Raw genomic sequence first — 72,089 nt, 5'->3', positions numbered from 1 at the left:
TGAAGCCAATTTGAGAGTCCTATGAACCCGGACCCCAAGGTCCTTCTGATCTTCCACACTGATCAGTGTCTTACCCTTAATATTATATTCCTTCATCCCATTTGCGCTGCCAAAATGGACCACGACACATTTATCCGTGTTGAAGTCCATCTGCCACTTCTCCGCCCAGTCTTGCATCCTATCTATGTCACGCTGCAACTTCTGACATCCCTCCAGACTATCCACAACACCACCGACCTTCATATCGTCGGCGAACTTACTAACCCATCCCTCCACTTCCTCATCCAGGTCATTTATGAAAATCACGAAACAGCAAGGGTCCTAGAACAGATCCCTGGGGCACTCCACTGGTGACCGACCTCCATGCAGAAAAAGACCCATCCACAACCACTCTCTGCCTTCTGCGGGCAAGCCAGTTCTGGATCCAGATCACCCAGGATCCACCACAGAAGCTGGATGGTGTTAATTGTAAATACTCACAGCTACCATAATTCTTGCTGATTGTCTCAAAAGTTCAGAATGGCTTCCTCCCGCTGCACAGATCCCATCAAATATGTATATAGGAATATGCATGGATTCCCAACCATTACTGTATCAGCCGTTGCCTCCAGGGACTGGCCCTCCCATCCAGTCCCTGACAATGTCCTCTGGGGCACTGATTCAGAGGCAGCCACAGCCTCTGCACCCGTATTCCTGCTATTGGGCTGTGAGAAGCCCCTTAACCTTTTCTGTCCACGAGTAGAATGGGTTTTCCCAGGCCGTACACAACCAATGCTATGGATTGGGATCCTACTATAGCCCTGCTCCCCTGGCTTGTCCACATGCTACATCACTTATCCCACTCTGTCAAAGGGATAGTGCAGCAGCCGTGGGTCAAAGCAGGATTTTGCCCCACAGTGTGAAATGCTGCTGCTCAGTGTCTCCACTCCAAGGTTAGAACAACGGAGAGACACAGCCAGTGTCTGCAGCAGCAGGCCCAGGGCCAGGGGGGCACTTTTGGACAGCTACAAATGGAATTGACACACATTCCCAAATGTAAAGGGCTACAGCTATGTTCTTGTTGTTGTCTGATTATCTTTACGATGGTTAGAAGAATACACAGGTAGAAGGAATGATGCTGTCACTGCCGCTCAGTGACTGTTACGGGAATATGTTCCCAGATTCGGGGCTCCCAAGAGACCATCGAGTGTCAATAGACCCTAATTTTCGTGGAAAGCTCTGCAGGAATTATTGAAAGCATTACAAAGCAGGCAACACCTTCCCTGCCTCTACAACGCCCGCTCTACAAGTGCAGTTGAGAGGTAAAACGGGAAGCTGAAGAATAAGCTGGCCAGATTGTGGAGGAGAAAGGCTTGAAATGGTCCGAAGCTCTACTCCTGGCCCTCAGGGTCATGCACTCCCATCACAATCGGACCACCATTTGGAGACCTTATGATTCTGTAATGGGACATGTCATTGCAATTGTCCATCTCTCCTTCCCTCACCATTAAACAGACTCATATCCATTCCACGGGGGGAGAAATGATGGACAATTGTATCGTTCTAACCAATTCCCCAAAAATGTTCCATTCCCAGATCGTCAAATCTCAAAAGCAAGTCCCCACTGAGACATTCCATCACCACCAACCAGGAGGTCTACGTGAAGACCTTCCGAAGAAAGCATTTCCTGCAACATTACCGCGTCCTGCTGTGAACTCCCACGGCCCTGAAGGTGGAATGGGAACATTTGTTAATACAAGTGACCCACGTCAAACGGCCACCCACGAAGAAGAAATGCAAAAAACAAGACTTGACCCTGTTTGAGATGTGGATATTTTATATTGTCATTAGTTGTACTACCTTTTGTACAGGCGTGGGTTAGCAATTCCTCGATTGGAAGAATGCAGACTGTTGCTTCACGGGGCAGTAAGGAGTCTCACAAATCCAGGTTAAAGTCCAAACAACCAGTTTTTCTTTTATCGAGACACACGGAACAGCCATGGGGGTCAAACTCACACCTTGAGCGTTCCTGACTCCTTGCTTGAGTTTCTTTCCCTTTCCATGTATCCCACACTTGCTCCGTGTGTTCCCAGCCTCAACAAACGCTTCCCTTTTCTGCATGGTTAGGCTCACAATATCTCTTATCATCAACTTCCCGAAACTTGCAATGTTTATCCTTCACCCTCAGAGGAACCAACCAGTTCTGCATTTCTCTGGTCTTACACTTGGAAGCCTCCCAGACGTCAGATATTGTTTTGCCCTCAAACATCTGCCTCCAATCAACATTCTTCAGCTCCTAATATTGTTGAAAACGCCCTCTCCCCAAATTTAACACCTTCACCTGAGGATTACAATTATCTTTCTCCCTCAGGATCATTGCAGGTTAATGAATTGTGGTCACTGTTCCGGAAATCCTTCCCGGATTAAACGGCGACCACATTGCTGGGCTGATTCCGCAATATCAGCTCCGATATGGCCCCTTCCCCAGTTGGACTCCCTGTGTTCTGTTTCAAGAAACATTCCGCGTGGTTCAATGCAAAATCCGCCCATCCAGTCCCCGAGTGCTTCTGAGTCCCAGTCAAGATAGGGGAATTTAAAATCACCCCCCCAATCACAACAAGCCGTTTACTTTGACGTCTTGCAAAAAAAGCCACCTTTTCTGCCCCTCTGTCTCTCGGAGGTTGTTGCGTTGCCTCAAGTATTCTCCTAAAATTGTGACTGCACCTTTCCCATTCCTGCGCTCCACACGGATTTCCTTGTTGGATGGACCCTCCGACACACCCTCCCACAGAACAGCTGTGATATTCTCCTGAATCAGTAGTGGGACACCCCCATCCCTTTTACACCCACTCCCACTATCCTGCCTAAAAGAACAACTGTATCCTGGAGCGTTCAGCTCCCAATCTCGTCTTTCCTGTAACCAAGTCTCTGCAATGGCGAAAACATCATAATCCCAAATATTCATCCACTCTCTGAGTCCATCTGCCTGAGCTGTTATGGTTTTCGTATTGAAACAAATGCACTTCTGTCCAAAGATACTCTTCGATTAGTAACCACACATTACCTGCTCTTCCCCTCAGTATTGTTAACCCGACGGTCTAATTCCCCTTCAGTTCATTCACCTGTGTTTTTCTTTCCACCCCCTGTCAACATAGTTTCAATCCTCCCGTGTGACACAAGAACACTTCCCTGGCAGAATATTTTTTGGGTTCCAGTTTAGTTGCAACCCTTTCTTCTTGTAAAGGTTCCACCTGCCCTGGGAGAGATCGCAAAGGTCCAGATATATGAAACCTTCCCTTCTGCACTCGGTGTTTCCGGTGTGTTGAGCTGAATAATCTTCCTACTCCCAGCCTCGCTGGCAAGTGGGACAGGGAGTAAATGTTAGATTAGAGTCAAAGAGGTCCTGCTTTTCACCTTTCAACCAACTCCCACAACTGCTTTTTCAGGGGTTTGTCACTCTTCCTATACATGTTGTTAGGACCAATATGTCATCCAACATCTGGCTTTTCATCTCTTCCTTCAGGATGCTTTCTGCGCCTTCAGAAGCATCCTGGATGTTCGCACCAGGGGAGGCAACATACCATCCTGGAGTCACTTTCACATCCACAGAAGCGCCAGTCTGTGCCTCGAACTAAAGACCCCAATGACTATTGTTCCTCTGTACTTTGTCCCTCCCTGACTGACAACAGGGCCAGCCGTGACACCCCCGCTACTGCTGCTGTTATCCTCTGTTAGATTCTGACACACTTCCTGTGGTCACTGTTGTAAATAATGACACAATCTCTGTGGACGCTGTTGGAAATACTGACAACCTCCCTGTCACTACTGCTGTAACTAGTATCACATTCCCAAGGGGGGCTGCTGTAAATACTGGCACACTACCTGTGGTCGCTGTTGTAAATGCTGACATACTGTGGTCAGTGCGGGTAGCAGTGACACACTGCTCAGGGACAAAAATAAAAATATTCACACACACTCTGGGGGCAGTTGCACAAATATTGGCACACTCCCACGGGAACAGAGCTGTAAATACTGACACAATTAATGTGATCATTTCTGTTAATAGTGGCACGCTATTTGGGCAATGTTGCAAATATCAACACACTCCCATAGAGACACTGTTGTAAACTCAGCACGCTTTGTGGGGAACTTGCTGTCAATATTGGTATATTCTCTTTGGCCACAGGGAGTTTGTAAATGCTTACAAACTTCCTGTTTACATGACTATAAATCCTGTCACACTTCCTGTTGTCACAGTTATAAATACTGATACACACTCTTGGGTGCACTGTTGTAAATAAGGACACATTCCTCGTGTTGTAAATACTGGCACGTTCCCCGAGGTCGCCATTTGCCTGATGAGTGCATTCACCTTCATTTCCTCTTTCCCTTATTTCCTGGCTTCCTGCTAATCCCAGGGTCTGACTCATACATGCCACATTGAAACCCAACCCAATCGTGTGTTCAGTCCAACTGCCGCCTCTTTCGCCCGAATTTAGAATTGGCCGGCTTATTCTGTGTACTTCCTGTGTGCAAGTTCCTCACAACTGTGTCACATTCTCTTTCTGGTCCACAATATTGCGATCCGGTCCAGACCTGCCGTGGACCCAAACAAATAACCGATTGGGAGGAAACAGAGAATGTTCTCCAGATTGGTTACAGTGTGGAGAAATTCTGGTGGAAAATGACGGGACTGTGATGCTTGGGAAAACGTGATTGGTGCAGGGCTGGGGGATTGTTGGGTCTTTTCCTGTGTTTCCTGTTCTTTCTTCTGCCCTCTTTTGTAAACAAAAACAAAATGAGATTTCACCAACGCTTCCAAAATATCAAATATTCGGCACGGATAGACATGATGAAATATTCCCACCTATAAAGAGATCTAGACTGAAAGTGAACAGATTTACGGTCGAGGCAAACTGAATACAATGAGGGTAAAAACAAAACTGAGATGATAAATGTTACCTTTAGGGGCTGGAGTGCATTCGCTGTGAGTGTGGAAGGATGACTGTCGTTGGAAACAAACAAATATTAAGTTGAAATTTAACTTCACAGATAGAAATTGAGGTGTTTTCTTCAATTTGAAAGAGTGCAAATAAACTGATTCAGAGAGTCGGTGCAGAAGAATATAATGGGACAATGGTCTCCCCCAAGGCGCTAGCAATTCTGATTTTTATTTGCAGTATCAATCTACACCAGGAGATATCAACAACTTCAATATTTCAATCACAGTTATAATTTTAGCTGTATTACAAATATGAGAATAACAGTGCAGCAGGAAAAATGTGACCTCTAATATATCTTTCTTTCTTTCCTTATTTATTTATTTATTCATTCAATTCTCCGTTTTCCACCGTCACATCCGCTGTGAAGGGATCCACCTCACCCCTGATGGTGCACTGACCTTACATCTCTGTTGTGAAATTAACGATCAAAGTGGCATCAATCTGTGTAGTGAATGGTATCTCTGGACTTCCCCCAAACATATTATTTTTTCACGATTTTACTAATCGATATAAATGGATATTTCAATGCTATCTTGATCTGCTCTCTGAATTTTGACTGAATCACCCCATAAATGAATGTGTTTGTGCAGCAACTCAATGTCTGCAACCAGACGCCGACATGATAAAGGATGTATTTAGAATCGTCGAAATACATGGGGTTTATTCCTGTAATGAAATTGAGAACAAACAGGAACCATAAGAGGATGAAGGTACCCGATATGATAAAAAGCAAAATCATAGACTTCCTTCTGCTCTCCATCTCTGGATCACTACATTTCTTTGCTTTGCTCTTTCCTTTCAGCCCTTGACGAACTCGACTGGCCACAAGTATGTGTCGAACTGTCAGAGAGTTCAGCAGTAGAATTAAACAAAATGGAAGCAACAGAGTCATTACCACATCAAACCAGTCAAATGCCACCCACCCGGGTTCAGTAAAGTAGCTGAGTTTTTCGTTACAGAAATATGGGATGTTGTTGATGATCTCGCGAGCCTCAAATGTAAAATAATAGGGAATGTTTTTTAAACAGAGCAGGATGCCAGCTGTTGTTAGAATAACAGTTGCATTTTTCTCAGTGCAATACTTTGTTCTAAACTTTGAGCAGCAAATTGCCACAAATCGATCGACCGTGAACAAGACAGTAAACCAGACAGAATAGTTTGTGGCTGTGTAATGCAGGACATAACGGAGACTACACACGGGGATGAGGTCAAGGAAACATCGCGGAATGTAATAATGTATGACTTTCCTCAGTATGACATCAGTGAGAAGGACAAGTAGATCTGCCACTCCCATGGCTATCAGGTAACAAGTGGTGCATCTGGACAGGCCACACTTCCCACATGAAAGTATCACAATCCCCACTAAATTCGCTGTAAAAAAGAGAAGACAACATGGACACACTATTGCATATAAAGCATGGTGCCAGGCTGACACTGACTAAAAATGACATTTCAGTATGAGGATCTGCTCAGCTCTGTGGGTCAGGGTGTGGTTATTTAAGAACATAAGAACATAAGAAATAGGAGCAGGAGTAGGCCATCTAGCCCTTCGAGCCTGCCCCGCCATTCAATAAGATCATGGCTGATCTGTCGCTGCTCAGTTCCACTTTCCCGCCCTCTCCCCATAACCCTTAATCCCCTCTCTTATCAAAAACCCATCAACCCGCGTCTTAAATATATTCAGCGAGGCAGCCTCCACCACTTCAATGGGCAGAGAATTCCAGAGATTCACCACCCTTTGAGTGAAGAAGTTCCTCCTCAACTCCGTTCTAAACCTCCCCCCTTTTATCTTGAGGCTGTGCCCCCTAGTCCTACTGTCTTTTTTGAGCGGGAAGAGTCTTTCCACCTCTATCCTATCCATCCCATTCATCATCTTATACGTCTCAATGAGGTCTCCCCTCATTCTTCTAAACCCTAACGATTACAAGCCTAGTTTATTCAACCTCTCCTCATAGCTCAACCCCCTCAACTCCGGTATCAGCCTAGTAAACCTCCTCTGCATTCCCTCCAAGGCCAAAATATCTTTGCGCAGGTGCGGCGCCCAAAACTGCACACAGTACTCCAGCTGCGGCCTCAGCAATGCCCTATACAGCTGCAGCAAGACCTCCCTACTTTTATATTCAAACCCCCTCGCTATGAAGGCCAGCATCCCATTCGCCTTCCTGACCACCTGCTGCACCTGCAAGCTGGGTTTTTGCGACTCATGCACAAGGACCCCGAGGTCCCTCTGCACCATCGCCTGCTGCAGTTTTTCGCCACGTAAGTAATAGTCCTACCAAAGTGGACCACCTTTCACTTGCCAACATTAAATTCCATTTGCCATTTCCTGGCCCATTCGCCCAGCCTATCTAGATCCTTATGTAGACTATCCACACCCTCCGCACAATTTGCCGTTCCCCCAATCTTGGTGTCATCAGCAAAGTTCGACACCCTACACTCGGTTCCCTCCTCCAGATCATCTATATAAATGGTAAAAAGCTGAGGCCCCAGCACCGACCCCTGGGGCACTCCACTAGTCACCATCCGCCAATCCGAATAGCACCCGTTGACCCCCACTCTCTGCCTCCTTTTTGACAACCAATCCTCTATCCACGCTAACACCCTACCCCCAACTCCATGTCCCTCGACCTTCTGCAATAACCTCTTGTGAGGTACTTTGTCAAACGCCTTCTGAAAATCTAGAAAGACCACATCCACCAGCTCTCCTCTATCCACCGCCCTAGACACATCCTCATTGAACTCCAGTAAATTTGTCAGACACGACTTCCCTTTCATGAAACCGTGCTGCGTCTGCTCTATCAAGCAATTCCCTTCGAGATGCCTCACAATTTCCTCCTTAATGACAGATTCTAACATTTTACCTACCACAGACGTTAAACTAACTGGCCTATAAATCCCCGCCTTTTGCCTGGCACCCTTCTTAAACAACAGCGTAACATTAGCCATTTTCCAATCATCCGGCACTTCCCTGGAGTCTAGCGACGTCTGGAAAATAACCACCAAGGCATCCACTATCACCTCCGCCATTTCTTTCAGACCCTCGGATGCATTCCATCCAGTCCTGGGGACTTGTCCACAATCAGCCCCTCCAGTTTATGTTAACAATGTTCGCGTATTCGAATCCTTACTCAGGATCAGACCCAAAAACAACTATTTACGATTGTGCTGGTAAGTGAGGGACAATAAATCCAGATCATTAAGTTCAGGGAGTGGGGAAAAGAAGGAAAGAGAGGTAAATATAGCGCCGAGTTAGAACAGGCAGAGGGGCATGGTGTGGCTCAGCAGGACAAGAGGTCTGGAGTGTATTTGCTTCAATTCAGGAGGTATAATAGGTGAGGCAACTGAACAAAGAGAGTGCATTACTGCATCCAATTATGACGTTATTGCAATGAAGGGGATAAAGTGAAAGGAGAGACACATCGGACAGTTTGACATTCCAGGATTTTGTTCCTTTAGATGCTCCAGAAAGTGACAAAAGTTCAGAAAGTTGCATTGTTGATCAGGGAGAACATTCCAGATCTTCGAGGGAAGTCTGATTGGAGGGATCTTGAAGTGAGACATTCTGGGTGGAACTCTGGAATAAGAAATGTGGAATCACAATGTACCATAGAGCATCGAGTCAAATTGTCGTCAGATACCAGAAAGGGGTGAAGACAGCGGGGTAGTTATGGTGGGAGAATTTAAATTTCTCCATCACGAATCGGACCCCCCTCGAGCCAATAGATCGGATGGAGAGCGATTTGTTCGATATGTCCAGGTGAGATATTTGAAAATCCAAACAGGAGGGGGACAAATAGGCTGAGAGTTGATGAAGGAGCGAGGCTGAAAGTTGATGTTTCAGTGTGCAGGGTTGGGGGGGTGGGGGGGATGCATTTGGGACTGAGTGAACATAATTCAGTGAGATTTTGGGTGAGGAGAAGTGTGGCCCCCCGGGTGACTGTGTTTAATTGGGTGTGTGCCAAATACACCCGAATTAGACAGGAATATGGGAATATGTTTTAGCGACTGCTATCTGAGGGTAAAACCGTGTCAAGCCTGTGGGAGGCGATTGAGTGGATTTGATTGATGTTCAGGACACGTCTTTCCTCCAATAGTGAAGAGTTGGAATGGCGGGACAGTGGATCTAGAGACGAGAAAGGGAATTGCATGGTTAGTCAAAAGAAATAAGGACGCATCTGATCGGTCTGGGACATTAAAAACTGATGAAGTCCTCGCAGAGTGTAGTGAAAATAGGAAGGAAGCTTAACGCAGAGTAAGGAGGGTGAAGAGGGGGGCACAATATTGAATTTGTTGAGCATCTTCGATCAAAATCTCTGATGGAGAAGGTTCGAAAGATCAGGTAAACTACTCCTGATTCTCATATCTTTTGTTCTCTATGTAACAGCACCGTGCTTTGTTTTGTATTTTAATACCCATCCTCGATTGGAAATGCCCTGACATTACACTTGCCAGTCTTGTTCAACTGTCAACCATGTAACAGCAAACACAATCACTTCATATTGGGTCTACAAACTAGTTCTGTTAGTTTGTCTACTTTATTTCCAGTTTCCCATGTATACTCATTTGCACTGTCACTTTCCCCATGTCCTTTATCATTTGGATCTAATTGCTCAGATCCTTTTCTACTTCTGTCATCACCAATTCCTTTCGAATATCTTGTTTTTACTTATTCATTCTCGTTCTCTTTCCCTTGCTCGCTTCTCCTCGCACAAGTTTATCACCTTGATGACTCATTTACCGCAGAGCAAAAGACTGTTGAGGAAATGCATTCCAAATTCCGCTGCTCGAATTTGCATCTCTGACATTGAGTGTAATTTGCTCTTGTTACAATAATATCTCATTTACAAAAGTATGCTTCAGGACTCTTCTTTCTCAGTCAACACAACTCCTTCTCTGTACAATCTAATCAGCCTTTAAATCCATGAGAATATAAAGGGCACTTTCCTTGAGAACGATTGTGTTGTTTGCATTAGATGAGCATGGTGTATGGGTGTTCCGGTCACAGTCTACGACATTCTGTATTATCAACACAGGCCATCCCAGAAGATGGCAGTGCCGCCTGGATAATCTGAACCTTTTGATGCCACTGTTCTGCTTGGCAGGAAATGATCTGCTTACGGACAGACAGAGTGCAGTTCCTGATTTAGCTTCACGGGCAACTTTTATTAGGATGTGGATAATAGTTTGTAATTTGAGACAGACGGATAATTAAAATGTGAAGTGGTCGAAAACTCATTTCTCGGCTTGCAGACTGAACAGTGGATGCAAGAAAGCTGGGTTCCCAATCTGCCCTCAGTATAATACTCTTTATATGAATCTCCCCTGGGCGGTGGATAATATTACAAGATTGGATGTGGTCAAACAAAATTGCTATTCTGCCTGGAAGGAACATTTGGCATCACGGAAGTAATGGACAGCTGTGTAGAGGGAGAGATTTAACAGTTTCTGTGCTTGAAAATATCGATGAGGACACACACACACAACGTGTGATTCCAGAGGTGAGAAGACCAGCAAGGTGAATGGTGAAACAGAGAGAAGAATATCGGGGTTGGCGTGTCAGTGGACATTTTTGGATGATGCTGGGGTGCAAGGTGAGGGCAGTAATTCTGTCAGTGAGGGGAACGGACGATAGTATCAACACACGGCATCAACGCACCACAATTAATATGCTGGATAATCTGGTTTGGATGCTGGATAATTTCACCTTCAGTTTCAGACTCCAGCATCCACAGGAATTTGCTTTTACACGGTGTAAAGGAGGATGGGTTTACTAGAGTGGAGGGGAACTGACTTCAGAATGGGGGACATAATACAACGTGAGGAAACACTTGTGTGTCTTCAGAGATGACTGAACAAACAACAAATGGTTTTCCAACAAGTACAACAATTTGATAGAACAAAGCATGCCAGTTACATGAAAAGGGTTCCTTTCAGTTGTGGGAAAATACTAACACCATGGAGCTCAGACAAGACAAGTTTTATAAATAATATCTTCTGCTGCATTCTGTGTAACGGTGATCGTTTGTTAACCACACAAGATTAGCAGTCAGCAACTGAAACAAGAGTAGGAACAGGAATTACACAAAATGATGTGTAATTCCTGTTGTTCTAGGCACTTACCAGGGACACCCACAATGGCAAGGACAAGGTAATATATTCTCTCAATTTGGCCGACTATTGGAAACATTTCCAATGGTGTGTGATGAATCCGGTCGGGCAGTAAGTAAGTTCTCTGTATTAAAATCTGAGATGATGAATTTCCACACTGTAATTTATATTCCATGGGATCACTGCAGGGACACTGAGGTTACAACATCGATCAACTTGCAACAGAGCTAAAAAAAAACAACACTGATTGTGGCAACAAGTTAACTCCCCTTCTAAGAACTTAAGAACATAAGAAATAGGAGCAGGAGTAGGCCATCTAGCCCTTCGAGCCTGCCCCGCCATTCAATAAGATCATGGCTGATCTGTCGTGGCTTAGTTCCACATTCCCGCCCTCTGCCCATAACCCTTAATCCCCTTGCCTATCTGTTTGCAGAACATTTAACCATTTAATACCGTTATCGATTTCCTTACACAATAACTTTTTTTAAATGCTGTATTGTCTCAGCAAACATGCTGCCACTCAGACACAGACAGTAATGTCTGAAGATTTTACAATGTTTCAGTGATGTCCTTCTTCCAACTCTGATCCATCAGCACCGATGTTACAAATGTTAGAGTTACGTTACAGGCCGTCTATACTGCCCTGTCCTGGATCAAATGATTGAGTGAAGGATTTCAATCAGTTATGTTGTTAAAGCGAATGATTTGATGTCTTGCGTTGAATATGCATCTCATCTGTGCCTGAAACAAGTAGAACAGTAGAGAGAGAGAGAGAGCATAATTCCATAGAAACAGCAGCTCCAATCACAGATTGGAAAAAATGCAAGGACACAATGGAATTAGATTAGGTAAGCATACCTTTCAGAAAGGATATTCGCTGGAATCTCAGATGGACTGTGATTTATATTTTTTTTTGTCAGTGTTTCAGAGTTACTTTAATTGAATGGTTTTGAATCTGGGATTTGGCCCAGGACTCCAGGGTTTCTGCTCTAGGAGTTATGTTGATGGGTTGGCGAGTTGACTCCGATTTCGCCCTGGATTTGCCATGTATTGAAGACCAGAAAACAAGAATTCCCTCAATCTTTGGTTCAAATCATCAATGGCAAGTGGATTGTTCGTGGCTCAGTGATGTCCATAGGAATTACAGTAAGACATACTTTCGATTCACAGAATCAGTTTAACACATCTCAACATGGTCCTGGTGTTTGGAGAGGACAGAATCCTCAACAAGGAAAGGTGCCCTTTCTAACGAGCACAAAAAGATCAAGGCGTGAGTTCCCACAGAGCAAACCCTGCGATCTGGAATCAGTTTCCGACTTTCCAAATGCATGCAGATCCTATCATTCACAGCTCCATCCAACAGCTCACCCACCAGTGATATTAGGTTCACCGTTCTGTAGTTCCCAAGCTTTTCCTGCCACCTGTCTGAAATAACAGCACAACATTTATCTACCTCCTAATTCCCAGCACCTTGCTCCTGGCTGCTGTTGATACAAATGTCTCCGCGATTGTCCCTGCAATTTCCTCCTTTCCCTCTTTTCCCACAATGCCTGGGGATACACTTGATCACATCCCTGGGATTTATCCATATTTGTACATTTAAAGACCCCCACTAATTCCTCTTCATCAATGTGGACACTTTTTAATACATCACTATTTGCTTCCCCCAATTTCCTCACTCCTAATGTCTTTCTCCAAGGGAAATACAGACGAGAAATATTTGTGGGGAACTCACCCAGTTCCTATGGCTGCGCACATAGCCCACCTCATTGATATTTAAGCGGTTCTCTTCTGTCACAGTTGTCATCATTGTCCCGAATATTCTTGTAGAATCCCTTTGGATTCTCCTGCACATTACCCGCCAAAGCGATCTCATATCCCTTTATTGTCCACTTGTTTCGCCATTTAAATATGCTTCAGAGTGCAATTAGTAACACACCATTTTATTATCATAGTACAAACGGATATATGAATATACAGAAAACAGGTATATCAGCCTTGGACTATTCCAATAAAGCCTTCAGACTAACATTGCTTTCACGGTTTTGGAAAGGCTGAGAACTCTCTTGATGTTTCTCTCAGTTGTTTTTATTAATCAAGGCAAGAATTGACATAACTGGATATTTCATCGCAATCTTGAACTGTTCTCTGAACCTGGACTGAGTCGCCCCGTAAATAAATGTGTTTGTGCAACAATTTAAATTGAGCAGCATATATCCGACTTGCTGAAAGATGTATTCAGAGTCATTGTAACTTTCAGAATATCGTCCTGTAATACTATAATATAAAAATTCCATCACAAAAACTAGCCACAAAAGAATGAAGCTGCCAGATATGCTGAAGAGTAAGATCACAGACTTTCTTCTGCTCTCCAGCTCCGGGTCAGACTGATGACCTCCCTTGTTCTGACCCCTCAGTCCCTTGCGGACTCGGCTGGCCACTAAAATGAACCTGACGGTCAGGGCGTTGATCAACAGAATTAAAGTGAATGGGAGCAATGGAGTTACAAGCTTATCAAACCAGCCAAGAGCCACCCAAAAGGGATCAGTGAAAATGTATGGCTTCGGAACACAAAACCACGGTATGTTGTTGACTACCAACTGAGGTTTATATATGAAGTATAAAGGGACATTTTTGAAGCAGAGTAAAACGGCAGTTGTTGCTAGAACAATAGCCGCGGTTTTCTGGCTGCAATATTTCCTTTTCAGGTTCCGGCAGCAAATGGCCACAAATCGATCAAAGGAGAAAGTGACGGTGAACCAGACGGAACAGTTTGCCGTCGCGCGAACCAGAACGCTGATAATACTACACAGGTATGTGATGTTCAGGTAAGATCCCGGGAAGTAGTAATAGTTGATTCGACTGAGGATCACCTCGATAATGATGACAAGTAGATCGCTTATTGCCATCGCCACCAGGTAGCAGGTGGTGCAATGAGAGAGGCCGGACTTTCCCCGGGATAGGATCGCAATCGCCACAAAGTTAACTGTCGGAGAAAACGAAAAGTGAGAATGAAGGTGACTGTCGGAATAAGATTTTATGACAAATATTCGGACAATTTGAAGCCACAGTGTTAAAATGGTCACTGGTTCAGTCACCCCACTAATCCCTGCAAGACAAACAGCCTGTTCCGAGTCTTTGTTCGCGCCCTGTTTATCCTTTCCCATTCACCCTTCATGCTGCCCGTGTCTGACCCATTTCGCAAGGCCCAGCCTTCAGCCACTTATTGAGGCTGTTCAGGAAATAAAAATCAACCCACATCCTTAACCCGTCTGCAATCCCCACCCATCCCCTCAGCCCCTCTCCCCCATACTCACCACTCCATGTAGAACATAGAACACTACAGCACAAACAGGCCCCTCGGCCCACAAGTTGCGTCGATCATATCCATACCTACCAATCCATAGACCTATCTGTAACTCCCAATCCCATTAGATCCCATATACTCATCCAGAAGTCTTTTAAAAGACCCCAGTGAGTTCGCCTCCACCACCACAGACGGCAGCCGATTCCATTCACTCACCACCCTCTGAGTGAAACACTTACCCCTAACATCTCCTCTCTACCTACTCCCCAGCACCTTAAACCTGTGTCCTCTCGTAGCGACCATTTCAGCCTCTGAGAATCCACCCTATCTATACCTCTCAACATTTTATAAACCTCTATCAGGTCGCCTCTCAACCTTCGTCTCTCCAGGGAGAAGAGACCGAGCTCCCTCAACCTATCTTCATAAGGCATGCCTCCCAATACAGGCAACATCCTTGTAAATCTCCTCTGCACCCTCTCAATAGCTTCCACACCCTTCCTGTAATGAGGCAACCAGAACTGAGCACAGTACTCCAAGTGGGGCCTGACAAGGGTCTTATAAAGTTGCAGCATTATCTCCCGACTCCTAAACTCAATCCCTCGATTAATGAAGGCCAGTACACCATATGCTTTCTTGACCACATCCTCCACCTGCGAGGCCGATTTAAGAGTCCTCTGGACCCGGACCCCAAGAACCTTCTGCTCTTCAACCCAGCTAAGACTCCTACCCTTGATATTGTATTCCTGCATCCCATTGGTCCTGCCAAAATGGGCCACTACACATTTATCCACGTTGACGTCCATCTGCCACTTCTCCGCCCAGTCTCTGCAGGCCTAGCAGCGCGATTTGAGAATGTGTCTGGTGGGAGAAGTGCCTTTGTCAGGGTGGAGTGTCAGTGTCGAGCGCTAGGGGAGCATGGCGGGTGGACAGGGGGTCACTTTTGAGTGGGTCGGCCGGGCTCCAGGTGTCTCCCATGGACTTGAGGTTATGGATTTGGGTGGATGACAGTGTTAGGGTGCGGTCTGGATTGGCAGCTGTGTTCCAGGTGTCCTCCCCGGGCCTGAGGTTTCCGATTAGTCTGGGTGACGGTGTTAGGGTGTGGGCGGCTTCTGCAGCCGGGTGCCAAGTGCCCTCCCAGGGCTGGGACACTCACATTAATGCGGTTGATTGTGATAGGCTGGGGGTTAGATTTGCACAGTCTCCCCCTACTCCCACCCACAGCCATTAACGTTCCAGCAACGATACTAAGCATAGAACATGAGTAAGATTGGAAGATAGAATTATCCACACACACACACACACACACACACTGCAAAGACAACATTAGGAGTTATACAGAACAAAAATATTGACAGATAGTGAGATATATTGAATACATTTCTGTTCATCATAAATGCAGGGATCGCCACTATTTATCTAAAGCTATGATAATCTGTTTTTTTTGCCTGAACTGATTCAGAATAATGTAGCAATTATTCAATGTTCAGATCATGTCTCCAGAGTTATCTCCTGATTATCCCTTATTTTCCATCCAGACATGGAATTTCTTTGCCCTTCTTGTAGAATATATTAATGCGTTTCTATTCTTTGATCATTGGAGTTCATAGTTGCGCTCGGCAATCTTTTTTTTTCTTGGCATCTCTGCTCTTTCTTTTGTATTTTTGTTTAGTGTGTACCCCCAGGTAGAATATTACTTTCCCCTCAACTCTCTCCTTCCATTTTCATTCATTTCTGGATGTTTGGTAATTGTTTCATTTCAATGGAATATGTTGATGGAGGTGGTTTGAAATACTCACCATTGTTGGTTTATGTCACGGTGCGCCCATCATGCCACCCATCTCGTTTTCCCAAGCCCTTTTATGACTTTTTTCTTTCTCCTCCCTCTGCATCTCCAGTTTTTGTTTTGTAAGCGGGTGGAAACCCTTTCACTCATCACCTTGAAACCTGCTATGTTACAGTCAGCGAGGACTCAAGGATCCCTCAGTTGATAGAATGATAGAAGCCTACAGTGCAGAAAGAGGCCCTACAGCCCATTGAGTTCATACCCATTGTGGTCCATTCCTCATTGGCAGATCCAATCATGAATATTGAATCGTTGTCTGTTCCTTTTCCCTTCATCCTCATTAATCAGGATATTCTGAATTAATTTAAGTAAAGATTGTAGTTTATATATTTAAAGAAACTATCTGCATCTATTTTCTTCTCTTTGACTGACCTTCTGAACATTCCAAATCATTAGTCAAAGCTTTGATGTTGCCCTGTCTTTGTAGAAATACTTCAGCACATTATTGTATATTCCGCACGTTACAGAGAAATGATGACGATGTAATGGAGAATGAGCGATTCTGCAAAAACTTTGGGAGATCAAAACTGAGCTTTTGGCTTTTATTGGGAGAGGGATTGAATTTCTGAGCCGTGAGGTCATGTTACAACTGTACAAAACTCTGGTGCGGCCGCACTAGGAGTATTGCGTACAGTTCTGGGTCGCCGCATTATAAGAAAGATGTGGAGGCATTGGAAAGGGTGCAGAGGAGGTTTACCAGGATGTTGCCTGGTATGGTGGGAAGGTCTTATGAGGAAAGGCTGAGGGACTTCAGGTTATTTTCATTGGAGAGAAGAAGGTTATGAGGTGACCTGATTGAGGCATACAAGATGATCAGAGGGCTCGATCGGGTGAGAGCCTTTTTCCTCGGATGGTGATGGCTAACACGAGGGGACATAGCTTTAAATTGAGGGGTGGTAATAATAGGATGGATGTCAGAGGTAGGTTCTTTACTCAGAGGGTAGTAAGGGTGTGGAATGCCCTGCCTGCAGCAGTTGTGGACTCGCCAACTTTAAGGGTGATCAGATGGTCAGTGGATAGGCATGTGGATAATATTGGAATAGTTTAGGTTAGAGGGTCATTAGATTGGTTCCACTGGTCGGCGCAACATCGAGGGCCGAAGGGCCTGTACTGCGCTGTAATGTTCTATGAGAGATGAACCACATTTAGTCAGTCACTGAGACATTAATCACGTTATTATTTCCCCATCGTTCACTCTGTGATATAAAAACCTCTTCCTCAGTTTTACGTGACAAATTTAACACAGGAAAGTATACCTCTGATCTGGTGTTTCTGTAAGAGATACCTCTGGAACTTCTTCACTCAAAGGGTGGTGAATCTCTGGAACTCTCTGCCCATTGAAGTGGTGGAGGCTGCCTCGCTGAATATATTGAAGTCACGGGTAGATAGGTTTCTGATAGACAGGGGAATTAAGGGGAGAAAGCGGGAAAGTGGAACTGATCCTCTTCAGATCAGCCATGATCTTATTGAATGGCGGGGCAGGCTCGAGGGGCTAGATGGCCGACTCCTGCTCCTATTTCTTACGGAACAATATGTAACATTCACTGAACAAAACTGAAGATCAGTTCACACACACACGGAGGATTCCACACCTTGAATAGTTGCAGTCACTCACCCGGTATCCCAATGATGGCCAGGATTGGGCAATAGATTTTCTTGAGGATATAAAATGTTTCCATCATTTCTGGGCTGTGTGGTGTTGCAGACAATCTCTCGGTCTTCACGTGTCAGGGAATTAATTCGCAAAGCCTTCAATTTATTGCAAGTCCCATCTCCCCAAGCGGGACTCGGAGATTGCGACATTCTCACTTGTTTTTAATATGAAGAAAAAAATACTGCCACGTCGAGTTAGTGACACAGGAAAGTTTCTTTAGAGATTGAAATGGGTGACTGGGCAATTTAATGCAGTGTTGGGAATGGAATCTATGTTCTCTAACAAACTGGACCGGCAGATGGGCACCACGACAGCTCAGTGACTATCACTGTTTGCTGTGCAGACACATGGATTTGGGCCGGCGTCTGTGGGAGTTTGCGCATTCTCCCCGTGCTTGCGTGGGTTTTCTCCGGGTGCTCCGGTTTCCTCCCACACCCTAAAGATGTGCTCTGAGGCTGATTGGTGGAACAAATTGTCCCTAAATTATTCTCTCCTTAATCTGGTTTCCAATGGGGGTCCCATAAACATAGACACGGGTCAAGGGTGGAGGAGGAAAAACACATTGTTAAGATGGCGGCGTGGGCTCATTGGGCCGAAGGGCCTGTTTCCCGTGCTGTGTTGTTCTTTGTTCTTTTGTTATTCTTCTCTCCGGTGCTGATTTTCATTCAGTGATATACTTCAACATATCAGAGGTTCGATCTTAACCATGTCATTCTGTACACTGTGATGTGGCTACTCCCTTTAACTGTGGACAGTTTACTGGACTGATTGATGTCCACACATACACGCGATGGGTCGTACAGGGGCTTCTCTTGGTTGTTTCGAGAGTACCCTAGCGCTTCACGTCGTTAGTGTGCGCTTAAACCGGGCCATCTGACGGGCAACACGACAGCTCAGTGACGATCACTGTTTGCTGTGCAGATACATGGATTTGGGCCGGTGTCTGTGGGAGTTTGCGCATTCTCCCCATGTCTGCGTGGGTTTTCTTCGGGTGCTCCGGTTTCCTCCCACACCCCAAAGATGTGCTCTTAGGCTGATTGGTGTAACAAATTGTCCCTAAATTAGTCTCCCCTCAATGTGGATGGCCATAAGCATCAGCAAGGTTGGAGGGGGGACTCATAATGTTAAAATGGGGGCGCGGGCTCGTTGGGCTGTGTTGTTCTTTGATGTGATTCTGCACAATCTTGTTCAACCAGAAAGCGCCTGTCATTAATACAACGGAAACCGGGACAGTGTGGGCAAGTGTGAGGTGGTCCACTTTGGTAGGAAGAATGGTCGGAAGGACTATTACTTACGGGGCGAAAAACTGCAGCAGGCGACGGTGCAGAGGGACCTCGGGGTCCTTGTGCATGAGTCGCAAAAACCCAGCCTGCAGGTGCAGCAGGTGGTCAGGAAGGCGAATGGGATGCTGGCCTTCATAGCGAGGGGGATTGAATATAAAAGTAGGGAGGTCTTGCTGCAGCTGTATAGGGCATTGGTGAGGCCGCAGCTGGAGTACTGTGTGCAGTTTTGGGCGCCGCACCTGCGCAAGGATATTTTGGCCTTGGAGGGAGTGCAGAGGAGGTTTACTAGGCTGATACCGGAGTTGAGGGGGTTGAGCTATGAGGAGAGGCTGAATAAACTAGGCTTGTACTCGTTAGAGTTTAGAAGAATGAGGGGAGATCTCATTGAGACGTATAAGATGATGAATGGGATGGATAGGATAGAGGTGGAAAGACTCTTCCCGCTCAAAAAAGACAGTAGGACTAGGGGGCACAGCCTCAAGATAAAGGGGGGGCGGTTCAGAACGGAGTTGAGGAGGAACTTCTTCACTCAAAGGGTGGTGAATCTCTGGAATTCTCTGCCCGTTGAAGTGGTGGAGGCTGCCTCGCTAAATATTTTTAAGAAGCGGGTTGATGGGTTTTTGATAAGAGAGGGGATTAAGGGTTATGGGGAGAGGGCGGGAAAGTGGAACTGAGCCACGACAGATCAGCCATGATCTTATTGAATGGCGGGGCAGGCTCGAAGGGCCAGATGGCCTACTCCTGCTCCTATTTCTTATGTTCTTATGTTCTTACAGTGTTATATCCGGTTAAGCAGCTCAAACTAAAGAGACACGGAAAACAAGGTGGAATCGATCGATAACACAACTCGATTCAACACAGGCTGATCATGTTGCCAAAGGACAAGGAATCCAGAGACCCAGTGTTCGAACCCAAAGACAGCACATTGGCAAATTTGAACTCAACAAAAAAAAAGGGGAATGAAATGTGTAATGAGGACTATGAGGTTATCAGTAATTGTCACACAAATCCTCTGGTTGACTGATATCCTTTAACATTTGTCCCCCACCCCCCCTTACCTGCGTGTGAATCCGGGCCACAGTTGGGTGATTTATAACCTTTGTGAAATGACCCATCCCCAACAGATACAGACTCATCAAAAATATAAACCCCTCAAACTGAAACAGATTCCGTTCTCTATAACCCCACAAACCGATCCAGAACGTCCAATAAACTTAACCCCTCAAACTGTTCTATAAACCAATATTAAACCTCAAACTGATACAGCCTCCGATCAACACAACTCTCAAACTGCTACATTGGCCAAACGGTCTCAATTCTTTCTGATATACCAGATCTATTTTAATTTCTGTACAGCCTGTTAAATCTACAGCTCCTCTCCAATGGAACTCTGCTATTTGTCTATTATCTGTCGAGCACAGAGGCAAGTTGAGATGTAGACACCCTGACAAGCCGACTCAGCAAGCGACAAACATTGACGATTCTGATCAATGTCCTTTCTTAACTGTTTGCTTAAGAAAAGAAAGAGAGACTCGCTGAGATGTGGCTCACATCCGCCGTCCTTGCTCTCAGGTACAGTCTCTTTTGTGTGATATGTCTCAGGGATGTGTGATGAATTTGTGGCCATTTTCAGAGCTGGCTGAATGACATATTTTCATTCATTCCTCATGTGGAAATGTGGCATCGGAGATGCGGATTGTGAACTGTGAATGGAAGGAGCCGCAGCAACAGATCCTGCCAACAAGTCTCCATTACGAAGGGCGGAGTTCACTTCCACAGAAGATTGTTGAGACCAAAAATGATGTGATTTCAAGAAGGAATAGGATAGAGTTCACGGGGCTGGAGATATCAGGGGAGGTGCAGTCAGGCTATTGGATCTGATCATGGGTGACACGTTGGCACAGTGGGTGAGCTCTGCTGCCTCACAGCGCCAGGGACCCTGTTCAGTTCCGGCCTCAAGGGACGGCCTGTGTGGAGTTTGCACTTTTCACCCGCGCCTTCATGGAATTTCTTCCGCGTTTCCTTTTCCCTCCCACTGTCCAAAACTTAGCTCAATTTGCAATTCTATGCTGCTACCAAGGTTTTTTTTTGGTTTGTTTATGGGACATGGATGCCCGTGGCCGGCAGTATTTACTGTCCGTCCCGAGTTGCCCGGGGACATTTCAGAGTCAGCCACATTGCTGTGACTCTGGAGTCACGTGACAGCCAGAACATGCAAACAACGGCAGGTTTCCTTCCGTAAAGGACATTAATCAACCAGATGTTTTTTTTTCTGACAATAGGCAATGGTTTCACCGGCATCAGGAGATTCTGATTTTTTTTCTATTGTATTCAAATTCCACCACTTGCTGTGGCGAGATTCGAACCCAGGTTCCCAAATCATTCGCGGAGTTTCTGGATTAATAGTTTAGCGCGAACAATAGTAATTGCCTCCCTGTGTGACTCATGGTGTGTGGGTTACAGAGATGAACATTGGTACATTGGTACAGAGATGAACATTGGTACATTGGTACAGAGATGAACATTGGTACATTGGTACAGAGATGAACGTTGGTACATTGGTACAGAGATGAACACTGGTACATTGGTACAGAGATGAAAATTGGTACATTGGTACAGAGGTGAACATTGGTACATTGGTACAGAGGTGAACATTGGTACATTGGTACAGAGATGAACATTGGTACATTGGTACAGAGGTGAACATTGGTACATTGGTACAGAGATGAACATTGGTACATTGGTACAGAGATGAACGTTGGCACATTGGTAGGGAGATGATCATTGGTACATTGGTACAGAGGTGAACATTGGTACATTGGTACAGAGATGAACATTGGTACATTGGTACAGAGATGAACATTGGTACATTGGTACACAGGTGAACATTGGTACATTGGTACAGAGATGAACGTTGGCACATTGGAACAGAGATCAACATTGGTACATTGGTACAGAGATGAACGTTGGTACATTGGTACAGAGATGAACATTGGTACATTGGTACAGAGATGAACGTTGGTACATTGGTACAGAGATGAACATTGGTACGTTGGTACGGAGGTGAACGTTGGCACATTGGTACAGCGGTGAACGTTGGTACATTGGTACAGAGATGAACGTTGGCACATTGGTACAGAGATGAGCATTGGTACATTGGTTCAGAGGTGAACATTGGTACATTGGTACAGAGATGAACATTGGTACATTGGTACAGAGGTGAACATTGGTACATTGGTACAGAGATGAACATTGGTACATTGGTACAGAGATGAACATTGGTACATTGGTACAGAGGTGAACATTGGTACATTGGTACAGAGATGAACATTGGTACATTGGTACAGAGATGAACATTGGTACATTGGTTCAGAGATGAACATTGGTACATTGGTTCAGAGATGAACGTTGGTACTTTGGTACAGAGATGAACATTGGTACATTGGTACAGAGGTGAGCATTGGTACATTGGTACAGAGATGAACGTTGGCACATTGGTACAGAGATGACCATTGGTACATTGGTACAGAGATGAACATTGGTACATTGGTACAGAGGTGAACATTGGTACGTTGTACAGAGGTGAACATTGGTACATTGGTACAGAGCTGAACATTGGTACGTTGGTACAGAGGTGAACATTGGTACATTGGTACAGAGATGAACATTGGTACATTGGTACAGAGATGAACATTGGTACATTGGTACACAGGTGAACATTGGTACATTGGTACAGAGATGAACGTTGGCACATTGGAACAGAGATCAACATTGGTACATTGGTACAGAGATGAACGTTGGTACATTGGTACAGAGATGAACATTGGTACATTGGTACAGAGATGAACTTTGGTACGTTGGTACGGAGATGAAGGTTGGTACATTGGTACAGAGATGAACGTTGGTACATTGGTACAGAGATGAACATTGGTACATTGGTACAGAGATGAACATTTGTACATTGGTACAGAGATAAACATTGGTACATTGGTACAGAGGTGAACATTGGTACATTGGTACAGAGGTGAGCATTCGTACATTGGTACAGAGATGAACATTGGTGCATTGGTTCAGAGATGAACATTGGTACATTGTTTCAGAGATGAATATTGGTACATTGGTACAGAGATGAACATTGGTACATTGGTACAGAGATGAACATTGGTACGTTGGTTCAGAGATGAACATTGGTACATTGGTACAGAGGTGAACATTGGTACATTGGTACAGAGGTGAGCATTGGTACATTGGTACAGAGATGAACGTTGGCCCATTGGTATAGAGATAACCATTGGTACATTGGTTCAGAGGTGAACATTGGTACATTGGTACAGAGATGAACATTGGTACATTTGTACAGAGGTGAACATTGGTACATTGGTACATTGGTACAGAGATGAACATTGGTACATTTGTACAGAGATGAACATTGGTACGTTGGTACGGAGAGGAAGTTTGGTACATTGGTACAGAGATGAACGTTGGTACATTGGTACAGAGATGAACATTGGTACATTGGTACAGAGATGAACATTGGTACATTGGTGCAGAGATGAACATTGGTACATTGGTACCGAGATGAACATGTCAGATAGCTCCTCCTGCTTCTTGACCAGGGCCACAGTATCCTGAGTCACCCTATGTTCCCCACTTCTCCCAGCCCTGCCTTCAGTCTAAGAGAAACGAGTTCAACCCGAGTCCTGGTTCCCACACTTTTGAGTGCCTTCCACTTAGCAGAAGTCACTGTGTCTTCCCACGGACGCCATCAGTTAACTTTTTGACAGTTCCTGCCTTACACCGTCAACATTGGCCTTTCCCAAATTTAGAATGTTAACTTTTGGGCCAGACCTATGATAGTTCGCTCTATCGTCCTTCGTCTCTCCCTCTGTCTCGTTCTGATACCCATGTTTTTTACTGTTCTACCTCTCTTGGCTCCTCTATCTCACTGTTTCTGTCCTCTTTCCTCCCTGTTCTTCCTTATCATCCTCTCACACAATTTATCTCCGCCCTTTAGACTGCATTACTGTGAAACGTTTCTAACTGAAGCCACTGCCCGTTTTGCTTCTTACTTTCCTTCGCATGGGAACTGCCCTGTCTTCAGATGCTACCCTGCCTGACATTCTTTTAGCAATGTGTGAGCAATGAGCTCTCCTCGCATCGGAAACAAGAGTGCACTCGCTGTCTGTCCGGAGAAGGCAGAAACTCTTCAATAATGGCTGTCCAAATACCAGCAGAGGAATTCATTAAATATCTTGAAAATCTGGGTGTACATTTTTTGACAAGATGTACACACAGACACTTGAAGTATACAATCGTCAGCGGGCAGTTGTTCTTCTGAGCACATGGAAAGGATGCAGTAGGAAATGAGATAATTAAATCTTGATCATAAATTTGTTCTGGAGGTGGTGGCGATAAGACATATTCCTGAACAGATAGATGCAGTCTGGACAGGAAAGGTAACTCACGATCCTACACGAGCTCCAGGATTTGAGCGAAACAGCAACAAAGATGCAGTGACATAATTTGATTCAGAACGGTGCCTCGCCTCGTAACAACGGTAGCAATGACTGTGTTGCCACAAGCCTACTCTCTTTATTCTTGCTGTTGGTTAATATCAACGCTACTTGAAGGCCCGGCACCCCCGACACTCTTCCCTTTCATTCCCTAAACTGATATCGTGGGCAAGAACTTGTGAAATATTCAGGCGAGTGTGTATCCCACGCCTTGAGCTGAACCCCTCGCATGGGCTGATGGATCAATCAAACCATCCAGAGGGACCGTTACCTCTGATCAGAGTGACTGCGTTCAAACAAATTTCCAGCCGACTCCATTGATCTGGACACCCGATCTCCACAAAGAAAATGTATCGAGTTGTCATTCTTGATATTAGCTGGAAAGACTCACATTCTAATCAGTATTCTGTAAACTGTGGGTGCCTTTATATGCCCTGTTTGTGAGCAGAACTCTCCCCTCACCTGACATTAATATATAACAATTTCTCCAAGTGCAGTTTGTGTCGGGAGATTGTTTTTCTTCTCATTGTTTCTCTTGAAGGGACTCATGCATCATGTGGGTGAATGGGGTGGCTGGTGGGGGCATTGGAAACATTTCCTATCCGTGAGGGGTGTTGGAAGTCTGTGGAGTTGTGGAGGAGTAATATTTCACACGACGAGGAGGTCGGAAAGTGGTATTGAATGGAGTGTTCCAGCAATGATACGCATTGTAGCACTCAGCTGGGGTTCAACCTTTGTGTTAGCCGGGTGATCTTGTGCAAGGGCTGGGGGGTTTTGGGGTGTTATATTGTGACTCAGGGGGACAACTGATCAGCGTTCACACCGCGCGCCCCCCCTCCCCACCCCAGCAGTACCCAGAGTGGCCCAGCAAATTTAATGATCCTACCCGCATTCAAAATGCCAAATGTTTCATGAGTCGAGTCCACAAAAGGATTCCTACTAAAAGTTCCAATGTTGAAAGGAACAATAAGAACCAGCTAAAAACTGGAGTCATGAAAACAGCTTGGAGAAGGACATTGTGAAACAGTGTGAGATCGAGGTACAGAATTGTTGTTGAAGACGACTACTTAATTATTGGGATAACACATTTTCAACGTTAATTGATTTATGTGCAAGTAATTCTCCAATATTTTAGGATTTTCCAGTTCCATTTCAGAGCCGATTCTCTACTCCCACTATGGGGATTTAACCTGGCGGTCTTTGGACCAGCACAGCCGTTTGGCACTTGAAGAAATGAAAAACAGATCACTGAAACTACCATGAGCAATGTGGCAACTGCAAATTCCCTTTGGAGACCCTACACTGTATAAACCTGAGAACCTGGCAAGCTTACGTCAGATTCTTAATTGGGAGATATTGCTTGCTGCAAGAAGGGATTGATCACTCAATGAGAAAATGCTCGAAGCATTTTACAGAATCCGAAAAATATGGTATATCATCCTTGCTGCCACTGGTGTTCCCGGTAAGTGCAACGCATCATTTATATTGTGTTAAGCTGTGTGTGAGCTGGTTTGTGTTTTTGCTGTGTTATCGACAATATGAAATGCTGGCCAGCGCTGAGCTCATTGTCTCTCATTCAGTCAATGTATCAACTCATTTTACTCCGAAATGCCCTGAAACTGCAATTTCTGCGCTGTTGTAACAACTGACAATAACAGCTCTTGTTTGGGTGAGGTGAGTAACAACTTAGGCATGTTTATTTGGTAGAGTAACATGCACCGTAAAACCTTGTGGAGGGTTGTTACTGATCACATGTCATTAAGCTTGCAGTGGAACATTGTCCTAACTGCAGTTTAACTGCAGCGATCATGTCTGACTGGGAGAGTCTACACGCTAAATTTATACAGAATTTGGATCAATAACCAGAGGGTAACATTGATGTCAGAAGTCTTGTGTTACTTGGTGCACCTGTAACAGTACAATTGCTCTGAATGTTGGTTACTGGCAGTGGTAGAACAATGCTTTTCTACTTTGTAAAAATTGTTAGGATGACTAACATCACAACTGTGTTGACATGTCTGCTTTTTTAATGCATAAAATCGATAGCAACGGGGAATATTTTCGACCATTTGTTAAAGATGTTTGAAAAGAAGGGCATAAAACAAGATGGTTCTCTTCAGATTGCATTTCACCAACAGAAAACTTTACTAACAATTCACAGAGTGGGGACATAACAGTGCAGTGGTGAGACAGAACACGGATAATCACAATCAGCAAGAATTGATCTTATATTTGTCTATCCACACTGCACAAGTGAGACTCTGTGCCAAATACAACGCTTAATTCTTTTCTTTCAGATATTGTAGCCAGCTTGTTATCAATGTTCCCAGACACACCTTGCTCAGAAATTCGCCATGAGTCAGCTCCACCATTCATTACTGTAAATCTGACTCCATTGTGTCCATTTTATTGTGTTTATCAAACGTTTTTTTAATAATGTGGTAATGTTTGGCCAGCATCTCTTTCTGCTTCAGACTACATGCTGACTACTCTTTATTATACTTTGTGTTTCTATTAAAGAGTTCAGGAAAGTTTCCAAAATGTTGATGTTTTTCTCTTTCACTCCACAGGTGTGTCGGTGCACCTTGTTGTCTAACGGGGGGGGTGGGGGGGGCATGCACACGTTGTTGTGTTTGCTTAAAACTGGACCAGCAGATGGGCACCACGACAGCTCAGTGACTATCACTGCGAACTGTGCAGATACATGGATTTTGGCCGGTGTCTGTGGGAGTTTGTACATTCTCCCCGTGTCGGCGTGAGTTTCCTCCGGGTGCTCCGGTTTGCTCCCACACCCCAAAGATGAGCTCTTAGGCTGATTGGTGTAACAAATTGTCCCTAAATTATTCTCCCCTGAATCTGGTTTCCAATGGGGGTGCCATAAGCATAGACATGGGTCAAGGGTGGAGGAGAAGCACATTGTTAAGATGGCGGCGTGGGCTCGTTGGGCTGAAGGGCCTGTTTCCCGTGCTGTGTTGTTCTTTGTTCTTTGTTACCTTTTTGTTGCTAATTGTCCTTTAGTTAATTACACTCCCATTTTCAATACATGAGAGCCTTGTTGCTCCTTAATATTATTGGCTCCTCCATAAATATTTATAATGGTTTGATGGTGCATTTTTTAATTTTTTTTTTCTCTGAAGTGATGGTTTTCAGCTGAATCAATGCTTTATCCGTTTTTTTATAACTGAACCAATTATTTCCCATCACATTGCATGTTTTGAGGTTGTTTGATTAATTTATCTGATTATCATTTGGCAGTCTAGATTCCTTCCATAGATTCCATAGATTCCTTCCACTTCTTCATACCAAATATTACACTTTCCACAGTGGCCTTACTGTCACAGATAGTGCATACTGTCCTTCCAATTGACGTCATGATCAGGAGCAGATATCCAAGAGTATTACGGCATAAGGCAGTCAGACCCTACATATTTCCGAGACCAATCAACCAGATGCCCCACCTCCACTCCACCCTCACCACCTCCCTGAGTAAAGCGAATAGGATCCTGCTGGTCGCAAGCATAAAGTCATTAAAAACAACCAAAGTATTGAAGATACTGCAAATCCCAATTCACAGAAAATGCTGGAATGATATAAGTCTGGCAACATCTGTGGAGCTGCAGAGAGGGTTACCGTTTAACGATTGTACGATTCTTTAATCGAACTTCCTAATCAGAATGTTAACTTTGTTTCTCTCTCCACCGAGTTTGCCAGATCTACTGGCAATTTATGATTTTATTTAGCAGAATATCATTGTCTATCATTCAGTTCTCAGACATGCTGAGTTATATATCAGTTATTTACTTTTTGTTTCCCCTTCTTGTTTTTACAGTTAATTTAATGACAATCGTAATTTTTTCCCGTGGTAAGTGTGGCCTCTCCAACTGCACCACTCGCTACCTGGTGGCCATGGCAGTGGCAGATCTACTGGTCATTGTTTTTGAAGTCCTGATGAAATGAATCAATGTTTACTACACCCCGGGATGGTTGCTGAATATTACCTATGTTTGTGCAGTGTTGACGGTTCTCACTCGTGCGTCTACAGACTCTTCTGTCTTGTTCACAGTCACTTTCACCATTGATCGGTTCGTAGCTATTTGTTGCCAGAGGCTGAAAATGAAATACTGCAATGAGAAAACTGCAACTGTGGTTCTAGCAGCAACAGGGATCCTGCTCTGTTTAAAAAACATTCCCGTCTACTTCTTATTTGAACCTGAAGCAATAATCGACAGAGTCCCGTGGTTCTGCAAGATAAAGCCAAACTGTTACACTGAGCCTGGATGGATGGTATTTGACTGGTTTGACACAGCTTTAAATCCATTGCTCCCATTCATTTTAATTCTGCTACTCAACAGCCTGACAGTCAGACATATTTTACTGGCCAGTCGAGTCCGTAAAGGACTGCGGGGTCAGGACAAGGGTGAGAATTACCATGACCCAGAGGTGGAGAGCAGAAGGAAGTCTGTGATTTTACTTTTTGCCATATCTGGTAGCTTCATATTGTTGTGGATTGTCTATGTTACACATTTTTTATATTACATCATAACAGGAATAAATCCCAGACACTACATTGATACTGTATATATGTTTAAAGAATTTGGTTTTATGCTGCAGATTCTAAATTGTTGTACAAACACATTTATATATGGGGTGACTCAGTCCAAGTTCCGGGAGGAGTTCAAAAGAGCAGTGAAATGTCTACTGAAACGAATTATTCAACTAATTAACAATCAATTCAAATGACCACAGCTCAGAGCTAGTTTTCCAGTAGATGAATTTAATTTATAAAGGAACAAACATTCAGTGTGAAAGGTACTATTTTTCAATCAGATTTCTGATACTTTGTTTTGACATAGGCCCATCTTATTTGCTGCATTTTGCCTGAACTCCGCTATAGCGACTCAGGTCAAAGTTTTAGGAGAAATTTCATTCTCACCTTTGAGAGGAATCATATTCAACATGAAGATGGAGGTTGGCTGTGGTTTACAGGCCTGTTTTACACTCACAACACAGCAAAAAATGCCAATCAATTCAAATAATGACTACTGATGGTCATATTTAAAATGACCCCTGTCTTACTGTACTCCTGATGTGGAGATACCGGCATTGGACTGGGGTAAACACAGTAAGAAGTCTGACAACACCAGGTTTAAGTCCAACCGATTTATTTGATAGTAAACTCACAAGCTTTCGAGGTTCCCCTCTTCGTCAGGTGAATGGAGAGTTCTGGCCTCAGACAGAGCATATAACAGCACAGACAGTTTACAGATTACTGATTACTGTGCTCGGTGCTCCTTCCACTCACATTGTCGGCCACTTTCAGACTTGAACAGCAGGTTAGGTGTAAAGATTCGCATTCGTATCAGTAATCTGTAAACTGTCTGTGCTGTAATATGCTCTGTCTGAGGCCAGAACTCTCCATTCACCTGACAAAGAGGGAAACCTCGAAAGCTTGTGAGTTTACTCTCAAATAAATCGGTTGGACTTAAACCTGGTGTTGTCAGACTTTTTATTGTACTCTCTCATAACAACCACTCAGCGTATCTTTCCATTCAATTTTATCTTCTGTATTTGTCCACATTAAAGGTTTTCACTTTGTCCAATTTTTGTTGCTGCTTACTCCATATTTTATCAACTCACTGAGTGCAGTAAATGTTTATTTTAAATTTCCCGATCGATTCAATCAGTGACTGCCACTGTGTTTCTCCCACAAATGAAAACTATCCTTCAATGTCAACCAGGTCCAAATTAGTCTTTATATTAAAATAACCTCGACCAGGATTCCTCGAAAGGTGTTCCCCTTCTGAAGTAAAGGAATTTCTTCCATGTTCTTTATCCCTGATGGCTCACTTTGTCATTCCTGTTTCCGTGGAACGGAATGTTGAGAATGCCAGTCAAACGGACTCTTATTCCATCCGTGAACCCGATCACCAAAAAATAACACTCCCCTCGCAACTGTCGGAGTTTCAAGCAGCGTTTCACAACTTTGGCGACAAATTTCACCTTGGTGTGTGGATCCAATGCATAAACACACCATCAGAAAGGTGACGTACATCCACATCGCGTAACGGCATTGCATTTCAGCTGAAATTAATCTGGCTACTTGACCAGATACTTGTTACGTGTCAAGTCTGTTTCGAGTCAATTTCTTTTTTTTTGTAAACTGTCCTAGTTTAATACAATTCAAAAACAAAGGCACTTCATTCCACAAGCACAGATTTAGTGTCTATCATTAAAGGGCCATTCTAATATTGAACCCTTTGATTCACTGCTGTATATTGTCCTCAATTCTGAAACAAATGCTGTTTGGCGACACTCTCTGCTCCATTTAAAATTATTTGTTATTCTAACTTATCAATGTCTGTATCAGTTCTGAAGTTTCATTTGTGGAAATCAAACCTGCTGTGTGATTTTTTTTACCTGCCTTTTCAAAGTCCGGAGACACAGGACTTGGAACACTGCTCTCACAATATTTCAATGTTTTCTTGCAAAGCGTTTTTGAACCTGTCGTAAAATTAGTTTGTCATTTCATTGCCTGCTCTACACGATTCTGTGTGTTGGGTGTCATGACTAATGCAGACCTTCATCATTAGGATCAAATCATTATTTTTATTAAAACAGAATTCAGAAAGGCAGACATTATAGTGGGAAGTTTGGAACGAGGTAAAAATCTGTCCTCATGCACAGCAGACAAGACGATAACAATAAGAAGGGTGCTCACACTGAAGAACATGTTCATGACTGAATGTGATTTGAATGTGTATAGTGTACAAAATAAAGTTAATTGACTTGTAGCACAGTTTGAAATTAGTAGAATGATTGTGTGGATGTCACAGAGACGTGGCTTCAAAGGGATTGGACTGGGACCTACCTATACAAGTGTACACATCATATCAAAATAATAATAACCATAATTCTATTAGTTTGAAGAAAGCAATGGGGAATGATAGGTCTGTCAGAAAAAATAATATTCCAAATTAGGGCAAGGCCTATTTTGATGATATCAGACAGGAACATTCACAGGTTAATTGGGGAGGAAAAAGGATGTCTGGCAAGTGGCAGACTTTCAAAAGTGAGTTTGCCAAGCTTCAGGGTAAAAATATTCCACTTTGAGTGAAGGGGCAAGGCTGGCAGAGGTCGGCAACCCTGGATGACTCCGAGTGCTCCGGTTTCCTCCCACAGTCCAAAGATGTGCGGGTTAGGGAGATTGACCATCTCAACCTTCCGTCATTGTGAAAAAAACCCCAGATATTTGTCTGTGGTGGAATGGCCATGCCTTTCAATATCATGGGCCCAATTGTCTCTGTTTAAAATGTTCATTGCTTTGTCATCTGTCTAATCAGTGTGGCAAAGTTAAAGTTTATTTTGTCGTCAAAAATGAAGCTCACATGGACACTCCAGTGAAGAAAACTCGAAAGTCCACTTATCGCCACAATCCTGGTGCCTGTTCGGGTCAATTTTCCTACGTTTCTCACAATGTGGGAGGAATCCAGAACACCCAGAGGGAACGCACACACTCACGGGGAGAACGAATGGATTCCGCACATTCAGTGACCCAAGACGGGAATTGAAACCATAAAAACATATGACTATAAGATAAAGAAACAGAATTAGGAGCATCGAGTCCACTCCACAATTCAATCAAAGGTGATATTTTCCTCATCCTTACCCTCCTGCCTTTTCCACATAACCACTGATCCTCTTACGAATCAAGAACCTATCTATCACTTCTTAAAGACACTCAGTGATCTGGCCTCCACAGCCTTCAGCCACAAAGAGATCCACAGATTCTTCACTCTCTGGCTGAAAAAAAATCCTTCTCATTGCTGTTTTAAAGCATCGATTGTTTCGCCGGATATTTTGCCCTCTGGTTCTCGTTTCTCTTACTCGTGGAAACGTCCTCTCCACGTCCACACTATCCAGGCCACACAGCGCGCTGGAATTTTCAATATTTCTTCCCTCATCCACCTAAACTCCAATGAATACAGACCCAGAGTCCTCAACCGTTCCTCAAAAGACAATATCTCCATTCCAGGGATTATTCTCATCAACCTCATGTGGAACCTTTTGAAGGCCAAGAGCATTCTTCCTTAGACACAGGGCCGAAGGTTACTCACAATACTCCAAATGGGGCTTGACCAGAGCCTGATACAATCTCAGAAGTACATCCCTGTGCTTGTATTCTCGCCCTCTCAACATGAACGCTCATTTTGCATTTGTCGTCCGAAATCCTGACTGAACCTGCATGTAAACCCAAACCAGCACGTTAACGCTAACCAGCACGTTAACCCGAACCAGCACGTTAACGCTAACCAGCACATTAACCCTAACCAGCACATAAACCCTAACCAGCACGTTAACCCTAACCAGCACGTTAACCCTAACCAGCACGTTAACCCGAACCAGCACGTTATCCCTAACCAGCACGTTAACCCTAACCAGCACGTTAACCCTAACCAGCACGTTGACCCAGGTCCCGAGCTCTGTGAGGCAGGATTACTAATCACTGTGTCACCGTGCCGACCGTGTCATTTTGCACCAAATTCCTGGATAGTCCCCAGGTCTTGCTTCATCCGGAAATGGATTGCCGACACGTTTGAGGAAGAGTGAACGGAGTTGAATAGTTTGGGATGGCGCGGTAGCACAGTGGGTCAGCACTGCTGCTTCACAGCTCCAGGATCCTGGGTTCGATTCACAGCTCGGGTCACTGTCTGTGTGGAGTTTGCACATTCTCCTCGTGTCTGCGTGGGTTTCCTCCGGGTGCTCTGGTTTCCTCCCACAGTCCAAAGATGTGCGGGTTAGGTTGATTGGCCGTGCTAAGAAATTGCCCCTTCGTGTCCAGGGATGTGTAGGTTAGAGGGATTAGCGGGTAAATATGTAGGGATATGGGGGTAGGGCCTGGGTGGGATTGTGTTCGGTACAGACTCGATGGGTCGAATGGCCTCTTTCTGCACTGTAGGGTTTCTATGATTCTATGAATATTGTCCAATTATTAGCAACCTCCCCCCACCCCCCCCCCCACATGATATTCCAAATCTCCATCAGGAAGGAGCTGAATATTTTATTCCGATCATCGTCTGCCTGTTTACTTTCTCTGAAAATACAATGAGCGATGCGGGACCACAATCTCCCAGAGGTGCTAATGTGGTTATAAATAAATGGATTTGACAATGTGTCCCCTCAGCCTGTGGGACAAAGCAGTTAAGTGTGGGACAAAGAACACACCTCTTCACTCTAAAAATAATGGAATCACTTGAAACAGTTAAGAGAATATTTTACACTTTTTTGGCAGTTCTCGGCATTCCTGGTAAGTGAAAATAAACAGTGAATTTGTGTAATTGTTGTGTATTTGATCCAGTGACAAGTCACGTTTCTGTAGAAAAGTGATGTAATTTGCTTGAGGTGCGTGCCTTGAAGTATTTGTGTGTTTGAGTGGAATTTCTCAATTGCGCTCTTTGAAATTCTGAATCTCTCTGAATTCTCAATCTATTCCCCAAATAAATTGTCCCAAAGACAGAACAACCATCAGCGCCCACAAAGGTGCATCTTTGTAGAATCCAGGTGATGCTTGGCGACACAAGTAGAACATTATATGTTCCAATCCCTCCTTGCTTGCTGGGTGTGCCACGCGTTCTAGTCACGCTGTGTTTATGCAGGATGGGAGATTCGTTATTTCTTTTCATAATCCGTGTGTGACGCCATTTCTTCAGTTCTGTTATTTTGCTTAATTTGTTGGATATTTTTCACATTTTATTTTGAGCTAAAACGCATCATGTATTGTTCTATATCCTTGCATCATTGGCAAGGACAAAACTGGAAGGACCATCATATTCCAGAATGGGTATGAAGGGTGCTGCTTTGGTTACTGTTTGAGGTTTTCCTGTTATCTGACATGTGTGACATATCCAGCTAAATGTAAACACATCCATACGCTTTCAGGACAATTTATCGTATTTTTTTGTATTTGGTTGAGTGTTCCAGACTCCAAAATAGCCTCACACTGGAACCTCATGTGCCACCTTCAAAACATCCCTTTTACATCTCTGGTGCCACCATCTGATGTCTGTTGTCCATCTCTCTGAATATGAAAATGTCCCCCTTTCTGATTGAGGCATTATATATAATGCAGCAACACTCGGGTACGCATTCATTCATAGGAACATAAGAAATAGGAGCAGGAGTCGGCCATCCAGCCCTTCGAGCCTGCCCCGCCATTCAATGAGATCATGGCTGATCTGAAAGTGGATCAGTTCCACTTTCCCGCCTGCTCCCCATAACCCTTAATTCCCTTATCGATCAGAAATCTATCTACCCATGACTTAAATATATTCAGCGAGGTAGCCTCCACCACTTCAACAGGCAGAGAATTCTAGAGATTCGCTACCCTCTGAAAGAAGAAGTTTCTCCTCAACTCTGTTCTAAACTGACCCCCTCCCCACACTTATTTTGAGGCTGTGTCCTCTAGTTCTTGTTTCCTTTCTAAGTGGAAAGAATCTTTCTGTCTCGACCCTGTCCAGCCCCTTCATTATCTTATATGTCTGTATAAGATCACCCCTCAGCCTTCTAAACTCCAACGAATACAGGCCCAATCTACTCAATCTCTCCTCATAATCTAACCCCCTCATCTCCGGTACCAGCCTGGTGAACCTTCGCTGTACTCCCTCCAAGGCCAATATATCCTTTCGCAAATAAGGGCATCAAAATTGCACCCAGTACTCCAGCTGCGGCCTCACCAGTACATTCTTGTACATTCTTGTACATTCTTTTCACAAAATTCTTTTCATTGCACATTCTTTCTGATGTACATCTCTGCACATTTCTGTTGGAATTCTGCCTTTTTTTCGGAATCAAAGGTATCAGCTGGTCCAGAATCAATTCATTTGAGATGCCTGTTCTGGGGCGCACCTCACGGACATCTTGAGGGAATTTTGATCGGACGTGAGGTCTGGTATTGAGCGCAACTCAGTTTTACTGAAGATGAAAATCTGTTTTGTCAATTTTGATGGAGAAATGCAACCCAGCTGAGGGAGATCAGACATGTAGATTCAACCAACCTTTGGGCAGTGTCAGAGCACTTTTCTCCGATTATGAATGGTTCAGGGAATGAACAGAATCAGTCATGACGAGGTTTCGAATGCTTAAGATATTTCTAAAGCTGGCACTGATGTTCTTGGGGAGAATCGAACCTTTCTCTGCAGCTCCAGCTCTGCAGATAGTCTATTCCTTGGAGTTGCACCCCCTGGGAATAGCTGAAAGCGTCTTGGATGAGGATCCTTGCGGGAAGTGTGTCTTGCTCTGTGTTGGTAACTATATTATGGTGAGAGATCTGACCTCACGATGTGTTTGCCAATCCGTGGGGATCACGATAAACGTGTGTTCAAAACGTCCAGTCGCAATTAGAGCCCAAACCACAACAGGATTCATGTATTTGGGTGGTGGGATAGTTTGATGCCATCCTCGAATATCGTCGGGAAGTTTGTGGATGGCTGTAGAGACAAGGGGCCCTTCAAAGACAAACAAATTAGCCACATGTCCTTCTTATTCACATATTTATAATAGCAAACAATTCGTGGGAGTGGCAGTTTGTCTGATCCCAGTGCAAACGGCGGCGTGCTGGTACAGTGGTTAGCACTGCTGCCTCACTGTGCCAAGGACACAGGTTCAAATCCAGCCTGGGGTCACTGTCTGCGTGGAGTTTGCACATTCTCCCCGTGTCTGCGTGGGTTTCCTCCGGGTGCTCCAGTTTCCTCCCACAGTCCGAAAGATGTGGTTTTGTTTGATTGGCTGTGTTAAATTGATGGTTGTGTCAGGGGGATGTGCAGGATAAATATGTGGTGTTGTGGAAATTGGACCGAGGTGAGATTGTGGTCAGTCCAGATTCGATCGGACAAATGCTCTCCTTCTGCATGCAGCGATTCCAGCCAACGTGAAATTGGCATGGAATAGAGGTGTGTTTTACTGGGATTCAGCTTCTTTTTCATAAAATAAAGTATTTCCAATGGGCAGACTGTTCACTGAGAAAATATTCCTGTGTGCCAAGGAAAGGTTAGGAGAATATTAGATCAGTAATTCAGAATATTTCCTCCATTCTGCTTGTTACAGTTAATTTAATCGGAATTATTATCCTGTCTCGGAGAAAATGTGGTCTCTCCACCTGCACCACGCTCTATTTGGTGGCCATGGCATCGGTGGATCTACTGGTGGTAATCGTTGTTCTCATCCTGGGCTACATGAATAATTATTATTTCCCAGTAACTTTCCTGTACATCACCCCTGTGTGTAGCACTCGCATTGTCCTCACCGGTGTAACACGGGATTGTTCTGTCTGGTTCCATGTCGCGTTTGCCTTCGATCGATTTGTTGCAATTTGTTGCTCAAAGGTCAAGGCAAAATATTGCACCAAGAAAATTGCTGCTGTGGTTCTGGCAACGACGAGTATTCTGAACTGTTTGAAAAATGTACCTTTCTACTTTACACAGAAGCATTTATTCATTTTCCAGAATGTGCCCTGGGGTTGTCTAACAAGGGTAAGCCTGTTCACTGAGCTTGGATGGATTGCATTTACATGGTTCGATCGTGTTTTAACCCCTTTGATCCCATTTGGTTCAATTATTTTGTTAAACGCTCTAACAGTTCATCACATCATTATAGCAAGTCGGACCCGTAAGAAACTGCGTGGTGAGATTAACGCGACCGGAAATAGTGATCCAGAGATGGAGAGCAGAAGAAGGTCTATGATTCTACTCTTTGTTATATCCGGCACCTTCATTCTCCTTTGGTCAGTCAATGTCATAGAATTTGTATATGGTAAAATTATAGGAGTATTTTCTGTCACCGCATCTGCCCGTACATTGCAAGATGTTGGATTTATGCTAGCTAATTTAAACTGTTGCACAAACACATTTATTTATGGGGTCACACAGTCCAAGTTCAGGGAGGAGATCAAGTTTGTGTTGAAATCTCCACTGAAGACAATTGGTCGGAGACTCTGGCAATCAGATGGTTCTGCCGGCTGATGGAAAGCAAAATACGCCAACAGCGTCATCCGCTCACTCACGGCTCATTCAGGCAACAAGCGATGTTCATCCTGTCATTTTCTTCATATGTCAGTGCCACAATCCCACGATTCGCTCTGGTAAACATTCCCTGCACTCGCTTTATGGCAAGAACATCCTTACGTATCCACCGAAACCAGAACTGCACAAAATATCACAGCTACGGCCTCAGCAAGGTCCTGCATAATAACACCAAGACATCCTTACTCGAATCCTCTCACTTTAAAAGCTGACATACGATGGGATTCATTTAACACTTGTGACACCTGTAGCATTCTGAGATCAAAATAACATCTCGGAAAGAGATTTCCCAAAGAGCGAAGGCAAACTCAGTGGACCCTCGCCAATGGAGAGATTGGAAAGGAAGCTCAGAGCTGGGGAGAATACAGGAATACGTTTAAAATGCAGATTGGCCATGGAAACTGGGAAAATGAATGTCCTTATGTGAGAAAGGTCCAGGCAAAGTTTCTGCTCCAAGAATTGGAGTGTATTCTTTATTTCTATTCAGAGAGTTAACACACATTATTGCTAAGGACAGTCTTCCAGCCTTGAGTTCCACCCGGAAGTTGGGGCAGGGAATGGACAGGGAGTGGTCAAAAAGAACAGGAGGTGAATTGCGTTCACTGGACACCTGAACATGCAGAACTCCCAAAGTGGGTATGGATTCAGCAAGATCCGAAAGGGACCTGATAGTGATGCACATGAACAAAAACTGTCTGAACGGGGAGAGGAAGCAGTGAGCGACAAAAGTAGGCATGGAAATAGTGAGGAAATGTAAGAATGAAAAAGGACGGAAGAATAGGGAGGTCTCCTGGGGCTTACGCCATGAGAGTGTGAAACAACAGAAAAGTACCACCATCCATCGAGAATAGGGAACAGAGACAAATGGTGATGGGACAGATGTTCCAAAGGAAATTTGGGCAAAGAGAAACTAATTCGAGATACTGTAAAAGGAGTTGAGACCAGGAGCTGTTTAGATTGGGGAATAGAGTGGGAAATCAGGAGCTGCCAGTGTCCATGGTGCTGAGTGTGCAGTAAATGGTCAAGGTGGGATTGGGACTGGGAGATTTCTGACTTCAGAAAGGAGGTGATGATATCTGCGAGTGACAGGGGATTTGGTGCAGTCCACAACATCAAGTGTACAGGGCACGGACCACAATGGAAACGGCAAAAATAGAAAAGGAGATAATGAAGGAGGCATGGGGAGGCGTGGGGAGGCGTGGGGAGGGGTGGAGAGGCGTGGGGAGGTGGAGTGATCGGTCACTGTTTCCAAAGGCACAGCAATTGCGGGATTTCAGACAGGGAGCAGTCTGCGGAAGAACATAGTTTACTGCTCCCAAATGAAGAAGATAAGGCACTAAATCTCAATTATCTGGATTTCTAGTCCAGGGGCATGAACAATCCACAACTTTCTTCCACTTATCTCCCTTACTCTCCCATTTGAACAGAAGTTGTTTCTCTCCAATGAGACGAGACCACTTGTGTTGTGCATTTCTCGTTATATTTTAAATCTTCATCATTCATTCCCAGATTCCAATCACACTTGACCTGGACAGGAGACTCAGTCTATCTTCAACTGATTCTCCTCCAGGTCTTCTCCAAGACTGTGTGATGAACACACGGGTCAGTGAGCGCTGAGTTGGGACCTGAGTGTATTATTTTTCAGTCGAGTTAATACTGTGTAGTGACGTGTCCATGTGGCTGGAACAATAAATTTGTGATGATGAGAAATGGAATGACGGATTTGGTTCAGGAGATCAATCTGAGTCGCCTCAGTCACTTCAACACATTTTACTCAGTGACTGCACCCCCACTCCCCTCAGTCACTACACCCCCACTCCCCTCAGTCACTACACCCCCACTCCCCTCAGTCACTACACCCCCACTCCCCTCAGTCACTACACCCCCACTCCCCTCAGTAACTACACCTCCACTCCCCTCACTCACTACACCCCCACTCCCCTCAGTCATTACGTGACACTGAGTCGCTACTTCCCACTCCCATCAGCCTCTTCACCCTCGCCCCTCAATCATGACTCCCCTCTCACCTCAGTGACTGCATCCCACCCGACTCAGCCATTCCATTCCCCTCCATCCAGGCCCTACCTGCTGCTCCTGCATTCAACTCCCACTGTCTTTTGTCAGTATATCATCCTCCCCTCAGTCATTCATTCCCAATTCACTCCATCCCACTGCCAGCAGCCAGTATCTCCCACCTCCCACAGGATCTAGGAGACACTCGGCTCACTCACCACATCTTATTTCAGTCGGTCCCCACAGCCCATTCATCACATTCACTACAACCCCTCGACTCTACTCATTAAGAAGAGTCGTTCACCACTGAGTAGCTTTGTGTCACTCTGCTGGGTGACTGAGAACCTCACAAATAGAGCACTCAGCAATCCAGCCCCTCGAGCTGGCTCTTCTGTACAATACACTCATGTTAGACAATGCATTCCCATCCCCAAAATCACTCCATTCTCCTCCTCAGAATTACTCCAGTCATTTCACATCATCTCCATAACCCACTCACCTCAGTGACTGCTCCTCACCGGGCCCCAGCCAATGCTTCACCCTCCGCTCATTTTCTCTCCGATCCGTTAAGACATTGTCCCCTCCCCTCAGTCAGTGCAACCCCTTCCCCCCAATTCACAAACGCTCGGGTTCCTGTCACAGCCACATCGATACCGGCCCTCAGAGGTCGGAGGGACCTCCAGACCCACAAGTCAATTTAAAAGTGCCCTATCGGCGGATGGTTGGAAGGTGGGAGTTGGTTTTTAGAAGGGTGGGCCAGTTGTAACAGTGGGGAGTGGAGGGGAGGGGGCTCTGGCCTGCAGGAGGTCGCAGCTCCCCCAGTCAGAGGGTTTGGGAGCTGCGTTGTCTCTGTCTCTGGGAGTCGGCAGAGAGAAGGCTCTGACCCTGAGGGAGCTTGGCACTCGGATACCAGGAAAACGCCACTGAAGTCAACAGCTCCAATCTGCTCGTCTCGAACGATTGCATTCCTTGGCCTACAGAGAGCTGCGACCTCAAGGAGAAAAGGACAAAGAAAATTCCAGCACAGGAACAGGCCCTCCAGCCCCTCCAAGCCTGTACCGACCCATGCTGCCCCCGACTGAACTAAAACCCCCTACCCTTCCGGGGACCGTATCCCTCTATTCCTATCCTATTCATGGATTTGTCCAGACACCCCTTAAAACTCACTATCGTATCCGCTTCCACTCCCTCCCCCGGCAACGAGTTCCAGGCACCCACTACTCCGTGTAAAAAAACCTGCCTCGTACATCTCCTTCAAACCTTACCCCTCACACCTTAAACCTGTGTCCCCGACTAATAGATTCTTCCACCATGGGGGAAAAGGAAGGCTTCTGACTATCCACTCTGTCCGTGTCCCTCATAATCTTGTAAACTTCTATCAGGTCTCCCCTCAACCTCCGTCGCTCCAGTGAGAACAAACCAAGTTTCTCCAACCTCTCCTCATAGTTAATGCCCTCCGAACCAGACAACACTCTAGTAAATCTTTTCTGTACCCTCTCCAAAGCCTCCACATCCTTCTGGTAGTGTGGGTGACCAGAATTGAACACTATATTCCAAGTGTGGCCTAACTAAGGTGCTATAAAGCTGCAACATGACTTGCCAATTTATAAACTCAGTGCCCCGGCCGATGAAGGCAAACATGCCGTCTGCCTTCTTGACTCCTTTCCCTCATCTGCCATCTTTGTCACTTCCTCAAGGAAATTGATCAACTTACTGAGGGAAGGCAAGCCCTTCACAAAATCCATGCTGCAAATGATTGTTAAGCCCATTTTTTTCCAAAAAAAAAATCATGTTCCTGAAAATATTTCCCAATGATTTCCGGACCGCTGACATTAACCTCATCGGAATCTAATTTATTGGATTATCCCTGCTGCCCGCTGGCAAAGAAGTAATATCATTGCTCCCCTCCAACCCTCTGAAAAATCACCTTCAGAGAATGTGAGTACGAACATTTCTATCAAGGACCCCACAATTTCCGCCCTTGCCTCCCTCACTAGATCCCATCAGGGCCCTGCGGACTCATCTACGTTGATGCTTAATGTTTATTGTATGCATTGGTACAAGTGATAGAGGTAGGAAAAGTGATGACGTTTTGAGGAATGAGCACAGACAGTGAGATTGTCTCCTGTTCCACCAGTGGCCCAAACACCTTAGACCACTGCTACTCCGTGAAACATGCTTACTGTTCTATCACCGCCAGACATTTACAAATCAGACTACAAGGCGGTGCTCCTGCTCTGGGCTGACAGACAAAAATTAAAGCTGGAGAATCCGTCAAAGAAATTCATGCAATGTTGGTCTGGAGAATCGGATGATCTCCGCTAGGATTGCATAGAGTCAGTTGACTGATCAGTATCTGAAAACTCTTTGACCAGCCTGAATGAGTACACCATTGTAATCACTGAAATCATTAGCAAGTGTGTAGAAGACTGTGTGCCGAAGAAAGTTCATCGACGCTGCAATAGCTCCACAGCAGAATCCATTTCCCTGGCCCTGCACTCAACCCTGAAACACCGAGATGACAAAGACATATATGTCAGACTTCTACTTATCGACGACATCTCAGCCTTGAACACAATTATTCTGAGGATTTCCATCTCCAAACTCCATGGTCAGGGCCTCGGCTGCTCCCTCTGTGACTGGATCCTGGTCTTCCTAACCCATAGACTCAATCAATAAGGATAGGAAACAACACATCCTCCACCATCATCCTCAATACTGATAACCCGCAAGGCCGTATTCTCAGCACCGTATTATGTTCCTTATACACAAAGAACAAAACAGCCCGGAAACAGGCCCTTCGGCCCAACGAGCCCGCGCCGCCATTTTAACATTATGAGTCCCCCCTCTCCACCCATGACCCTTGCCTATTGTTTTATGGCCATCCAGATTGAGGGGAAACTAATTTTGGGACAATTTGTTACACCAGTCAGCCTAAGAGCACATCTTTGGGGTGTGGGAGGAAACCGGAGCACCCGGAGAAAACCCACGCAAGCATGGGGAGAATGCGCAAACTCCCACAGACATCGACCCAAATCCATGTATCTGCACAGCAATCAGTGATAGTCACTGAGCTGTCGTCTTGCCCAGTATCTGGTCCAGTTTAAGCGTACACAAACGACATGAAGCACTGGGCTATTCTTGAACAACCAAGAGCAGCCCTCATACGACCCCGTGTATGCCCCTCGTTGGACAACAGGGCAGACTGAAACACCTGTGGATTAAAAGAGAAAAACATCAGTATCATCCACATCCTTATACATTCCTAGGGATGTCCCAAGGTTCCTGAACCTTATTTAAAACAGTCTCCTATATCTCCATCCTGCTCATGTGCCTGTCGAAGTAAATCTTAAGCAACTCCAGCATGCCTGCCTCCGCCACCGTGCTTGGCAGAGCATTCCATACCCCCACTACCCTCTGTGTGAAAAAACTCTCTCTAACATCCGAATTATACCTCGCCCCTTCACCCTGAGCCTGAGGCCCCTCGTAATGTACGTTTCCAACATAGGAAAAAGTTTACCTCTGCTTACTCTATCTATACCCTTCATAATCTTATATACCTCTATTAGATCTGTCGTGGCTCAGTTCCACATTCCCGCCCTCTCCCCATAACCCTTAATCCCCTCTCTTATCAAAAACCCATCAACCCGCATCTTAAAAATATTTAGTGAGGCAGCCTCCACCACTTCAACGGGCAGAGAATTCTAGAGATTCACCACCCTTTGAGTGAAGAAGTTCCTCCTCAACTCCGTTCTAAACCGCCAACCCCCCACTTTATCTTGAGGCTGTGCCCCCTAGTCCTACTGTCCTTTCTGAGCGGGAAGAGCCTCTCCACCTCTATCCTATCCATCCCACTCAACATCTTAAACGTCTCAATGAGATCTCCCCTCATTCTTCTAAACTCTAACGAGTACAAGCCTAGTTTACTCAGCCTCTCCTCATAGTTCAACCCCCTCAACTCCCGAATCAGCCTAGTGAACCTCCTCTGCACTCCCTGCAAGGCCAAAATATCCTTGCGTAAGTGCGGCGACCAAAACTGCACACAGTACTCCAGCTGCGGTCTCACCAGTGCCCTATACAGTTGCAGCAAGACCTCCCTACTTTTATATTCAATCCCCCTCGCTATGAAGGCCAGCATCCCATTCGCCTTCCTGACCACCTGCTGCACCTGCAGGCTGGGTTTTTGCGACTCATGCACAAGGGCCCCCAGGTCCCTCTGCACCGTCGCCTGCTGCAGTTTTTCGCCACGTAAGTAATAGTCCTTCCTACCATTATTCCTACCAAAGTGGACAACGTCACATTTGCCAACAAGGGAAAAGAGCCCCAATTTCTTCAATCTTTCCTCATACCCCAGTACTTCCATACCAGGCAGCATCCTGGTAAACCTCCTCTGCACTCTCTCCAGAGTCTCCACGTCATTCCGGTAGTAAGGTGACCAGAACTGTACGCCGTACTCTAAATGCGGCCTAACCAACGTTCTGTACAACTGCAACATTAGACTCCAGCTCTTATACTCTATACCCCTTCCTATAAAGGCGAACATACCATAAGCTTTCTTCACAATCTTCTCCACTTGTACTGCCACCTCACTTGTGCACTTGCACCCTGAGGTCTTGCTGCGTTTCTATACTCTTTATCGGTCTACCCTTTATCATATAACTCCCCCTACATTATTTCTACCAAAATGCATCACCTCACATTTATCAGGATTAAACTCCATTTGCCATGTATCTGCCCAATTCTACCAGCCTATCAATATCCCGTTGTATTGCCTGACACTGCTCCTCACTGCCAGCCAATCCAGCCATCTTAGTGTCACCTATTACTATTTGGCCAAATTCGAATCCAACTCAATTTTCAGGTTTGCAAATGACACCATGGCAGTGGACCAGATCCCAATCAATAATTGGACAGAGTACAGGACTGAGATAGAGAACCTGGTGAACAGATGTGGCGACAATGAGCTCTCCCTCAATGTCGACAAAATGAAGGAGATTGTTAATGACCTCAGGAAGCATGGTGGATAGCATGCCACTGTCCACATTAGTGGGGATGAAGTCGAAATGTTGCCTGGTATGGAGGGGAGATTCTATGAGGAGAGACTGAGAGATTTGGGGTTGTTTTCGCTGGAAAGAAGGCGGCTAAGAGGGGACCTTATTGAAACATATAAGATGATTAGAGGTTTAGACAGGGTGGATAGTGATAGCCTTTTTCCTAGGATGGAGAAAGCTAGCACGAGGGGGCACGGCTTTAAATTAAGGGGGGGTAGTTATAGGACTGATGTCAGGGGTAGGTTCTTTACCCAGAGGGTGGTGAGGGACTGGAATGCCCTGCCAGCTGCAGTTGTAAATGCGCCTAGTTTGGGGGCGTTTAAGAGATCTGTGGATAGGTTTATGGACGAAATGGGATTGGTTTAGGTTAGTGGGTCATTGTTGTTTTTTTTTAACTGGTCGGCGCAACATCGTGGGCCGAAGGGCCTGTTCTGCGCTGTAATGTTCTATGTTCTATGTTCTATGAAACTGGAAGTTTTTAGCCGTACAAATCACCAACAGTTTGTCTCAGTTCCCCACGCCAAAATTATAGTTAACAAGCTTACCAACGCCTCTCCCTGTTTTTCAGAAGAACAGCAAAATTTGGCATGTCACCAACTTTCGCTGCTGCACCATAGGAAACGTTATTTCTGGTTCGATCCCAGCTTGCTTTTGGCTTTCACTCTGCCCAAGACCACAATGAACTTCAACTGGTCGTGATCGTAGTCCGATCCATCTCACAAACCAGCCTCCCATCAACTGAATGTGATGTGTCTCGACTTCCGGCTGCTTGACTAAACATTATTAATTATGGACCCAACAAGCTCCAGACATTCTCTTTTCCACCTTTGTCCATCGGGAGAAATATACAAAAGTCTGAGGTCACGTATCAACTGACTCAAGAACAGATATTTCTGCTGCCATCAGGTTTTTGAATGAACCTACCTTGCATGAAGCTGATTTTTCACTGCACCCGAGCTATGATTTTAACGCGACATTCTGTAGTCTCCCGTTTCCTTCTCTATGAACGGTATGTTTGTCTACACAGCGCGGAAGAAACAATACTTTTCACTATATCCCAATACATGTGACAAATCAAAGAAACTCAACAGGTAAGAAGTTAAAAATCAATACTTCTGAACGAATGATCTCGCAATGACTCCCAATGGTACTTGTCAGTGAAGCAGAAAGATAGGTGAGTTGAATGTGTGCATGAGGAGCTGGTGAAAGGGGCAGGGACTAGAGTTCTTCAAATCATTGGGATCTCTTCTGGGTTAGAGAAGCCCTATTTAAAAGGACAGGTAAAGTATGAGCTGAAGGGGCCCACTGTCCTTGCGGGGATATCTGCTCTTTCGACGCGGGAGGATTTAAATGAGTGTGACAGGGAATTGGGACTCTGAGCAAGAGAGAGGCCAAGGATAATTCACAGGGACATAGAATAGCCAACGAGCACAACTTTAATAGTCAGGATTTCCAGGGGCACAGTAAAGGGAGGAAAAGGGCATTTGGGGGAAAACTGCATTTATTTTAATGCAGGAGGATCATCAAGTAAAGTGAACGAGCTCACAGCGTGAACTCATTCTGGGGACTGGAATATTTTCACTAGAACATAAGTATGCCTGAGAGATGGGCAGGATTGGCAGCTCAGTTTCAGGATACAGTTGTTGCATAGTTGTCGGAGATACAGGTAAGTGAACATGGGGTTTTGCCATTTTGATAAGAGAGGACATAACAAAAGTTCTCAGGGACGATGTTCTTGGAATTCAAATGTGTTCCTATGGATACAAATAGAAATAACAACTGATGGGAGCGTACTATTGCACCTCCAGAGGCAGCGGAAATGAGAGAAGTGGAAGTGTAGAGATACTGCAGCTTGTTGCAAGAATAGGAGAGTAGTCTGAGTGGGAGATTCTACTTCTCCCACTATTGACTGGAGCACCCAGAGTGTATTATTGACTGGAGCACCCAGAGTGTATTATTGACTGGACCACCCAGAGTGTATTATTGACTGGACCACCCAGAGTGTATTATTGACAGGACCACCCAGAGTGTATTATTGACTGGACCACCCAGAGTGTATAATTGACCGGACCACCCAGAATGTATTATTGACTGGACCACCCAGAGTGTATTATTGACTGGACCACCCAGAGTGTATTATTGACAGGACCACCCAGAATGTATTATTGACTGGACCACACAGAGTGTATTATTGACTGGACCACCCAGAGTGTATTATTGACTGGACCACCCAGAGTGTATTATTGACTGGACCACCCAGAGTGTATTATTGACTGGACCACCCAGAGTGTATTATTGACTGGACCACACAGAGTGTATTATTGACTGGACCACCCAGAGTGTATTATTGACTGGACCACCCAGAGTGTATTATTGACTGGAGCACCCAGAGTGTATTATTGACTGGACCACCCAGAGTGTATAATTGACTGGACCACCCAGAGTGTATTATTGACTGGACCACCCAGAGTGTATTATTGACTGGACCACCCAGAGTGTATTATTGATGGGACCACCCAGAGTGTATTATTGACTGGACCACCCAGAGTGTATTATTGACTGGACCACCCAGAGTGTATAATTGACTGGACCACCCAGAATGTATTATTGACTGGACCACCCAGAGTGTATTATTGACCGGGCCACCCAGAGTGTATTATTGACTGGACCACACAGAGTGTATAATTGACTGGACCACCCAGTGTGTATAATTGACTGGACCACACAGAGTGTATTATTGACTGGACCACCCAGAGTGTATTATTGATGGGACCACCCAGAGTGTATTATTGACCGGACCACCCAGAGTGTATTATTGACTGGACCACCCAGAGTGTATTATTGACTGGACCACCCAGAGTGTATTATTGACTGGACCACCCCGAGTGTATTATTGACTGGACCACCCAGAGTGTATTATTGACCGGACCACACAGAGTGTATTATTGACTGGACCACCCAGAGTGTATTATTGACTGGACCACCCAGAGTGTATTATTGACTGGACCACCCCGAGTGTATTATTGACTGGACCACCCAGAGTGTATTATTGACTGGACCACCCAGAGTACATTATTGACTGGACCACCCAGAATGTATTATTGACTGGACCACCCAGAGTGTATTATTGACCGGGCCACCCAGAGTGTATTATTGACTGGACCACCCAGAGTGTAATATTGACTGGACCACCCAGAGTGTATTATTGACTGGACCACCCCGAGTGTATTATTGACTGGACCACCCAGATTGTATTATTGACCGGGCCACCCAGAGTGTGTTATTGACTGGACCACCCCGAGTGTATTATTGACTGGACCCCACAGAGTGTATTATTGACTGGGCCACACAGAGTGTATTATTGACTGGGCCACACAGAGTGTATTATTGACTGGACCACCCAGAGTGTATTATTGACTGGACCACCCAGAGTGTATTATTGACTGGACCACCCAGAGTGTATTATTGACTGGTCCACCCAGAGTGTATTATTGACCGGGCCACCCAGAGTGTATTATTGACTGGACCACCCAGAATGTATTTTTGATTGGACCACCCAGAATGTATTATTGACTGGACCACCCAGAGTACATTATTGACGGGACCACCCATAGTGTGTTGTTGACCGGGCCACCCAGAGTGTATTAGAACATAGAACATAGAACACTACAGCACAAACAGGCCCTTCGGCCCACGAGTATTGTTGGGAAGTTGCTGATTTGGAAGCTGAGAAAGAGGTAACCCTTTCTGCCTATGAACTCCTCAGAAAGATAGGTTGAGGGAGCTGGGACTCTTCTCCCTGGAGAGACGAAGGTTGAGAGGCGACCTGATAGAGGTTTACAAAATGTTGAGAGGAATAGATAGGGTGGATTCTCAGAGGCTTTTTCCCAGGGCTGAAATGGTCGCTACGAGAGGGACACAGGTTTAAGGCGCTGGGAAGCAAGTACAGAGGAGATGTTAGGGGTATGTTTTTCACTCAGAGGGTGGTGAGTGAATGGAATCGGCTACCGTCGGTGGTGGTAGAGGCGAACTCACTGGGGTCTTTTAAAAGACTTCTGGATGAGTATATGGGATCTAATGGGATTGGGAGTTACAGATAATTCTATGGCTTGGTAAGTATGGATATGATCGGAGCAACTTGTGGGCCGAAGGGCCTGTTTGTGCTGTAGTGTTCTATGTTCTACGTTCTATAAGGTAACTGATACCAGTTTCAGGACTAAATAAAAAGAACGTGGAAAGAGATAGATTGATTATGAGCTTGCTGCTAAATTTCTTCCAAAAGCACACTCCTCCAAAGCAAAACTGAAAGCCTAAAGGAACAAAAAAAATTCATGAAAGTAACAAACAAAACCTGAATCCCTATCACCTGACAGCCAGAACAGAGCCCCACCCCCCGGTGGCATAGCTGTAGGTGAAAGCCACGTAGTTATATATATAAAAAACGTCTTTCTTAAAGTTACACTCACGTGACAGACGAATGACTACATCATGTAAAATCAATCTTTGAAATCAGTATTGAGGTCGGGGAAAAGAGAGAGCGATCAAGAGCAGAGAAGGTTTTGGGAAATTCAGTGAGAGGTAACGGCAAAGGAAGTCAGCGGCAAATCGAGCAAAATGGAGAGACAGTGAGACAGGAACACAGAGATACAGCGACAGGCAGACTGAACTAGCATGGACACATATCGTGATGCTAAATCAACGAATCACATCAGCTTTGGCAGATGTCATTTCAGTGAGTGTAACAATAAGGCTTGTCCGTTTAAAACTCAAAACCATCCGCCCATGCCAACTTGTGCATGGTGGCACAGCGGTTCGCACTGCTGCGTCAGGGCTCCAGGGACACAGGTTCGATTTGCAGCTTGGGAAACTCTCTGTGTGGAGTTTGCATGTACTCTCCCCCGTCCTCATTGGTTTCCTCTGAGTGCTCGGGTTCCCCCCCCAGAGTCCAAAAGACGGGCGGGCTAGCTGCATTGGTCACGCTAAATTCTCCCCCCGTGTACCCGAGCAGGCGCTGGAATGTGGTGATGAAAGGATTTTCACAGAAACTGCATTGCAGTGTTAATGGAAGCCTGATTGCGACTGATAAATAAACTTTTACCTAAAAAAAATGCAGAGTTTAGAAGCAACCGCTGTCTTCACGGACATTCTGCTAACGTGACTGCAACATCAGAATTTAAGCCGTCTACTTTAAACAGATTTTTTAATATTTAAAACAGTCCAATCACATGACAGCTCACAAATATCTGAGGCACGTTTGAAAAGTGCAGCCAATCCCTTCCCCGAGCAAACCCAAAATACTTCCCGTCCAGACGAAGGAAAATATCTCATGGAAGAAATCTGCCGTTTAAATCAAAAATCTGAAATAAAACAGAAATCAGTTGTTAGGTTTGTGAAAATAGGAGCAGGGTTAAGGTATCAGAACTCATGTAAAATGTTCCACTTTGTTTGACATCACAAAGCTTTGGATCCAAAGGCATTAACTGGGCATGTTTGTTTAGTGACTGGGAGTAATGTCACTCTCCACTGACAGTAACTGTGTCCCTGGGTGGTTCCCCCCCTTTTGATTATGAAGGGGCTCCTTTCAGTGAGTTAGAGCAGGGTTTCAGCGGGGGGGCATCGACACGGATATTCCAAAGAATCGGAGACTCCACAAACAGCGAGAGGAGTGATCAGAATCTGATAGAAGCGATTGGAATGGGAGAGCAAGGGGTCAGAATCTTTAGTGATGGACATGATGCTGAATGTGAGAGCACATGGACTTTAACATTCTCGTCTTTCTGCTGGACACCCAGTGTGGAATATTCCAGAAATTCAGCCACATTGGCTTGTCCATTGTGGGTGGCACGGTCGCTCAGTGGTTGGCGCTGCTGCCTCACAGCGTCAGGGGCCCGGTTCCGATAGCGATCTCACCTCACTGTCTGTGTAGAGTTTACCTGTTCTCCCTGGGTCGACCTGCATTTCCCCTGGGTGCTCTGGTCTCCTCCCGCTGTCCAAAGGCCTGTCGGTTCGGTGGATTGGCCGTACCAAATTGTCCCCTCCTGTCATGGGATTGTCGGGGTAAATATGTGGGGGAGGGAGTCTGGAATAGGGCCTGGTGGGATTGTAGTCGGTGCAAACTCGATGGACTGAATGGCCTCATTCTGCAATATTGGGAAACTATGATTCTCCACATCCCTTTCATTCACTTCCTTCAAGCTTCAATAATTTCAATACCTCACTTTCTATGAATCTGTGTTATTCCAGGCAAACGTGAGTGGCATATCAGTCATCTCCCGGCATGGGGAGGAGATGGCGGAGTGATATTATCGTTCGAATACTCATCCAGAAACTCAGCTAATATTCTGGGTGACCCTGGTTGGAATCTGGTCACGGCAGGTGGTGAAATTTACATTCAATAAAAAAACTAACCGGAATGAAGAATCTAGCGATGATCACAAAACTGTGATCGATTGTTGAAAAAAAAACCTGGTTCATTAATGCCTTTTAGGAAAGGTAATCCGCCGAGCTCACCTGGTCTGGCCTACAGGTGACTCCAGAGTCCCATCAATGTGGTTGACTCTTGGCTCTTGACTCTCAAGCGCCCTCCAAGTGGAACTAGGGATGCAGAATAAATGCAGGCCCAGCCAGCGAAGCCCATGTTCCAATGATTATTAAAAAGACACATGAAAGCTTAACTCGGTGCTGTCCATTCAGCAACGCCTATGCCCCATGAATGAAGAAGAAATCATGTTAACCATCCCTATATGCTCCCGGTGGCATAGAACAACTGTGTGTCTCTCGGCAACAACACCCTCTTCTCCTTCAACAAGAGGGAATAATTTATGAGGTCATCTGAGTTTCCAAGGATCGTGACACAGTGTGCGTGCCTTATTTACCTTGCATACTACAGCTTTTTTCCAGAAACTTATTCCGAAACAGGGTCTGGGAAGAGGGGGCTGTCGAGTCTGAACTTACGCGAGAGGTTCACTGATTGAATCTCTGCCTCCTGTTCCCGTGGAACAGACCCCAGGAATTTCTATACATTGAATTGAAAGGAAAGGAAATCCGAATGGAAATGCAATGGGGCGGGAATCGCCACATGTTATAGTTTTGTTACTCGCTTCCTATTTGAATATTTTGCTCAAAATCAAATCCACACAAAGAGGATTGCTTGAGGTCTGTGTCACACTTACAGTCCACTGGTGCTGGCATAGCAATTCTAAGCCCAAACGTGGCAGAGTGGTTAGCACTGCTGCCTCACCGCACCGGGCACCCGCTTTCGATTCCCAGCTTGGATCACTCACTATGTGGAGCCCGCACATTGCTCCACCACCTCCCCCACTCCACACCGCCCGCCCCCCCCCCACCCCGCCCCGTGTCTGTGTGGGTTTCTCCCCGGTGCTCCGGTTTCCTCCCAGAATCCTAACATGTGCTGCTTATGTGCATTGGCCACAATAAACATCTCCTTAGTTTCTCCAAACAGGTGCCGGAGTATCTCAGCTAGGGGGGGTTTCACAGTAACTTCATTGCATGTGAATTTAAGACTACTTGCAACATCCATCAATATACTTTAAATTTACGTTCATCCACGAGTTTGTGAGTGGTTGATAATGCATCTCCACACTTGCCCCCTTCATCCACTTTGCCAACTGTTGTGGGAAAAGTGAGGCTCAGCTCTCATGTTTACCTGCTAGAAACCACCCTCCGCTACAACTAGTGTTGTAGTTTGTACATGTGACTCTCCATGGGCGCACAGGGGGTGAAGTTAGTGTGAAGGAGCCTTCCTTCTTACTCTTGGATGTTGCAGATAATGATCTCCTCGCTTTGTCGCATCAGGCACAGGTAGCACATTTGTGCTGTGCCATGCCTTCCATTGTTTGCTGGAACAGACGAGTGAGGGAGCAGAGAGTCAGATAAGAAATTATCTGTTAAAAACCTGTTGAAATAATTTTAAAGCACTTTCGTAGTAAGAACTTACCTTGTAGAACTGTTTAAATCATTTAAAAGCATTTTTGCGGGTTTTTTGTATCCACCGCTTTAAGAGTTCTAAGGGAGTGGATAGCAGGGAGTTGTGGGTGAGCAGGCTTTAAATCAGCGCCAGGTTTAAAAGGAGGCCTGATGTAGACAGCGGGCAGCGTCGGAGCGGGCAGCGGAGTGAGAGGGAAGCAGAGTGAGCTATTAGGGCTTAGGATCAAAGGGCTGGGGAGAAAAAGGGCCAGGTAAGTTTGTGTTGAAATTTTCCATACTACTACAGTGAATAATGGAGGGGCATGTGATGTGTTGTTTCTGTATGATGTGGGAGCTGGTGGACCCCAGGGTCCTTCCCAGTGACCATGTCTGCAGTAAGTGCTGGTTGCTGGAGGAGCTCCAGCTCAGGGTAGATGATCTGGCCTCTGTGCTTCAGACACGGAGGCTCATCAGGGGGTAGAGAGGGTGCCATTGTCAATGGGGTGCAAGTGACTTCCACCCCCCCTAGACTGGCTAACTCTAATGGTCCGGAACAAGAGGGGGCTGCTGAGAGGAGGAAGGAGGGTGGGGACCGGAGGAAGGAGGGTGGGGAGCGGATGCCTCAGCCTCTCAATCTGCATAACAGGTTTGAGGTTCTTGCTTCCAGTCTGGACGAGAACGAGCGAGGTGAGGTCGGTGAGCAAACTGCACACGGTACAGTGATGCAGACGCAGGATATAGGCAAAGAGAAGGTGATAAGGAACGTAGTAGTAATTGGGGATAGTGGGGTTAAGGGTATTGACACTGTCCTTTGTCGCAATGACAAAGTGCACAGAAGGGTGTGTTGTCTGCCTGGTGCTCGGGTCCGGGATGTCACATCCGGGCTGCAGAGGAACCTGGAGTGGGAGGGTGAGAATCCGGTCGTTGTGGTACATGTGGGTGCCAACGATGTCGGCAAAATGCGAACTGAGGATCTGGGGAGGGAGTATGAAAAGCTGGGAATGGAATTAAAAAGTAGAACCGACAAGGTGGTTATCTCTGGGCTACTGCCTGAACCGAGTGCAGACGGGCGTAGGGTTGATAAGATTAAGGAGGTGAATGGGTGGCTCAGGGATTGGTGTGGGAAGAATGGGTTTGAATTTATGGGGCATTGGCATCAGTATTGGGGTAGGTGGGACCTGTTCGGGCGGGATGGGGTTGGCCTGAACCGTGCTGGGACCAGAGTCCTGGTGAATCGAGTAAATAGGACTGTAGATAGGGCTTTAAACTAACTGGGGGGGGGAGGGTGCGAGGGTAGGTGACATTATATGGTCTAAAGTTAAGGAGAGGGTACAGGTAAGGGAAGAGGCCGAGGATGTCCCAATAATAGAGGGAGTAGGGGCCATGAGTATGGTTGGTGGCGTTCCGGCTAATAGGGTCCAGGTGAAGGCTGGGATGAAGGCGCTTTATCTGAATGCACGAAGCATTCGGAATAAAGTGGATGAGCTGGTGGCGCAGATCAGCACAAATGGATATGATCTGGTGGCCATTACAGAGACGTAGCTGCAGGGTGACAGGGACTGGGAGCTGAATGTCCAGGGGTATCAAGTGTTTAGGAAGGATAGGTGGGAGGAAAAACGGGGACGGGGGGGGGGCATAGCTCTGCTGATTAAGGATAGCATCAGGGTGGTAGCAAGGGATGATATTGGAACCAAAGAGCAGAAAATGGAATCGTTGTGGGTGGAGATTAGGAACAGCAAAGGGAGGAAGATGCTGGTGGGTGTCGTCTATAGGCCCCCGAATAATGATCTTGAGGTGGGGTGGGCTGTTAACGCGCAAATAAATGCGGCGTGCAGGAATGGGACGGCCATAATTATGGGGGATTTCAATCTACATATTGATTGGTCGACCCATGTTGGACGCGGTGGGCTCGAGGAGGAGTTCTTGGAATGCTGCCGGGATAGTTTCCTTGAACAGTGTGTGTTGGAGCCGACGAGGGAGCGAGCTATCTTGGATCTGGTGTTATGTAATGAGCCGGGTAGAATTCGGGACCTTGTTGTGAGGGATCCTCTTGGGAAGAGTGATCATTGTATGGTGGAGTTTCTGATGCAGATGGAGCAGGAGAAAGTAGGATCCCGGACCTGGATCCTTTGTTTGAACAGAGGGGAGTACGATAGGATGAGAGAGGAATTGGCGAATGTAGATTGGGGGCACATTGGAAGGCAGGTCTGCTGAGGAGCAGTGGAGGATCTTTAAGGAGATCTTCCTTGGTGCTCAGCAGAAATTTATTCTGATGGTTAAAAAGGATCATAGGAGGAGAGATAATCAGCTGTGGGTAACGAAGAAGATAAAGGAGAGTATTAAATTAAAAGCTGATGCATTTAGAGTGGCTAAAAGTTGTGGGCAAGAAGAGGATTGGGAGAGGTTTAAATATCAACAAAGAATGACAAAGAAGTTGATAAAGAAGGGCAGGATAAACTGAATCTAGGCTAGAGCTCAATATAAAAAAGGATAGTAAGAGTTTTTATAAATATATAAAAAGGAGAAGGCTGGCTGGGGTGAACGTTGGACCCTTAGAGGATGAGAGGGGGGACTTAGTGGTAGGGGATGGGGAAATGGCTGAGGTCTTGAATTACTTTTTTGTATCGGTCTTCACAGAGGAGGACGCGAATAGTTTGCCGGGTGTTAACGATGGAAACATGGTAGGAGTGGAGGGCCTGAATGCGATCACTGTCAATAGAGAGGTAGTGCTTGACAGACTAGCGGGACTGATGGTGGACAAGTCCCCAGGACCAGATGGAATGCATCCAAAGGTTCTGAAAGAAATGGCAGAGGTGATAGTGGATGCCTTAGTGATTATTTTCCAAACCTCGCTGAATTCCGGAGTGCCGGAAGATTGGAAAACGGCTAATGTTACGCCGCTGTTTAAAAAAGGTAGCAGGCAGAAGGCAGGGAATTATAGGCCGGTTAGTTTAACATCTGTTGAAGGAAAAATGCCTGAAACCGTAATCAAAGAGGAAATAGCGAGGCATCTTGAGAAGATTTGTTTGATAGAGCAGACGCAGCACGGTTTCGTTAAGGGGAAGTCGTGTCTGACGAATTTATTGGAGTTCTATGAGGATGTGTCTAGTGCGGTGGATAGAGGAGAACCGGTGGATGTGGTGTTTCTCAATTAAGGTGCCTCACAAAAGGATGTTACAGAAGGTTAGGGGGCATGGAGTTGGGGGGGTAGGGTGTTAGCGTGGTCAGAGGATTGGCTGTAAAATAGGAGGCAGAGAGTGGGTGTCAATGGGTGCTATTCGGATTGGCGATGGGTGACTAGTGGAGTGCCCCAGGGGTCGGTGCTGGGGCCTCAGCTATTTACCATTTATATAGATGATCTGGAGGAGGGAGCTGAGTGTAGGGTGTCGAAATTTGCTGATGACACAAAGATAAGTGGAACAGTAAATTGTGTGGAGGGTGTGGAAAGTCTGCAGAGGGATCTAGATAGGCTGAGCGAGTGGGCGAGGACCTGGCAGATGGAATACAATGTTGGCAAGTGTGAGGTTATCCACTTTGGTAGGAATAATAGTAGGAAGGACTATTACTTACAGGGCGAAAAGCTGCAGCATGCTACGGTGCAGAGGGACCTGGGGGTCCTTGTGCATGAGTCGCAAAAACCCAGCCTACAGGTGCAACAGTTGGTCAGGAAGGCGAATGGGATGCTGGCCTTCATAGCGAGGGGGATTGAATATAAAAGTAGGGAGGTCTTGCTGCAACTGTGTAGGGCACTGGTGAGGCCGCAGCTGGAGTACTGTGTGCAGTTTTGGTCGCCGCACTTACGCAAGGATATATTGGTCTTGGAGGGAGTGCAGAGGAGGTTCACTGGGCTGATACCGGAGTTGAGGGGGTTGAACTATGAGGAGAGGCTGAATAGACTGGGCTTGTACTCGTTAGAGTTTAGAAGGATGAGAGGGGATCTTATAGAGACACATAAGATGTTGAATAGGATGGATAGGATAGAGGTGGAGAGACGCTTCCCGCTCAGAAAGGACAGTAGGACTAGGGGGCACAGCCTCAAGATAAGGGGGGTGTGGTTTAGAACGGAGTTGAGGAGGAACGTCTTCACTCAAAGGGTGGTGAATCTCTGGAATTCTCTGCCCATTGAAGTGGTGGAGGCTGCCTCGCTAAATATATTTAAGACACGGGTAGATAGGTTTCTGATAGACAAGGGAATTAAGGGTTATGGGGAGAAAGTGGGAAAGTGGAACTGAGCCACGACAGATCAGCCATGACCTTATTGAATGGCGGGGCAGGCTCGAAGGGCTAGATGGCCTACTCCTGCTCCTATTTCTTATGTTCTTATGTTCTTAAATGTTTCCATCCGGAATATCAGACATCATTCCGGTTAAGATATCCGTGCCTCTTTTGAACACATGCATTTAACAAGGAACAATTGATTTTATCTCAGATTGGAGGGTTTTTATTTCCCACAACTTTTCATTACCAGCTGTGTCCATTCAAGATTTGTCAGTCTCTGGCATTGTAAGTATGGGGGTGACTTAAAACCTTGGAGTCTCCCATCTCAAAGGAAGATTGGAGTGTTATGTTCAGTGTTTTCGGATTGTTCTATCGTTCCTTCGATATGGGACCCTCACACATCTCTTCCAGATCGGATCAATGTTTTGCATTATTGTGTGATACAACGTGTTGAAATCACAGTGGTTAAAGGGAGTTGTTTGTTCAATGACTGTAATTAATGTCAGCCCCCCTATCTCTGAGCTGTGTCACTGGGGGGTTCTGCATTCCTATTAATAAGGAGGCTGCTTTTCATGTGTTACCATATCGTGTCAGAGGGAGCAACACCTCTGTCACTAACAGGAATCAGAGCTCCAGAAAGGAGGACTCCGAAACCGAGAAGAATATGTACAGCAATGGGTAGAATATTGGGAACAACAGACTGGAATCTCACAATGGGTCTGAATCTGAGAGCAGCTGATCGGAATTTTACAATAGGGGACAGGGGGATGAAGTGGGCGCTTTACAAACTTTCTGTAGATTATGAAAGTCTGTCTTTAGCTCTGCGGATCTATTACACACTTCAGGTTATTCAAGCGGTCTACTATCCCACCCTGGCTATTGTCGGTGTCCTGGGTAAGTGTTTGTCCATTTATGCAAACTATTAAACATGTTGCATATCATTAGGATTTTCTGATATTATTGACAGTTTGGGAAGAGGTAGACATGCTCAGTCACTAACACCTTTCTTTGTTGATGGAATCCACAGCCTTCCTGACAAATACCGGAATTGGAACACAACTGCTCACATGATCTGCAATGTATTTTACACTGAGCGAAATTCTCACTCAGCATTCTCTCCATCCACAATTTTGTAAACTGCAATCTATATAAGATAATGGATCACCTGCTCTTCCTCCGCCGAGTTCCTAACTAATGTCACCTCTGTGTCACAGTCAAATCCAAACTCCACTCATGCCATGTTATGTCGAAACTTAGAGACCGCCACTAAAGCCCACAACTCATCCAAAACATTGCTGTTGATATCCATATCCTTCACCCACCTGGGTGGCACGGTAGCACAGCGGTTAGCACTGCTGCTTCACAGCTCCAGGAGCCTGGGTTCGAGTGTCAGCTCAGATCACTGTCTGTGTGGAGTTTCTACATTCTCCTCGTGTCTGCATGGGTTCCCTCTGGGTACTCCAGTGTCCTCCCACAGTCCAAAGATGTGCGGGTTTGGGTGATTGGCCATTGTAAGAAATTGCCCCTTAGTGCCCAGGGTAGCGAAGGTTAGAGAAATGAATGGGTGTAATATATGGGGGTAGGGTCTGGGTGGGATTGTGTTCGGTGCAGACTCGATGGGCTGAATAGCCTCTTTCTGCACGGTAGGGTTCTATGATCTATGACCTCTCCTGTGCTCACTGACTTACAATTGTTTCTGGCCTGGCTCAATTTAAATATTCATCTTCTTGTGATGGATTCTGTCCTTGGGGACAGTTTAATCATTTCATACAAATCATTCCCTCATTCACCCTGCTCCTGCAAGTTTTAGTTGTTATTTATTAGTTAGTTGTTATTTATTAGTCTCTATAAGTTGTAGTTGTTATTTATGAGTTATTTATTAGTTAGTTGTTATTTATTAGTCTCTATTAGTTTTAGTTGTTATTTATGAGTTATTTATTAGTTAGTTGTTATTTATTAGTCTCTATTAGTTTTAGTTGTTATTTATTAGTTATTTATTAGTTTGTTGTTATTTATTAGTCTCTATTAGTTTTAGTTGTTATTTATTAGTTATTTATTAGTTAGTTGTTATTTATTAGTCTCTACTAGTTTTAGCTGTTATTTATTTGTTAGTCTCATGTGATTGTTTATACTCAATAACTCTCCCTGGCCAGGATTTTTTTGCCCTCGCCGAATATCAACTGTAACGGCGACGCAGTGATGGTGCAGCCAACCATGAGTGGCGTTGCCATTCACTTCTCAGTCTCTGCCATATGGTCCTACATGTTGTACAGGATCTCCGGTCCTTTCAAATAATCCTTTGAAACACATTTTGTCGCCTCACTCAGCAATGCTCAGCTGGACGTATGTTTAGCAGCAGGCAGGAACCACTCCAGTCAGAGGGCGGCACTGCTGGTTTGCAGTTGAAAGGGGGGGTTGATAATTTTTTGTTGTTGGAATATTAGTGTGGGGAATGTGGAATGTTGTGATCAGAACTTCTGCATCAATCAGGGAGGTGGGAAGATTTGATCAGTTCACACTGGGAAAGAAGGGAGATTGTAATTTTGGTGCACCTTGAATTACAATGTGGGAAACCAATGGAGTGGAGGCTGCAAAGAGGGGAAATCTGTGAAGAGGGACGAGGAGAGGGGTTCACCGAACCAGATCTGTTTTTCCAAAAGTGGGTGACCATACTTTATCAAACTCAGCAGCAAGGATTGAGGCGATTCTGATTCAACAAGCAGATGGGCACAGAGCTGTGCCCTGGAGCTCAACCTGACCCATACGCTGCTTTGAGGATGGTGCTGGCAGTTCTAGGATCCGGAATTTTTCAGACAGGAGTTCAGTTCATGCCTTGCCCATCATCGTTTATTATGCTCTCCATCAATTTTCCACCATGTGACGGAGTACATGTATGTAACGTGAGGTGTAGACACTGCTTGGTGCCTCAGAGAGGAGAGGCAGGATCAGGGCTCTCACTGTCTTCCTTGGTTCGGGAGTTACTGATATTGGAAGAGTCGCTTCTGGACCCCCACACAATGTGGGAGATGTTATAGGAACTGGAAATGCTCCCAGTATACGATATACATTTGGTGCATGACAATGCCCAGTGTGTGATGTTAGTCATTGACAACTAGCCTGGCAGCAACCATAGTACCTTAATTCTAGAACAGTGAACCATTGCATCCAATTTTGGCTGAGGAGAATAAAACATTGCCTTCTCAGAGGTGAAGGCTCCACCATAGTGACATGGTTCATATCACCCACACCCAGATGGTTCCCCACCACCAAACAACCGGGTTAAAATAGCATATCAACATTGAGAGTAATGGAACCACCAGGGACAACGTGGAGCAAACCATCATTGTGATGTTACTTTTCTGATTCAGAAACCGCTCAGCTTGAGGTTTTCAATCTCCAATTGTCTTCGAGAAACGAATTGAAACTTTTCAGGCCGGCAGCGTTTTCAAGCCCCATCTGAAGAAGTGCAAAGTGATGAAGTGTGTTTTTTATACTCAGAATAATGATGTGTTGTTGTTTTACACTCCTGGTAATCCAAGTGTATGTTATCCTTCTCAATCAGTGTGTGTGACTATCTGTTTCAGGAGGGAGTGTCTGATGTGTTTTCCATTCCACACAGAGTAATGAATGCACTTGGATTTTAAATTGAGATTTGTTTTTTGGCCGCACTTACAGATTACCTCACTGGATGTGTTAAACACTCCTTCTCTGAAATGTTATTTGCTGGAGACAGAAGATAAATAACTGGATGAAAAGGAAAGAATATTTCACATCTCTCATCTGTCGGTAACACTGACATGCCAATTGCTACCTCTTAGACAACCTAAATTCTAACACCGCTCCTGTATTTCTTGTGTGAGTGAGTGTGCAGTTGTGTGTTTTTGTTGTGCTTGGTGCGAGTGCATGTCTGTATGGTTCGTTTTTTTCTTAATTTGATGTATTATTTCCATATGTATTGGTACGCAGTGCAAAGTATTGTTTCCTGTGTGCTGTACATGAAACACATACCATTCATAAAGTACATCGGGAAGGAGGAAGGGAGAGAGTGCAGAATATAGTGTTACATCATCACTGTGAGAAATTGAAATAGAATATTATTGGAGAGTTTAACAAAGAGTGCAGTTTCTAAAGCGTAGAACGAGAGATAGAATTAGAGGGTATGATGTTGGAGCTCGCAAAAAAATCGCTTCACACCTGTGACATCTTCGAATTTGTATGTGCATGCTTTGGTGCATGAGTTTGTGTGTGTGTGTGTGTGTAAGTGAGATTATTTGTGCAAGTCGTTGTGTGTTGGAGTGACTGTGGATTTCTGCATGTGAAATGGTCTTTGGCAGTGTATGTCTGTATGTTTCCTGTATTTGTTTGTGTGTGGATGTGATTTTGAGTATGAATTTGTGTTCACGTGTACACGTATGCGAGTTTATGTGTGGTTTTACATTAATAAAAGTCAGTATGTCTGGGCGTGTGTATCTGTGAGAGTGGCCATACAAGATTCCGCCAAATACTCACGACTTCTTCTTATGTCAGCTTTGCTTCCACAATGACATATTGCACAGACATTGTGGGGAATATGGAGGAGTGATTCTCAGGTTGCTTTTGATATGAGCCCAACTACACAGGTCAATGCAAACTTGGGTCTTCTCTCAAAAAAATCTACCAGTTAATTTTCCTAATTTGCTTTATCAAACATGATAGAAAACGGTATCACCCAACTACAAATTATTTTTTAACAAGAATAAAAATGCTCTTAAATATACAGAGTGAATTTTAATACAATACTCGTCCATTCCTCTTTTAGCTTAATATGTAAAGACATGTTCCTGGACCAATACATATAACCGGATACATTTGAACCTATAAACTTCTCATTAGCACACAACGTTAGTTCTTTATTTCTGGATTGCTTATCCGAAACATCACCCTATTATAGGTTTCCAGCTTCAGGGAGAACTGTGAGACAAATTGAACAAAGATCAAAGAAGAACAAAGAACAACACAGCACGGGAAACAGGCCCTTCGGCCCAACGAGCCCGCGCCGCCGTCCCACTGTCTCAGTGACCTATTCATGATTTTAGTCTACGCCTAATGTGTGAGGATCAGGGAGGTCCAATTTAGGGACAATTTAGTACCCAATCAATCAGCCAAAAAGCACATCTTTGGGGGTGTGGGAGGAAACCGGAGCACCCGGAAGAAACCCACGCAACCACGGGGAGAACGTGCAAACTCCCACAGACACAGGCCCAAATCCATGTGTCCGCACAGCAACAGAGATAGTCTCTGAGCTGTCATGTTGCCCTCGAGATGGTCCAGTTTAAGCACTAACGACATGAAGCAATAGGCAATTGCCCCCAACACGCACTACTCCACGCTTCCTGTCCCCAACGCGGGTAAATGGTTTTTTGGCTCAGGCGTCAGGATACAGGAACTCCCTCAGGATACTCGTCAGTTATCGGTAGTTTGCATTTCGAAGCTATAATACGCAATAAAAAGCCTGTTGGATATTGGAACAAAACTCCCAGAGAACAGAGAAACGTTGTTTGCTCAGTCTGAAACCTGATCACATGTCCCTTGTAATCACATGCACGTTAAATAGGACCAACCAACATCTAAAAGTTGTTCCTATTTTTTACCCAAACAAATTCGGGAATCTGAATAAATGGACTTTGTCAACCTGGCACCCTGATCGTTGGACAGGGAGGCATATCTAACTGGCATGTTCATCATGTCTGGAATCAGTCATTCACAATAAAAGAAAAAGGATGTGAGGAGGCGGGGGGTGGGGGGGGGGGGCGTATATCCTGGTACTGGGAACAGAAGTGTTCTGCATGGAATTCATCCCAGGCAGTGAAGGAGTGTTTTATGTCCAATTGCAAGTCTTCACTGCAGAGGCTGGAATACAATTCAGAATAAAGTCCAGACAAATTGAAATGTAATTACTTTTTATTAATTCAATAATTAAACTCTTTGAGCAAAGTAAAATTTCAGATCGAAATAATATTCATCCAATATTTTAAGGGCTGTACTGAAGTGTTCTGACCAGTTCCACATTTCTGAGAAAAATGATAAATTGTTGAACTTCCAGAAGTCTTCAGTGCTTGTCTTTGTGTCTTAATGTTTCAAGAGGAAATGTGCATTGTTTTTCCATGTCTAGAATGTTATTAAATGCATGTGTGTCATTTAATTTCATTTTCGGTATTTCTAGAACTTTCTGTTCATTAACTAAATTAAGCCCTCCAGACGGTCAATGTTGCTTCCCAGAAAGTCATCATGTTTTTCTCAGCAGCGAAGTTGGGAAAACTCCACATCACAGATAGAATCAAAGATTCCCTGCAGTGCATGAGGGGTCTTTTCGGCCAATCAGGCCTGCACAGACAACATTCCCACCCAGGTCCTGTCCTTGTAGCCCCTTATCCTTGTCACACCTCCGCCCTGCAATCTGTAACATTGCCGATCACTGCATCTTCTCCCATTCGCTACACAGCCAGCTCCCCTCCTTGTTCCTAACCAATATCTGTAATGTGCTCTCTGCTTCCTGATACATTTTTGCAGGCCGTTCTGTCAGTATCGTTCATTACAAAACAACATGGGTTGCAGCAGCAAACGTGAAAATTAGATATTTGTCAATTAGAAATTTGACATTTCCTCCCACCTGATATCCATTGTTTGTGTCCATTCCTAACAGTGAACCTGATCGCAATTGTAATCCTTAAGCGCAGGAAATGTGGCCTCTCCGAATGTGTCACTTGTTATCTGGTGGCTATGGCAGCGGCAGATCTATTGGTCGTGATCCTCGACCTGATATTGAGGCACATTCCCATTGTGTTTGGTGAACAGCTACTTTTCCTGAAGTCAGTCCCCGTGTGTAATATCCACGCTGTCCTGCTTTATGCAGCCACTGACTGCTCTGTTTGGTTCACCGTCACCTTCACTTTTGATCGATTTGTGGCAATCTGTTGTCCGAAGCTGAAAAATGGATATTGCAGTGAGAAAAAAGCTGTTGTGATTCTCTTAACGGTGACTGTGCTGAGCTGTTTAAAGAACATTTTCTGGTATTTTATGTTAGAAGGTGGCTATGTGCTGTATAACGTCCCTTGGTTTTGTGATTTCAAAACGGAAGTTTTGAAATCTTCATTCTGGTTAACATTGGAGTTGCTCCACAACATTTTAAACCCGTGTGTCCCTTTTGTCCTGATTCTGCTGCTCAACGCTTTAACGGTCAAACATATTTTAGTGACCAGCAGAGCCCGCACGAGACTTCGAGCTCACAACACTGGAGAGACTCCTAAAGACCAAGAGATGGAGAGCCGAAAGAAATCAATAATGTTATTGTTTGCTATCTCAGCTAATTTCATCCTGTTATGGTCAATGTTAATGTTGTATTCCATATGGAGACGGGTGTGGAATTTGGGATATGATCAGTCTGTATGGATGGAGTGGTATGTTCAGGACATGGGCTTCATGCTGCAGCTTCTTAGTTGTTGTACGAACACTGCAATTTATGCTGTGACTCAGACTAAGTTCAGAGAGCAGTTAAAGAATGTGCTAAAATATCCATTTACACCAATTATTCAAGCAATTAAATAATGAGAATAAAACTGAAAACAGATTTTCCAGACCTTGTTATTTTCATATGACTTTTGCAATGGGGGGAATAATCACTCTATGGCATTTCTCTACACTCATTGTCCCTCACAGTAGCCCACCACCACATTTCATCAACATATTACACAATATTTTGTCTTTTAAAAAGCATTTTGATATATACATGGGTACGATGGGTATGATGGGTATTGGCCATGTGGGTCAATTGGGGTTTAGGCGTTTCAAAAAAAGAGCAGCATGGAGAAGTTTGTCCGAAGGATCTCTTTCCATGGTGTAAACCTGTATGAATCTATGACTCTAACACCCCACCAATTGATCTCTTTGCCTGACCCAATGACCCGTCATTACTTACTATCACACCAGATTAGATTACGAAAAGGACAATGCAATTACCAGCAAGAATCATGTGGAAGATTCACGCTTTGTGAAATTAGCGTGAAAAATTAGGTTAAAATGAATGCAAAAAGACACACAGGCACATTTCAACATTCCCAAGAAAATCTGAATGGCGCTGGGATCATTATAGTGTGAAAATTGGTGAGTGAAAGAGAAATACTAGAATCTAGGAGAATGAGCTATCTCATGCGAGGAGACGTGGAATGAGAATGAAAGAGATAGAGGCAGTGAGAGAGATAGACAGAGGCGTGCTTGGGTTGGAAAGATCGTCAAATATGGTGAGGGGAATGGAGAAAAAAGAAGAAACTGTGAAAGCTGGACTGGTACAGGTGGAGACGGGGAGAGAGAGGAGTGAAAAACAGGGACTCACAGAGATTGAGGTGTGGAGAGGTGAGACACAAGGCAAATGGGTGACAAAGAGTGCTGCTGAGAGTGATATAGAAACATTGAGATGTGGTTAGAGGGGCAGAGAGAAGGAAGGGGAAATATAGTCATAGAACGGAGCTAGCGAGTGAAAGAGTAATGCGAAGGGATGGAGAGAGGGGAAGAGACATCAGGAAAAAGAAGGAAAGGGAAACACTTCAGAATCATCGACGATAAAGTCAAAATGCGAGAGAGACAAACCTAGAGGAACTCCTCCTACCCGTTTTTATCTTGCTTGCTACTTTTCTCTCATATTCAATGTTTCTCACACATGTTAAACGATTCGGCATTCCTTGCTATTCTATAAATTTGATTGTCGACAGACAATCTTTAATTTCTTAATTTATTACTGGCAAATTTAAATACGAGTCATTAGTTGTTTCATCGAATGATCGGTGTAGGTTGTACATAGTTGGGGCCACAGCAGTGTGTAGTGCACTTCATGCATTACAGTTCGCTAGACAAGAAATAAAATCTTATTGCTATTTTGATGACCATGACATAATGAATCATTCATGTATGCTAATATGTAAATCCTATACCATGGAATCATACCTTGCCCATTAACTTGAACTGCCATCTTATCAAATGTCTTGTTACACCTCCGCCACTATTCTGCATCACCATTTATTTAGCTTGCCTGTTACTGCCTCAAGAATCACTGAAATGTGATTGCATTACTAAATGTGATTACAGGGGCCCTGGCAGATATATTTAAAATGTCGGAATCCATGGATGAGGTGCCAGATGATTGGGGGATAGCTCATATTTTTCCGTTGTTTAAAAAAAGCTCAAAAAGTGATCTGGGAAATTGTGGACCGGAAAGCTTGACGTCAGTAGTAGGTAAATTATTGGAAGGATACAAAGAGATAGGATTTACAAATAATTGGATGGACAGGGACTTATTAAGGAGAGTCAACATGGCTTAGTGCGTGGTAGGTCATATTTAACCAATCTATTAGAGTTTTTCGAGGAGGTTACCAGGAAAGTGGATGAAGGGAAGGTGGTGGATGTTGTCTACATGGACTTCAGTAAGGCCTTTGACAAGGTCCTGCATGGGAGGTTAACTAGGAAGGTTCAGTCGCTAGGTATAGATGGGGAGGTAGTAAATTGGATTGGCTCAATGGAAGAAGCCAGAGTGTGGTTGTGGAGGATTGTTTCTCTGAGTGGAGGCCTGTGACTAGTGGAGTGCCACAGGGATCTGTGTTGGGTCCATTGTTGTTTGTCATCTATATCAATGATCTGGATGATAATGTGATAAATTGGATCAACAAATTTGCCGATGATACAGAGATTGGAGATGTACTGGGCAGTGAGGAAGGTTTTCAAAGCTTGCAGAGGGATTTAGACCAGCTAGAAAAATGGGCTGAAAAATGGCAGGTGGAGTTTAATGCTGACAACTGTGAGGTATCGCACTTTAAGGTCAAAACAAGGTCGAATTACATGGTAAATAGTAGGTCACTGAAGAGTGTAATAGAACAGAGGGATTTGGGAATACAGATATATAATTCCGTAAAAGTGGTGTCAAAGGTACAGAGGGTCGTAAAGAGTACTTTTGGAATAATGGCCTTTATAATTCAAAATGTTGAGTGTAAGAGTTGGAATGTTATGGTGAGGTTGTATAAGACATTTGTGAGGCCGAATTTAGAGTATTGTGTGCAGTTTTGGTCACCTAATTACAGGAAGGATATTCATGAGGTTGAAAGAGCACAGAGAAGGTTTACAAGGATGTTGCCGGGACTTGAGAAACTGAGTTACAGAGAAAGGTTGAATAGGTTAGGACTTTATTCCCTGGAGCGTAGAAGAATTCCGTGGGCGGCACGGTAGCACAGTGGGTTAGCACTGCTATTTCACAGCTCCAGGGTCCTGGGTTCGATTCCTGGCCCAGGCCACCGTCTGTCTGGAATTTGTGCGTTCTTTTCGTGCGTGCGTGGGTTTCCTCCGGGTACTCCGGTTTCCTCCCACAGTCCAAAGATGTGCGGGTTAGGTTGATTGGCCAGGCTAAGAAATTGCCCCTTAGTGTCAAGGGATGTGTAGGTTAGCGGGATTAGTGGGTATAATATGTAGGGATATGGGGGTCGGGCCTGGGTGGGATTGTGTTCGGTGCAGACTCGATGGGCGGAAGGGCCTCTTTCTCCACTGTAGGGGTCTATGGTTCTATGACTGAGGGGAGATTGGATAGAGGTGTGTAAAATGATGATGGGTGTAGAGTGAGTTCAAGCAGACTTTTTCCTCTGAGGCTTGAGGAGAAAAGAAAGCTACAGGACATGAGTTAGGGGAGAAGAGGGAAAAGTTTAAAGGGAATATTGATGGGGGAGGGGTCTTCACACAGAGAGTGTTGGGTGGGTGGAATGAGCTGCCAGATGAAGTGGTAAATGCGGGTCACTTTCAACATCTAAGAAAAACTTGGACAGGTTTGATCCAGGTGCAGGTCAGTGGGACCAGGCAGAAAAATGTTTCGGCACAGCCCAGAAGGGGCTGTTTCTGTGCTGTCGTGTTCTATGGTTCTATGTTTTTAGTTTTAAACATGATTTCAACATTGGTTCAACATGATTTCAAGATTCTGTTCAGCATGATGTTCATTAGTTCAGTCCGATTCCTCTTCTTCATACACATCTTAAATCTGCCTAACTAAATTAGAATTTGGAACTCAGCTTGCGTTTGCATTCTTAAAAATATATTCAATTTGGTGGATAACTGGAACCTGGGAAATTCTCTGGACATTTGGGCTCAAATCGCAAAGGAGAAAATGCTGAAATTTAACACTGTTCAAAAAGTGCCCCATCCGAACTACTCGACCTATAAAGGTTCCAATCAATATTTGGAAAGTTAAAGTCACCCACGATAACCACTGTGTGACCTCTACACCTATCCATAATCTGCTTTTCCATTTCCTCCTCCACATCACTTTACTATTTGGAGGCCAATAGAAAACTCCTAATAACGTGACCGATCCTTTCCTATTTCTCACTTCAGCTCATATTACCTCAGTCAGCAGATCGCCCTCGAAATGTCTTTCAGCAGCTGTTAAACTATCCTTGATTAACAATGTTACTCCTCCGCCTCTCACCACTTCCGGGGTATAGATGTTTCAGTAAGAGTAGGGAACTCCCAACAACAATTCCAGTCCCTGTTCTAACTGCGTCTCCGTAATAGCCTCAACATCATCATCACACACACACACGCACACACACACACACACACACACACACACACACACACACACACACATACACACACACGCACACACACACACACGCACACACACAGACACAGGCAGACACAGACACACACACAGACACAGACACACACACACAGACACACACACACACTCACACACACACATACACACAGACACACACACACACACACACACATACACACAGACACACAGACACACAGACACACACTCACACACACATACACACACATACACACACACACACACACACATCTATATGCGCTCCTTTAGAAACATAGAAATTAGAATTAGGAGGAAGCTATTTGCCCCTTTGTGTCTGCAGCACCATTCATTCTATATTCTATGTTCTAAAAGCTCCTTGTGGGTTATGGAAACAGGCCCTTCGGCCTAACTCGTCCATGCTGTCCTTTTTTAAACCCCGAGCCTAATCACAATTGCCCACATTTGGCCCAGATCCCTCTGTACCCATCATACCCATGGAAGTATCTAAACACTTCTTAAAAGACAAAGTTATATCCGCGTCTACTACTACACCTGGCAGTTTGTTCCAGACACTCACCACCCTCTGTGTGAAAACATTGCCTCTCCGGACACTTTTGTATCTCTCCCCTCTCACCTTGAACCTATGCCCTCTAGTTTTAGACTCCCCTGCCTTTGGCGAAAAGATATTGACTATCTAGCTGATCTGTGCCCCTCATTATTTTACAGACCTCTATAAGATCACCCCTCAGCCTTCTACGCTCCAGAGAAAAAAAGTCCCAGTCAATCCAGGCTCTCCTTATAACTCAATCCATCAAGTCCCAGTAGCATCCTAGCAAATCTTTTCTGCACTCTTTCTAGTTTAATAATATCCTTTCTATAATAGGGTGACCAGAACTGTACACAGTATTCCAAGTGTGACCTTACCAATGTCTTGTACAACTTCAACGAGACGTCCCAACTCCTGTATTCGATGTTCTGACCGATGAAACCAAGCATGCTGAATGCCTTCTTCACCACTCTGTCCACCTGTGACTCCACTTTCAAAGAGTTATGAGCATGTACCCCTAGATCTCTTTGTTCTGTAACACTCAGTGGCCATTAACTGAATAAGTCCTGCCCTGGTTCCATCTACCAAAATGGACCACCCCGCATCTGTCGAAATGAAACCCCATCTGCCATTCATCAGCCCACTGGCCCAATTGATCAAGATACCATTGCAATTGGAGATAACGCTCTTCACTGTCCACTATGCCACCAATCTTGGTGTCATCTGCAAACTTACTATCTGTGTTCTCATCCAAATCATTCATATAATTTGGGTAGCACAGAGGGTTAGCACTGCTGCTTCACAGCTCCAGGGTCCTGGGTTTGATTCCCAGCTCGGGTCGCTGTCTGTGTGAGTTTGCACATTCTCTTCGTGTCTGCGTGGGTTTCCTCCGGGTGCTTCGGTTTCCTCCCACACTCCAAAGATGTGCGGGTTAGGTTGATTGGCCGTGCTAAGAAATTGTCCCTTAGTATCCAGGGATGTGTAGGTTAGAGGGATTAGTGGGTATAATATGTCGGGATAGGGGGGTAGGGCCTGGGTGGGATTGTGTTCAGTGCAGACTCGATGGGCGGAAGGGCCTCTTTCTGCACTGTAGGGTTTCTATGATTCTATAAAGGAGAAATAAAAGTGGATCCAGCACTGATCCCTGAGGCACGCCGCTGGTCACAGATCTCCAGTTTGAAACACTATTCTCTGCAACTACCCTCTAGCTTATGTCAAGAAGTGGAGATGCCGGCGTTGGACTGGGGCAAACACAGTAAGCAGTCTCACAACACCAGGTTAAAATCCAACAGGGTTATTTGGTAGTAAATGCCACTAGCTTTCGGAGCGCTGTTCCTTCATCAGATGAGTGGGGAGTTCCAATCAGTTCTGTTGGACTTTAACCTGGTGGTGTGAGACTTCTTCTTCCGTGAAGAAGCCAGTTTTATATCCATTTAGATACCTCACCTTGGATCCCGTGAGATTTAACCTTATGCAACAACCTACCATGCGGTACCTTGTCAAAGGCCTTGATAAAGTCCATATAGACAACATCAACTGCAGTGTCCTCACCTACTTTCTTAGTTACCCTGTCAAAAAACGCAATCAAATTTGTGAGACATGATTCTCCACTCACAAAGCCATGCTGACTGCCCCTAATTAGTCCTTCCATCTCTAAATGACTGTAGATCCTGTCTCTCAAAATACCTTCCAACGATTTACCCACCACAGTGGCCCTCTGGTGACTCACTGATGACTCACTGGCCTGCAGTTCCCAAGCTTTCCCCCCCCCCCAAGCCCTTTGTAAACAAAGTCACAACCCTTACCACCCTCCATCCTTCAGGCACCGCACCCACGAACATCCATGATTCAAGTATCTAGGCGCGGGGACCCACAATTTCTTCCCTAGCCTCCCACAATGTCCTGGGATACGCTTCATCATATCCCAGAGTTTTACCTACCTTCATGCGGTTTATGACTTCCAACACGTCCTTCCCTGAATATGTACACTCCTCAAGACATCACTATTTCCCCAAGTTCCCTAACACCCATGCTTTTCTCAATAGTAAATACTGATGTGGAGTATTCATTTATGATCCCATCCACCTCTTGTGGATCTCCACATATACGACCTTGTTAATCCTTAGGAGACCCTACTCTCTCCCTTGTTACTATTTTGACCTTTTATGTATTTGTAGAAGCTCTTTGGATTCTCATTTGCCTTATCTGCTAAAACAACCTCGTGTCCCTTTTTGCCCTCCCGATTTCTTTCTTAATGACTCCTACAGCCCCCAGACTGTCAGAGGATTCACTTGAACATCTGTTGCTTATCCTGTGCCAATAGACAAATTCTGTTGGCATACTCACGGTCAAAGTAGAGTTCATAAAACGATTTGGAGTTTCTGACCTGGATTGTACCAGCGTGTATGTTTGTGTGTGTGTGTGTGTGCATGTGTGTGTCTGCGTCTCTGTGTTTGAGGCAGCGTGTCTATTTGTGTGATGCTGTTGTGTGTGTTGATGTGTCTCTGCATGGTTGTGTGTAGGTGCGGTTGTTTCTGTTTCCGTGTGTGTGTGCCTTTGATTTTGTGTGTGAGTGTGTGGGTGTGTGGTGGTGTGTTTGTGAACACTTGTCTGTGGGGACAGAAAAGGGCCTCCCGCCGTTTACACCGGTAAGACAAGTTGCCCACTGTCACAACCCAAGATCAGCTTTCCAATGACTCTGCCCTCTCACTGTCCAGTCAGCCTCTACATCATCTTCATCCAATCGGGAATAGCAGATCAGGGTTGGGGAACGTCCTAGAAAGTGACATGACAGGGATTGCAGCATTCCAGCACCAGTCACAATCTGGGCAAGGACTGACAGAGAAGGTGAGGCCAACTGACAAAGAGTGATCCCAAATTTCCAACTGACTGAGTGAGCAAGACTCACCAAAAATAAGCCTGCCTGAATGATATACTGAATGAATGGGGAAAACAGGCCGATTGAG

At 45.0% G+C, this 72,089-nt stretch overlaps 1 protein-coding gene across 1 annotated transcript; it reads right to left on the bottom strand.

Annotated features, from left to right (window-relative positions):
• Positions 1–13,168: 13,168 nt before the first annotated feature.
• On the bottom strand, positions 13,169–25,055 carry LOC145337721 (putative G-protein coupled receptor 139). The gene is made up of 2 exons (XM_080182561.1): positions 24,962–25,055; positions 13,169–14,076 (listed from the first exon to the last, which is right to left on the bottom strand). Exons 1-2 carry the CDS (start codon positions 25,053–25,055, stop codon positions 13,169–13,171), a joined length of 1,002 nt encoding a protein of 333 aa, XP_080038687.1.
• Positions 25,056–72,089: the final 47,034 nt, after the last annotated feature.

Source organism: Carcharhinus amblyrhynchos, unplaced genomic scaffold, assembly GCF_965287045.1.
Source record: "Carcharhinus amblyrhynchos unplaced genomic scaffold, sCarAmb.v2.hapA scaffold_66, whole genome shotgun sequence".
Taxonomy (NCBI): Eukaryota; Metazoa; Chordata; class Chondrichthyes; order Carcharhiniformes; family Carcharhinidae; genus Carcharhinus; species Carcharhinus amblyrhynchos.
This window is presented reverse-complemented; position numbering and strand designations above follow the sequence as displayed.

Bases quoted from the DNA above. Each gene is read 5' to 3' on its own strand.
- LOC145337721 (XM_080182561.1), bottom strand. From the start codon at position 25,055: ATGACAACTCGATACATTTTCTTTGTGGAGATCGGGTGTCCAGATCAA. The intron at 14,077-24,961 runs GTAACGGTCCCT...TTTCTCCGACAG, and splicing joins CGCAGTCACTCTGATCAGAG to TTAACTTTGTGGCGATTGCG.